Source organism: Hypanus sabinus, unplaced genomic scaffold (assembly GCF_030144855.1).
Source record: "Hypanus sabinus isolate sHypSab1 unplaced genomic scaffold, sHypSab1.hap1 scaffold_505, whole genome shotgun sequence".
In the NCBI taxonomy this organism is placed as follows: Eukaryota; Metazoa; Chordata; class Chondrichthyes; order Myliobatiformes; family Dasyatidae; genus Hypanus; species Hypanus sabinus.
In genome coordinates, this window is record NW_026781372.1 from 10094 (window position 1) to 82182 (window position 72089).

Below are 72089 nucleotides of genomic sequence, written 5' to 3' on the forward strand. Positions count from 1 at the left end.
GGAGGAAGGGTGACGGGAAGGAGAGTCCCCACAGGAGGAAGGGGGACGGGCAGGAGAGACCCCACAGGAGGAATGGTGACGGGGAGGAGAGACCCCACAGGCGGAAGGGGGACTGGGACGAGATCCCACAGGCGGAAGGGGGACTGGGACGAGATCCCACAGGCGGAAGGGGGACGGGGTGGATAGATCCCACAGGAGGAAGGGGGACGGGGAGCTGATATCCCACAGGAGGAAGGGGGACGTGGAGGGGAGATCCCAGAGGAGGAAGGGGGACAGGGCCGAGAGACCCCACTGGAGGAAGGGGGACGGGGAGGAGAGACCCCACAGGAGGAAGGGGGACGGGGAGGGGAGATCCCAGAGGAGGAAGGGGGACGGGGAGGAGAGACCCCACAGGAGGAAGGGGGACGGGGAGGAGAGACCCCACAGGAGGAAGGGTGACGGGGAGGAGAGACCCCACAGTAGGAAGGGGGACGGGGCCGAGAGACCCCACTGGAGGAAGGGGGACGGGAGGAGAGACCCCACAGGGTGAGGGGGACGGGAGGAGAGACCCCACAGGGGGAGGGGGACGGGGAGGAGAGACCCCACAGGAGGAAGGGGGACGGGGAGGAGAGACCCCACAGGAGGAAGGGGGACGGGGAGGGGAGATCCCAGAGGAGGAAGGGGGACGGGGAGGAGAGACCCCACAGGAGGAAGGGGGACGGGGAGGAGAGACCCCACAGGAGGAAAGGGGACGGGTAGGAGAGATCCCACAGGAGGAAGGGGCCGAGACCCCACAGGAGGAAGGGGGAAGGGGCCGAGAGACCCCACAGGCGGAAGGGGGTCGGGGAGGAGAGACCCCACAGGAGGAAGGGGGACGGGGAGGAGAGACCCCAAAGGAGGAAGGGGGACGGGGAGGAGAGACCCCCCCAGGAGGAAGGGGTATTGGCAAGAGAGACCCCACAGGAAGAAGGGGGACGGGCAGGAGGGACCCCACAGGAGGAAGGGGGACGGGTAGGAGAGATCCCACAGGAGGAAGGGGGACGGGGAGGGGAGATCCCACAGGTGGATGGGGGATGGGGAGGAGAGATCCCACAGGAGGAAGGGGGACGGGCAAGAGAGACCCCACAGGAGGAAGGGGGACGGGCAGGAGGGACCGCACAGGAGGAAGGGGGACTGGGAGGAGTGACCCCACAGGAGGAGGGGGGACGGGGAGGAGAGATCCCACAGGAGGAAGGGGGATGTGGAAGAAAGATCCCACAGGTAGAAGAGGAATGGGTAGCAATCTCCGAGGAGGAGGATGTGAAATGTGGAAACCATAGACAGGGTGCAGAGGAGATTTACAAGGATGTTGCCTGGATTGGGGAGCATGCCTTATGAGAACAGGTTGAGTGAACTCAGCCTTTTCTCTTGGAGTGACGGAGTATGAGAGGTGATTTGATAGAGGTGTACAAGATAATGAGAGGCATTGATCATGTAGATAGTCAGAGTCTTCTCCCCAGGGTTGAAATGGCTAGCACGAGAGGGCATAGTTTTAACAATGGGCTGCTGGAGGCGAAAACTTTAAACTCCAGGATGGCTACATGGAGCTTAGAAATATAGAGCACTATGGGTAAAACCGAGATAATTCTAAGGTAGAAAAATGTTCAGCACGGCTTTGTGGGCCGAAGGGCCTGCATTGTCCTGTATGTTTTCTGTGTGTCTACTGATCACATTCATTCTCAGTGTCGGACACCCAGTGACTGTAAACACAATCTCCCACAGTCTGGTACTTACCACAGTGTCTGTATTTTACACTCCGGGTTCCTCAGAGCCGCAGACACCAGTTTCACTCCTGAATCTCCCAGGTCATTATGCCCAAGTCTAAACACAAACAGACAGATTGATAAACAAACTGATTCAAACTGTGGGTCTGGGGGAATTTCTGTCACTCGGATATTTCAGGAAACATTAAACTGTCCAGTGAATCACTGATCGGAGTTCCCATCACTGTCACTGTCCCTCACTGCCCAGCTCCAGTGTATTTACCGAATGTCGGTAATTTCGTCTGTCGGTGTGACCCTCTAAAGCCCACATATACTGTCCCATTCCCCAATGGAGAGAAAAGTGTTTCTGACCGAAATGCAGAAATGTCAATGGGACACAGCGAAATAGACCCACCCAAGCTAAAGGAATGGGGAAGAGAGATCCCACAGGAGGTAGGGGGTTGGGGAAGAGATCCCAGAGGAGGAAGGGGGATGGGGAAGAGAGATCCCACAGGAGGAAGGGGGACGGGGGGGAAGAGATCCCAAAGGAGGAAGGGGGATGGGGAAGCGAGATCCCACAGGAGGAAGGGGGTTGGGGAAGAGATCCCACAGGAGGAAGGGGGATGGGGAAGAGAGATCCCACAGGAGGAAGGGGGTTGGGGAAGAGCGATCTCACAGGAGCAAGGGGGATGGGGAAGAGAGATCCCACAGGAGGAAGAGGGATCGGGAGGAGAGATCCCACAAAAGGAAGGGGGATAGGGAAGAGAGATCTCACAGGAGGAAGGGAGATGGGGAAGAGAGATCCCACAGGAGGAAGGGGGATAGGGAAGAGAGATCCTAAAGGAAGAAGCGGGATGGGAGAGAGAGATCCCACAGGAGGAAGGGTAATGGGGAAGAGATCCCACAGGAGGAAGGGGGATGGGAGAGAGAGATACCACCAGAGGAAGGGGGATGGGGATGAGAGATCCCACAGGGTGAAAGTGGATGGGGGAGAGAAATCCCACAGAAGGAAGGGGAATGGGGAAGAGAGATCACATAGGATGATGGGGCATGGGGAAGAGAGATGAGACAGGAGGAAGTGGGTGGGGAAGTGAGATCAAACAGGAGGTTGGGGGATGAGTAGGAGAGATCCCATTGGAGGAAAGGGGATGCTGAGGAGAGATCCAACAGTTGGAAGGATGGGGGAGTGGGAACAGAGAGCCCAGAGGATGAAAGGGGGATGGGAAAGCGAGATCTCACAGGAGGATTGCTACCTGTGCCACGTGCTAGTGAGGCTAGAAATAGGAAGATAATGCAGCTAAATACATGGCTGAGGGGATGATGCATGAGGGAGGGGTTCACGTTTCTGGACAATTGGGCTTTCTTCCAGGGGAGGTGGGACCAGTTCGAATTGGACAGTTTGCACCTGAACTGGAGGAGAACTGGAGGACTAACATCCTGGCCGGTAGGTTAGCAAGTTCTGCTCCGGGAGTTTTAAACAAGGTTGCAGGGGGAGGGGAACCAGAGTGTTAGAGCAGATAGTGAGGTGGTGGAGGATAAGGGTCATGCGAGGACTGCTTCTATAGACAGATATCAATGGTTTGTATGTGATAGAAATGTTCTCAGGTGCATCTATTTCAATGCAAGGAGTATTGCAGGTAAGGCAGATGAGTTTAGATCGTGGATTGGCACGATGATATCGACATTATTGCTATTAGTAAGACTTGGTTTGCAGGAGGGTCAGGACTGGCAGCTTCATGTTCCGGGTTTCCATTGTTTCAGATGTGATAGAGGGGAGGGATGAAAGGGGGCGGAGTGGCATTACCAGTCAGGGGAATATCACAGCTGTGCGTAGACGGGACAGCCCGGAGGGTTCATCTACAGAGGCCATATGGGTGGAGCTGAGGAACGGGGAAGATGTGACCACACTAATAGGGTTGTATTATAGACCGCCCAGTAGTCAGAGAGAATTCGAGGAGCAAATCTGTAGAGAGGTAGCACACCAATGTAAGAAACAGAAAGTCATAATCGTAGGGGATTTTAACTTCCCACATATTGACGGGGACTCCCATTCTGGGAAAGGGTTAGATGGCGTGGAGTTTGTCAAATGTGTCAGGAAAGTTTTCTAAATCAATACATTGAGGTATCAACGAGAGAGGGTGCAGTACCTGATCTCCTATTAAGTAACCAGACAGGTCAGGTGACAGAAGTATGTGTCGGTGAACATTTTGGGTCCAGTGACCATAATGTCATTAGTTTCAAGATAATGATGGATGAGGATAGGACTGGTCCGCCAGTTAAGGTTCTGAATTGGAGAAGGGCCAATTTTGTGGAAATGAGAGAAGATCCGGGAAGAGTGGATTGGGATAAGTTGTTTTCTGGCAAGGATGTGTTCAGTAAGTGGAACGCCTTCAAGGGTGAAATTTTGAGAGTGCAGAGTTTGCATGTTCCTGCCAGGATTAAAGGCAAAGTTAACAGGCAGAGGGAACCTTGGTTTTCAAGGGATATTGGCGATCTACTTAAGTAGGTGTTTAGCAGCTATAGGAAACAAGGAACAAATGAGGTACTTGAAGAGTATAGAAAATGTAAGCAAATACTAAAGAAGGAAATCAGGAAGGCAAAAAGAAGACATGAGGTTGCTTTGGCGGATAATGTGAAGGTAAACCCGAAGGGTTTCTACAAGTATATTAAGAGTAAAAGGATAGTAAAGGACAAAATTGGTCCCCTAGAAGTTCAGAGTGGTCGTCTCTGTGTGGAGCCTCACGAGATGGGGGAGATCTTAAACAGTTTTTTTGCGTCAGTGTTTACTCAGGAAACTGGCATAGCGGATATGGAATTAAGGGAAACAAACAGTAGTGTCATGGAACATATAGAGTTTAAAGAGGAGGAGCTGCTTGCTGCCTTACAGTGAATAAAGGTAGATTAATCCCCCGGGCCTGACGTGATATTCCCTCGGACCTTGAGAGAGACTTGTGTAGAAATTGCAGGGGCCCTGGCAGAAATATTTAAAATGTCCTCAGCCAGGGGTGTGGTGCCGGAGGATTGGAGGGTAGCTCATGTTGTTCTGTTGTTTGAAAAAGGCTCCAAAAGTACACCAGGTCATTACAGGCCAGTGAGCCTGACATCAGTAGTAGGTAAATTATTGGAAGGTGTTCTGAGAGATCGGATATACAAGGATTTGGACAGCCAAGGGCTGATAAAAGATAGTCAGCATGGCTTTGTGTGTGGTAGACCATGTTTAATGAATCCTGTAGTGTTTTTCGAGGATGTTACCAAGAATACATATGAAGGAAAGGCTGTGGATGATGTCTACATTGACTTTTGTAAGGCCGTTGACAAAGTTCCACATAAAAGGTTAGTTCTAAAGGTCCAGACACAAGGTATCCATGGAGAGGTTGTAAACTGGATTTGAATTGACTGTGTGGGAGAAGACAGAGAGTGGTAGTGGATGATTGCTTCTCAGACTGGAGGCCTGTGACTAGTGGTGTGTCTCAGGGATCTGTGCTGGGACCATTGTTGTTTGTTGTCTGTATCAATTATCTAGATGATAATGAGATAAATTGTATCAACAGGTTTGCGGATGACACTAAGATGTAGGCATTGTGGACAGCGAGGAAGGCTTTCAAAGCTTGCAGAGGGATCTGAACCAACTGGAAGAATGGGCCAGAAAATGGCAGATGGAATTTAATGCAGACAAGTGTGAGGTGTTCCATTTTGGAAGGACAAATCAAGGTACGACATACACGATAAATGGTAGGGCACTGAAGAGTGCGGAGGAACAGAGGGATCCGGGGGTTCAGATACATAAGTCCCTGAAAGTGGCATCACAGGTAGACAGGGTTGTAAAGAAGGCTTTTGGCATCCTGTCATTCATAAATCAAAGTACTGAGTATAGGAGTTGGAATATTATGGTGAGGTTGTATAAGACATTGGTGAGGCAAAATTTGGAGTATTGTGTGCAGTTCTGATCACCTAACTATAGGAAGGATATCGGTAAGTTTGAAAAAGTGCAGAGAAGATTTACTAGGATGTTGCCAGGTCTTCAGGAGTTGAGTTACAGGGAAAGATTGAACAGGTTACGACTTTATTCCTTGGAGTGCAGAAGAATGAGGGGAGATTTGATAGAGGTTTACAATATTATGAGGGTATAGACAGGGTAAATGCGAATAGGCTCTTTCCACATAGATTAGGAGAGATAAATATGAGAAGACATGGCTTCAGCGTGAAAGGGGAAAGGTTTAGGGGGAGCATTAGGAGGAAATTCACTCAGAGGGTGGTGAGAGTGTGGAACGAGCTGCCATCTGATGTGGAAAATACGGACTCACTCTTAAGCTTTAAGAATAAATTGGATAGATACATGGATGGGAGAGGACTGGAGGGTTATGGACTGGGAGCAGGTCAATGGAACTAGCGGAATAAGGTTTCGGTACAGACTAGAAGGACCGAATGGCTTGTTTTCTGTGCTGTAGTGTTCTATGATTTTATGATTCTATGGGGAGGAGAGTTCCCACAAGCAAAAGGGGAATGGGGATGGGGAAGAGATCCCACAGGAGGTCGGGGGATGGGGAAGGGAGATCCCACAGCCGGCATGGGAGTGTGGAAGAGAGATCCCACGGGAGGATGAGGCATGGGGAAGAGAGATCCCACAGGAGGAAGGGGGATATAGACAGAAAATAAACAGGATGAAGGGGGAAGGGGTTAAGAGATCGGCCAGGAGGAAGAGGGATGTGGAACAGAGTTCCCACAGGAGGATGTGGGATTGGGAAGAGAAATCTCACAGGAGGAAGGGGGTCGGGGAAGAGAAATTCCACAGGACAATGGGGCATGCCAAAGAGAGATCCGACAGGAAGAATTCGATGGGGGGGAGAGATCCCACAGGAGGAAAGGGTATGGGGAAGAGAATTCCAACAGCAGGAAGGGATAGGGAAGAGAAATCCATAGAAGGAAGGGGGATGGGGAAGAGCGATCTCACAGGAGCAAGGGGGATGGGGAAGAGAGATCCCACAGGAGGAAGAGGGATGGGGAGGAGAGATCCCACAAAAGGAAGGGGGATAGGGAAGAGAGATCTCACAGGAAGGGTGGTGGGGTGTGTGGACAAGACATCCCACAGGAGGATGAGGAAAGAGTAATAGAGAGTCCACGGGAGGAATGGGGATGGGGGCGAGATTCCAAAGAATGGAAGGGAGATTGGGATGAGAAGTCCCACAGGAGGATTCCAAGGGTAAACGATAATCCTACAAGACGAGAGGACGCAGACATTTTTTGTACGTGTGTGTTGGGTCTGAACAGAGGCCCAGAGGAGATGCGCCCTCGCTCTTTGTGTATCTGGAAGTGAGCAAAGTCACACACGGGGAAGGGCAGTGGGAGGACAATCTCACAATGGTATTTCTTTCCTTCTCACTGGGACAGTCTGCTGACGGTCTCTTGTCCCTCACCGGGAAGGGGTTGTGCATCTCTGACCCACCTGCTACAGTCAGTGTCGGTCTGGGTGTCAGTAACAGTGAGAAGGAACATTGTCAATGGACGTGCCACAGGCAGCGAGAAACACGGCCATTCCTGTGATTTACTACCATTCAACCAATGGTAGTTGTTCACTGATCTGATGAAGTCTCCAACATCCCTTCACAAGGAACCACAGAACCCTCCCGTCCTTGGGGAATTACTGACTGATCCCCTGGGCATTTGTCACAATTCTTCACAATCTGATTTACTACAAATTTACCAAAATTCCTTTACATTGAAACAACACAATGGAACAGTTTCACAGATCAGAGTGAGAGATAAATCAAGTTACCTCAACTCCTGGCACTTATGCAACCCGGGTCCCAGCCGCTGTATTCCCTCATACTGAATGTGGCAGTTCTCCAGGTCGAGCTGTTTTATTGTATCACAGAGTCCGATGACATGAGACAGGACCGCGCAGTCAATCGGGGTCAGTGTCATTCCACTGAGTGAAATCCTTTCCACAGATCCCAGTGCGGCCTGAGCCAGTCCACGATTCTGAGACTCAAACAGATAGTGCAATGTGTTCAGGAGGCTCCTTTTACCAGCTTCACTCCTTGTGTTTCCACTTCGGCGTTTAACCTCCTCCTTCACCCAGTCAATCACCCGGCAGGTTGTTTCATGAGGAAATGGACCCAGAAACTCCACCAGACCCCGAGCTGTCATTGGGGAGGAGAGACCAGCAACAAAACGGAGAAATACCTCAAATCGCCCATCCCTCACGCAGTGGGCTTCAGTGAGGAGTTTCATGATATCTCTGCCATCTGGGATCAGGAATTGTGCGACTGCAGCTACAAACTCTTGGATGGTGAGGTGTGGGAATGTGTACACCACGCTCTGGGCAGAATCCTCTCTTTCCAAAAGCTCCATCAGGAACCCGGACAGAAACTGGGAAGGCTGCAGATTGTAGTTGATCAAATCTCCACCTGTAAACACAATCTTCTTCTCCGACACTCCTCTGAAGGCCATCTGACCAACTCTGAGTAACACATCACGGGGGTTCTCAATCTCACGGCCATGGTTTTTCAGGATGTTGTAAATATAGTAGGAGTACAGTTGGGTGATGGTCTTGGGAACTCGCTGCGGGTCCCTGACTCTTTGTGTGAAGAAGGGGCCCAGTACCAGAGCAAGGATCCAGCAGTAGGAGGGGTTGTAGCTCATGGTGTACAGGATCTCGTTCTCCTTCACGTGTTTGAAAACTGCTTCTGCCTCCGTCTGATCTTCAAAATACCTGATGAAATATTCCTTCCGTTCCTCACCAACAAATCCCAGGATTTCAGCCCAGACACTGATATCCGCCTTTTCCAATAAATGTAACGCAGTGGGGCGGGTGGTCACCAGCACTGAACACCCTGGGAGCAGCTTGCCCTGGATTAAACTATACACAATGTCAGACACCTTGCACTTGAATTCAGGATCTGTGCACTGTGATTCTGTGTCTCTCCGACCATCAACAAAGTTGATTTTGTCCTTGAATTCATCCAATCCGTCGAATATGAACAGCAGTCCCTCTGTCTGTTTCCAGATCTCTCCCAGGATATTCCCAAAGTAGGGATAATGATGCAGAATCAGTTCCTTCAGGTTTATTCTGCAGTTAATGGTGTTTAAATCCCGGAATTTGAAACTGAAGACAAACTGGAATTGTTGGTATATCTTCCCCGTGGCCCAGTCGTAAACAATCTTTTGTACCATTGTTGTTTTCCCGATCCCTGGGACTCCGGCTACTGCTGCGGACATCCCTGATTTGTTTCCAAAGAAATATCTTTGCAATTTTTGAACAAAGCTCTTCTTGAATAACTGATCAGTACGGATTTTTTCCAGCTTACCACGGAGATCTTTTTCTCTCCACTCCTCGTGGTCTCTGCCTCTTGCCAGCAGCTCATGTTCCACCAGTCTCCGATCTCGAACAGTAGAAATGACCGTGAGCTCAGCGTATCGATCAACCAGCTGGAAAACCTTCACCTTCTCCCTCATCAGGATCGTGTTCACTCTCAGTTTTTCAGTCTCTGTCCGCAGAGTCTCCTTGTGTTTCTGTTGAACATCTTATGACGGACAGAAATAGGTTGTCAATGCCTGATCTGATGAACATGGAGCTCACAACATATACTCGTTAAAGACACTGTTCAGGTGAAATCGGGTGATCAGAGATTAGAGTGTCTGAAAATGAACGACGGCCCAGAAACAGTTCTGATCTGACTCTGATCCGCTGTTAAAGGCTCCACTCTCCCCTCTGTTGGTAGTTTGCAGATTCCCCGGTGTTCCAGCGAGCACCAAGTGCACACGTGATTCTGGAGAGGAGAGTGTTGTGTGGAGAGGGTGGTTTCACTGCTTTCACTGCTCAGCTTCTGCTGAACTGTGCAACCCTACAGAGGGTAACAGTGGGGTGAGGGGGGCATTTACTTGCTCTACTGACTTTTACTTCTCTCACAATGGACCCCATGTTCTTGACACTCCTTTAGGATTAAGCTGTCTGTACTGCGCCTCAGAAAAGGAACATAATTTCTGTTTCCTTTTCCAGGCTGAGCCAGTCACGATGTGACGCACCCCGCACTGGTCTACAGTCTCTTATTCTCCGAGGAGCTGGTACATGAACCCAGGCAATTCCCCGATGATGTGCAGAAGAGCTGGAAGCTGAAGAGGATGGCAGTGGTAATAGGGAACTCTGAAGTCAGGAGGACAGGCAGGCGATTCTGTGGACACCGCTGGGACTTTGCCTCTCAGGTGCCATTGTCCGAAATGTTTCTGGACGCGTTCCAATACCCTGAGAAGGGAGGTTGAGCAGCCCAAAGTCGTGACAAACATTGGTAACAACGACATAGGAAGAGAAAAGGGAGGAGGTCTGGAAAACAGAACACAGGGGGTTAGGAAAAAAGCTGAGGAACAGGACCTCAAAAGTAATGATCTCAGGATTGCTGCCTGTGCCACCCGACAGTGGCAATAGGAATAGAATGAGGTGGCAGAGAAATGTGTGGCGGAGCATTTGGAGCAGAGGGTAGGAATTCAGGTTTCTGGATAATTGAGACCACTTCCGGGGTAGGTAGGACCTGTACAAAAGGCACGGGTTGCACGTGAATCCGATGAGGACCAATACTCTTATGGGCAGATTTACTGGAGCTGTTGGGAGTGTTTTACCCTAAAATGGCCGGGGGACCGGAACTAGGACAATAGAACTGTGGATGAACCAGCAGTTTCACAAGTAGATGATGGGTTTAAGATGAATGTTAGGGTGGACAAGCCAATGAATGTTTTCAAATACAGAGAGAGCAAACTGTTAAATTGTACTGCATAGACAGCATTCAAAAAGGCGCAGATGCAGGACTGAACGCCTTGTGTTTAAATGCACGGAACATTCAGAATAAGGTGGACGAACTTTTGGCGCAATTAGAGATTGGTCATTATGATGTCGTGGGCATCACTGAGTCATGGCTGAAAGAAGACCATAGCTGGGAGCTTAACGTTTAAAGATTTACGTCTTATCGAGAGGACTGGCAGGAAGGCATAGGCGTTGGTGATGTGGCTGTGCTGGTTCAAGGTGGAATCACATCTGTAGAAAGAGGTGACATAGGGTTAGAGAATGTTGAAGCTTTGTGGGTGGAGATAGGAAACTGTAAGAGTTAAAAAAAAGCTTTATAGGGACCCTATATTGGCCTGAAAATAGCGAATGTGTGGGGTTGAGATTGCAAAGGGAGTTGGAAAAGGCGTGTGTTAAAGCCAATGACGCAGTTGTAATGAAGGACTTCAATGTGCACGGGGAATAAGAAAGTCAAACGAACGTCAGGAATCAGATTGCAAGAGAGGGAATATATTGAATTCCCACGCGATTGCGTTTCAGAGCAGCTTGTGCTTGAGACAACTCAGTGAAAGGCTGTCTTTGATTGGGTGTTGTGTAATAACCCTGATCTTATGAGGGAGCTTAATGTAAAAGAACCATTAAGAGATAGTGATCATAATATGAGTGAATTCATAATACCATTTGAGAGGGAGAAGCATAACTTACAGTATCAGTATCGCAATGGAATAAAGCGAATTACAGAGGCACGAGAGAGAAGCTTTCCCAGGTAGATTGGAGAAGGATACTAGCGGAGATGGCTGAAGCTTTTTGGAATAGGTCTCAAGTTGCAGGATGGATACGGCCCACGGAGGAAGAAGTTCTAAAGTGACACGTGCAGGCAACCATGGGTGACAATGGAAGTTAAGGATTGCATAAAAGCCGAGGAAAGGGCGTACAAGATAACAATAGTCATCTAAAAAAACTATAAGCAGGGAAAAGATGAAATATGAGGACAGCAAAGCCAATAATATAAAGCAGGATAATAAACACTTTCTTTCAGTTACATAAAGATTAAAAGGGAGGTGAGAGTCCATGCTGGAACACTGGAGAATGTGCACTCTGCATATTTCTTCACTGTTCCAGACGCTAGCAGTCTGCGAGTGACAGGCAGTAGGAGTGAGTGCCATTGCTATCACAAAAGAAAAGCATCTCGGCATACTGAAAGCTCTTCAGGTGCAAAGTCACCTGGGCCAGATGGACTGCATCCCAGAGATCTGAGAGAGGTTGCTGAAGAGATGACGGATGGATTGGTCATGATCTTTGAAGAATCACTTTATTCTGGCATGGTCCCGGAGGACTGGAAGATTGCAACTGTCACTCTGGTCTTTACGAAGGGAGGAAGGCAAAAGAAGGAAAATTATCGGCCAGTTAGCCAAACCTCAGCGACTGGGAAAGAGTTGGAGTCTCTTATTAAGTTTGAGGTTTCGAGGTACTTGGAGACTAATGACAATATAAGTTAGCATGGTTTCTGTTGGAATTCATCCTGGAAGTAAGAAGCAGGGTGGACAAAGCAGTCAGTGGATGCCATTTACTTGGATTTTCAGAAGGCATTTGATAAGCTGCCGCACAGGAGTCTGCTTAACCAGATAAAAATCTATGGCGTCACAGGAGAGATACTGGTATGTGCAGTGGAATTGCTGACAGGCAGCAGGCAGCGAGTGGGAATAAAAGGGGCCTTTTCTGGTTGGCTGCCAGTGTCCGGTGGTGTTCCGCAGGGATTAGTATTGGGACCGCTGACTTTCAGATTGTTTATCAATGATTTATATAATTGAATGTATGTATTTGTGGCAAAGTTTGCGGATGATAGAGAGATAGGTGGAGGGGTCGGTAGTGCGATTGCAACAGGACTGAGACATATTGGAAAAATGGGCTAAAAGGTGGCAGATGGAATTCATTGTTGGAAATGTATGATAATGCATTTTGGTGAAAGGAGCGGACTATTAACTAAATAGGAAGAAGTTCCAAGAATCAGAGGTGCAGAGCGACTTCAAAGGGACATCGGAGCCTCGAGCAAAACTCACAGAAGATTAGTTTAAAGGTCGAGTCTGTGGTAAAGGTGGCAAAAAAGGGAATCGAATATAAATGCTGAGCCTTTACAAGACTGTATAGTCAGGCTGCACTGCAGGTGTGTTGTCAACAGCTTTTCAGTACCTCTGAAAAGATGTGTGGTCATTAGAGAGAGTCCCGAGGAGATTCAGGAGGATGATTCCGGGAATGAAGGAGTTAACATATGAGGTGTGTTTTGGCAACTTTGGGCCTGTACTCACTGGAATTTTAAGGAATGCAAGGGAATCTCTTTTAAACCTGCAGAATGTTGAAAGGACCAGATAGGGTGGATGTGGAAAGGATGTTTCCTGTGGCAGGTGCATCCAGAACTAGGGGCCAGGGCCTCAAAATTGAGGGGCGATCCTTTACAACAGGTAAGGAGGACTCTTTGAGCCAGAGAATAATGACTGTCTGTAAGGCTCTGCCTCAGACTGCAGTGGAGGCCGAGTCCATGGATGTAATGAAGGCAGAAGTTCCTGATCGGTCAGGGCATCAAAGGATATGGCGAGAAGGCAGGTGTATGGTGTTGCGTGGAATCGGGGATCAGCCATGATGGAATGGCGGAGCAGACTGAATGGCTGAATGGCCGAATTCTGCTCCCATGTCATGTTCGTATGGAGGAATAACAACAAATCTCGGCTCCACTTTGGATCAGATGTGCGAGATTTCCCTTGCTGGAGTTGGATGTTCCAATTGGAATGGTTTGGCTTCAGTTTTGTCAAATCTCCAGATACTCGGCCCCACAGAAAAGGTGTTGTGACAAATGCAAATTGCTTCGTGTCCTCCAGCCACAGCAACAAAACCTGTCTCCCAGACTCTGACAGTCTCTAAACAGGCCTCTAAAGAGATGTATTCAGACTCTCAGAGTGAAATAACAACAAAAACCTGTCTCCCAGACTCTGACAGTCTCTAAACAGGCCTCTAAAGACACGTATTCAGACTCTCAGTGTGAAATAACAACAAAACCTGTCTCCCAGACTCTGACAGTCTCTAAACAGGCCTCTACAGACACGTATTCAGACTCTCAGTGTGAAATAACAAGAAAAACCTGTCTCCCAGACTCTGACAGTCTCTAAACAGGCCTCTAAAGAGATGTATTCAGACTCTCAGTGTGAAATAACAACAAAAACTGTCTCCCAGACTCTGACAGTCTCTAAACAGGCCTCTAAAGATACGTATTCAGACTCTCAGAGTGAAATAACAACAAAAACCTGTCTCCCAGACTCTGACCGTCTCTAAACAGGCCTCTAAAGAGACGTATTCAGACTCTCAGTGTGAAATAACAACAAAAACCTGTCTCCCAGACTGACAGTCTCTAAACAGGCCTCTAAAGAGACGTATTCAGGCTCTCAGTGTGAAATAACAACAAAAACCTGTCTCCCAGACTGACAGTCTCTAAACAGGCCTCTACAGAGACGTATTCAGACTCTCAGTGTGAAATACAGACTTTCAGATTTCCGTTCCATCACTTACCTTTCAGATGTTTGGGCACTTCAGAGAAATCCCGCTCAGTGTCCATGTAGGCGAACTGGCCGTCACCTGTTCAAACAGATTTACCTGCATGAAGTCTGTTCTGTGTAATACTGTAAACTCATCAGCATTTACATCTGTAACACACAGTGTATTGTACACCGTACCTCGCTCCCGTATTTCATTCAATATTCTGCTCAGCTTCGGTAAATGGTGGTGCAGTTTCACAAAGGATTCCCACATCACCTTCCGGGCCCCGGAGCCCTTCTCCATCACCAGATCCAGGAGGAGTTTGGAAGCGCCCGCTCGGTTTCCCTTCTCCGCGAGCTCAGTCACGCTCTGTAATGAACAATGGGAAATATATTGAGGAACGGAGGGATGGGTTCAAATCTACCCTGAACATGGACAGACCCAGCACATTCTGCTCGTCGCAAATCACTGACAGCAATTGTTCGCAGCAGGAAAAAGAAATTAAAAGAAGTTAGCATGGCCAATGATGACTTTCTGAACGCCACAGATTGCGGGGTACTTATCCACTTGGCAAGGTTTAAGCAAAGCAGTCATAGTGTGAGTGAGCCAGAGATAGAGTAGGTTATTGATGCTTTGTGTCAGAGAGGGTTCATTGAGGAGAGGCGGAGGCTTGGGTTGATCTTGGGTAATACTTCCCTTCTCTTTTTCACGGTTAGAACAGTGGGAAAGCCAGGCAGGATAGTGGGATGCTCTTCCTACAGGATGCGGCAAGACAGGGAGACGTTCAGTGTCCCCGATAACTACACCTTCAGGAATTTCATCCAGCTGCAGCTCAATACAGACTGTGCTGAGGAATCGGAGCTGGAGCTGGGTGAACTCAGGATCATTCCGGAGGCTGAGAGATTGACTCAGGCTATACAGGGAGGGAGCTGTACACAAGGCCCGGAACACAGGGAACTGGGTGACTGTCAGGAGGGGGAAGGGAACAGGCAGCCACTACAGGAAACTCTTTGTAACAGGGATACGGCTTTCTGTTTCGGGGTATGGCCTCGCAGAGGAAAGCCACGGTGATTATGCCTCTGGCTCTGAGTTTGGCTTTGTGACTCAGAAGGGATGAGAAGTGCTGAGATGCACTGACGGGGAATAAAATGATCAGGAGAATAGACTGGAGATTCTATTTACGAGAACAGGATTTTTGGATGGTGTCTTGCCAAGGTCAGTGATACCTCGTATCGACTCCGAAACTTTCTTAAGGGCAGGATGAATAGGTCTTGGTCGATGTTGGTACCAATGACAAGAGTAGGAAGTGTGATGAGATCCTGCAAAGTGCTACAGATCCAAAATTTCTTGAAAGTGTTATCGAAGGTAGATGGCGTTGTAAAGCTTTTTGGACTTGGGGCTTCATAAATCAAAATATTGAATACAGAAGTTGGGATATTATGTCGAAGTTGATGTTTCAGAGGCTAAATTGAAGCAATGTGTATATCTACCTCCTGAAAGGATATCAATAAGATTGAACAAATGCAGAATAAAATACAGATTGTTACCAGGAGTTGAGGATCTGAGATATAGAGGAAGTGTGAATAGGCTAGGACATTATTCCATAGAGTGTCGGAGGACCATGAGAGATGTGAAAGAGATATACAAGTTTATAAAAGGTATACAGAGAGTTATTGCGAAAATGCATTTATTACTGAGGTTGAGTGAGACTGGAATTAGAGATCATAGGGTAATGATGACAGGTGAAGGGCAAAGTGAAGGGGAACCTGTTCACTCAGAGGTTGCTGAAGAGCGCGGAGCGTGCTGCCATCTTAATTAGTCGATGTACATTCGAGTTGATTATTTAAGATCAGTTTGGATAAGTTCATTCAATGGGGGAGTTTTGGACGTCTCCAGTCCGAGTTCAGATCAATGGGACTAAGCAGATAATACGTTGGTGTGGACTAGGTGGGCAGAATAGCCTGTTGCTGTACTGTAAGGTTTGATGACTATGTGAAACTATGGCCGGGCCACTGTTGAGTTTTGCCAGGGTAATCCCTGGTGAACCGCAGCAGCTTCACCCTTCACTGCCAGGCTCCACGAGGGGTCCAGTGCCAGCCAACAGCTGGAAACTGGCAGTGAGGAGCAGCCAGCAAACTCAGGACTATTGTGCATGTGTGACAGACCAAAGCCGACCGCTGATAATGTTGAGTAAGAAGTTTGGTCTGAAATTGTCAGCTGCCTCACGTGGAATGCCGTGTTCAGTGTGGTGTCTGGCTCTTAACTAATATTCATTCTGGGTGGTAATGGGTGAACGCACTCCAGTAGCACGAGGACCATTTGGAAAGCTGTTTCTTTGTAATTCTATGTTAGCTGTAGATGTTTGGAATATTTTCAGTGGCACTAATGTTGCACTTCCCATGTTAACAATATATGCTGTGGTAATTACAAACTCAAATTGGAAGTCACAAGGTAACAGAAACATGAGGCATGTTGGGATATTGATCAAAAAAAGGGTCAGCATTTCAAATGAGAGATGACAGTCAGTGTTGAACTGACAATGGGGTTGAAGGTAGACTGAGAATGAGCTGAGAAATAAGACTATATATTTGATTTGTGGGAAACCCGTGGGTCATCAGGAGAACGCAGACTGGTCAGTGGCCATTAAGGTCGAACATTGGGAACATAATGTGATGTCAGACTGAGTGGTGTAGAGTGGTTATCTGTCCACTTGCAATGTCCGTCAAGTGTCACATCACTAAATTCACCAGTCAATCATTGCCTGTATCCTAATCTGTCTATAAATGAATGTGATCAGAAAACTGGAGAGAGGATTGTGTTGGTTAATAAAAGTTCAGGGTTTTTCGCAGATGAAAACTCTTTTCTTGATGTTGACCTCAAGCATTACAGGATTTTTACAGCCCAGAGGTGTTGTTACACCGGTTCTGTCGGTTTGTGATAGATTCAGTAGAATATACACTCAGTGTATGTCCCTTCCACTTACGTGATACTCCTGCCCGGTGAAGTGATCCTCGCCCATTAACATGAAGCTGACTCCCTCCACACCCTCCTCAATCGCCTGCTCCAGTCGCTCCATGTAGAATCTCGTCAACCGAAACAGTTGGTGATCCTCACAATTTGACAGGAAGGCGGAGATGGCGGAGTTCAGATCTGTAGTCAGTCAGAGAACATAAGGTAGTAGAGTGTACCATGCGTATGCGGACACGATGCCATTTTAAACCAATCCCATTTTCAGGAACACGGTCAATGTCCCCCGTTCCCGGCCTACTCATGAGTTCAAATGCCTCTCAGACGCTGCTGAATATCTGTTTCCAGTCCCTCCCTCGGCAGCTCATTCCAGACACCGATCACTCTCTGTGGAAAACCTGCATCGTAAATCCCCTTTAAACTTTACCATCTAAACAGACCTGTTACCTCAGGCTTTTGTGATGAAACTCGTCTGCACCCTCTACAGACCCTCCACATCATTCTCGATTTGCGCACAATACTGAAATTGTCTCTTAACCAACGCGTATCCAGTTACAGTCTAACTTTAACAAATACCTCAACTCATCGTTAGCACACTACCAATTGTGTTGCCACCTTAAGGGAGCTGTGCACACCCATCACAAGACCCGACAGTACATCAATCTTATTATCAGTCCCAACATTCACTGTGCACATTGCTCGCGAATTTGACCTCTCAAAATGCAACTTCTCACATTTGCCTGAATTATCTGTACTTGGTGACTCTCTGTTCCTATTTCTAACTGGATGCCGAACACTTTGACAACAGTCCCAAATTTATTCAACTCCTCCAACTCTGTAAATCAACGAATAAGTCCACCTAGTATATCATATGATTAACCTATTTGATTCACACACACGACGCATGGCGAAACAGTGATCCTTGCGAACACTACTGGTCACAGACCTTCAGCCAGAACAATGCTCCTCTAGTGCTGACTCCATTTTATGTACGCAAGACGACTTTGAAATCAACTTACAGATCCTCAGCACGAAACGTTGAAGGTTATTTTTTTCACTATAGGTGCTTCCTGACCTGCTGAGTTCCTCCAGCATTTTGTACAATGCCCTCTCCACTTATTATTTTGTTTTACTTTCATCCTATTCGCCAAGGACATTTCATTGCTTCAGTAGCCTCCCCCACCCCCCGCCCCAGATTCCCTGTGTACAATTTCTCTTGTTCACTGTCTCCTGCACCCAGCCCATCCTCCCTCAATATAACGTTCTTTAACTCGGCCACAGAAAACAAACACAGGGGACTCCCCTCACCTCCATTGTGCAACAACCCGTTAATCTGGGGGAGAATTCACCATTGCCCTTCCAAACAGAAAACAACTTCTGTTTCTCTCACTGGCTGTCGGAGGCATTTCCCACATCAGGGCGTACCAAATGCTGACGGAAATTCTATCTGTTCCTTTGACTGTTACATTGCCCGCTGTTGTATTCCTATCTGAGTGTTACCCACTCCCACCTTATTCAGGGGCTCCTTCTCCTTTCACTCAGGTGAAGATCTGTGTGGTGAGCGGAGCGATTCGATCATTCCCCTCGTTAGGTCCCTGCGCTGGACCTGGTGAATTGTTCCAATGCTCATGGACTCCTTACCAGTTGGAACAATGACTCCGTTTGATGGTACTTTCTCTCTGCCCCTTTGTCGGCCAAGTTTATCCCTCTGAATTATTGATGATTTGACTACACGTGTACCATGATGACAGATTTAATGAGAAAGAGCCCAGTGAACATACCTGTGTCCATTCTAACTCTGACTGACTTTGGTTGATTGTCGTTTGCTTGTCTGACGTCCGGGTGGAAGAAAGCCTCACCTGCTGGCAATGACCTGAATTACACAAATAAAAACGTAAGATTCAGTTCCTCTGTCCTTCAAATTTAAAACATTTTTGTAAGGTCACTGCTCACTCTCCTACATTCCAGACAGTAAAAGGAGATTGGTACAAAGACCTTCAACTGAACACAAATTTCAAGAAGATAGCAAGGAAATATAAGGAAACTTACTTAAAGGAGCGATGCATTGAAGATGAAGAAGCCAACAGAATTGGAAAAAAGAAGAGATCTGTTGCAGAAGAATTGAGATATCATAGGAACATTTCATGTAAAATGAGCATAGGAAAAGACAAAGAAGGGAAGGACCTTACAGAAGCAAAGGGCATCAAAGGGAGTTGGCAGGAACACACAGAAGAATTGCAAAAAGATCCAACAGCGAAGACATTAGCAATGACTCCCTCATCGATCTAGAGCCAGACATTCTGGAAAGCGAAGTCGAATGGGTGATAGAAAACATTGCCAATAATAAGGCTGCAGGATGTGACAGGATTTCAGTAAAATTGTTGAAATTTCTAAAAGGTGATGCTGTAAAAGTGTTGCATGCAATTTTCCAGCAGATCTGGGAAAATATAAACAACAATGACTTTTAGGTTGGATTAAGATCCGTTTTTATCCCAAAACCCAAGAATGGAAATGTCAAGTATTCACGTGCTAGAAAAGTAATGCTAAAGATTATGCAAGCAAGACCCGAGCAATATATGGAACACGAACTGCCAGATAGAAGCTGCTTTTAGAAGAGGCAGAGGTACCAGAGACCAAATTGCTAACCTACGCTGGATAATGGAGAAATCGCGAGAATTTCAGAAAAGTATTTATCTATGTTTTATTGACTACTCTAAATCCTTCAGCAGTGCGGTCCATAATATACTATGGCAAATACTTAAAGAAATGGGAATACCTGGACATCTGTTCTGCCTTATGAGAAATTTGTACAAAGATCAAGAAGCAACAGTTGCCAGACACAGAACAACAAACTGGTTCAAGATTTGGAAAGGAGTATGACCAGTCTGCATACTGCCACCCAGCTTATTTAATCTATATGCTGAACATATGAGGAATGCTGGTCCAGGCGACTCAAAATGTTGCAGTGAAAATTTCCAGACAGAATATTAACAACCTCAGATATGCAGGTGATACGATTCTAATGGCTGAAAGTGAGGAGGATCTGAAGAAGCTTCTAATGAAAGTGAAAGAAGAAAGTTGAAAGCTGGCTTCTTGCTCAATATTAAGAAGACCAGCCAGTCCTAATAACTTTGTGGTAATAAATGGAAAGGAAGTGGAAGCAGAGACGGATTTTTTCGTCCCTGGTTCAAAGATTTCTATAGATGGTAACGGTAATAGCTATTTTGTTGCATTGGAAGGATCCTAATCCACCTACTGCTTTTTTCTGGCTCTCCTCCATTATGTTTTGTTTAAACCTGGAGAAAATTAGAAGTCGGACGTTCGATACATCTTTCAAATTTGAACAAACCTGGCCACCTTTCATTCAATATTTTCAGAAGATCTAATTTCTTATCTTTTTTATTTTTTTTTTAGTTTTTTTCTTTCTTTCTCCCTCCGTGAAGTTTCAGATTTGACTAGAAGGACGCTTTCTTCTTTTTTTGTAATCTTGTCCTCAAGTGGACTGCCCAGTTCCCCCCTTTTTTTTGTTTTAGTTTTTAGTTTGTTTAGTGTTTTATTTCTCTCCTATAAATAGAACATATCCAGTCTTTTTTTGTATGAATTGTCAAGAGGAGTTGTGGTTCTCTGTTTATATATAATAGCCTAATATTATATTACACATGATTTAGACAGTGTATATCATTTTCTTTGTTTGTACGTTTATTCTATTATGTATTTGATATAACTTCACCTCTGATTCGTATCTATTCATATAAATTTTTTAATCAATAAAGAAAGATTGAAAATGATGGTAAATGCAGCGTATTAAACGGCGCTTACTTCTGGGGAGGGTAGCAATGGCAAATTTAGATAAAATACTGAAGTGCAGAGACATAACATTGTCTGCGAAGGACCGTAGAGTCAAGTATATAGTATTTCCAGTTGTGATGTAAGGCTGTAACAGCTGGAGTATTAGTAAGGCTGAATACAAAATAATCAACGCCTCTGAACTTGGATGTTGGGGGAAAGAGTTCGTTGGACAGCAAGAAGATCCAACAAGTCAATACTTGGAGAAATACGCCAGACTGCTCACTGGGAAGCTTGAAAAGCTCAATTATTTTGACCACATCATGAGGGGACAGGATTCCTTGGAGAAGACTCTCATGTTCGGTAAAACAGAAGGCAAAAGGAGAGGATGGCAGAGGCTACGATGGATAGATAATAATATTCAGGAAATGCCTATACCCTTGGGGTATCTTAGAGAGGCAGTCTCCAGTAAAGAGGCTTTGTGTGCAGTAATGCTGTTGTATTTGGCTGTGTTCATGTGTTTTCATGTATGTTTTGAATGTCTACTAAACTTGAACATAAATTGGACAATGATTGTATCATAAACAAAAAAAAAGAATGAATATAGATGTTTTCAGTCAATAACAGACTTGTAAGTGTTGCATTTTGTCCCTAATGCAGACAGGGAGCAGCCATACTCCAAGCATCTGACCACACAACACCCACTGGGGCAGCCTGCTGGCCCGAGGTGTGTCTGTTTACTCCGCCGTTTAAACCCAGACACCTCAAACAAAAAGCAGCCACCGGGTCCCTCCAGCCCAACGTGTCAGATAGTAAGATCGTGACTTGCTGTTAAAATCACCCGACTCCGCACTTGCAGGCAACACTTTATCGGTGTCCACTAAAAATATGCTGAAGCCTTCTCCATCCGAGCTCATTCTGAGGAGATAAATCCCCTGAACTCCCACTTCAGTCCATCGCCCTGACAGCTCCGCCAACTCCTTGCTAAGGAAACGCCTAAATGACGAAGCCCATATCCCTACTGGTTGGTATGCTAAATTGGTATTTGGTTTCACCAATGAGAGACAAATAAATGTCACGTCACTTCACGAGAGATACCGGTCACGCGCAGCATGCTTAAATCTTCTCATCGTCAGCCCGAGGGTGACGAATTTCCGCGAGAGGGCGCGCGTGGGCAGTGGGCGGGGCGGTGAGCTGGTGTGCGGTAGATGGGGAGACTGTAGAGTCAGTAACAGGGAACGGGGAGCGCGTCCCTCGGTCCCGTACAATGCGGACCAGCTCACCAATTGTGTCATGGTCGATCTGCAACCTGCTGGGATACAACATTAACACACAAATCTCGATGTATATACTTAATCAATGTATGGTTTCTTTTCACTTGAACTTATATTGGCTTACACTAATTAAACTGTCAGAACTTTTCTAATCAACACACCAAGTACATAAGTGGACCACTCGGCCTACCGAACCTGCTGCTGATCTGATTTAAACTTTCGTTACGCATTCTCCCATGTTCATTTCGTTAACACTTCAAACCCACTCTTCATAAACAAACAGAGCTTTGAATGGAATAAAAGGCTTTAATTTCTCTGGGCAGTGAGCAGAAAGAGTTCCTAACTCCCGCGATCAATATTGGCAAAAGAATAGGAGGGTAAGAGGGTGAGTGGGGAGGGGGAGGGGAAACTGTTGCTGCTTTTCACTACACGATGCCCTCTCCATAGCCAATCTTTCCACAGTTTCTCTGAACATTGCATCTACCTTTATATCAACTCCTCCATCATCTGACCCAACACGCTGCTTCCCATACTGAGTTTAAACTGACTCCGGCAGCTCCAGTAGTCTTGGCTGCAAGGACATTCGTTCATCTCAAGTACAGGTATAACCCATGGCTTTGGTACAGGATCAAATGGGAACATTGCAAAACCTATTTCTGCTTAATCACAGATTCATAGGTTCTGACAATTTATTGGTAGAAAAACACGATGACGACAGGGTATGTAAATTTAAATTATTCGTTGGCATTTGCTAGTTCAGACTGAATGAAATGTGGTGCTGGGACATTTGGCTTCAAGATGGTTTGCTCCTAGCAGAGGCTTGCACGACGATATACTCGAGGGCAAGTATATCATTGCAATAGACAGAGGAGTCAATGACATGTTCCTGTAGTTCATGGTAACTCCACATTTCTGCATTCACTGGAGCCGGAAGCGCTGCGGTGTCTTCTAAAGGGAGAAAATTTTCAACGCATTTTGAGATGATTGGGACCTAACACAGACAAGCAAGGAAACATCAGACCAGATAAAGAGTTTGAAATGAGCAAATAATGTGAGGAATATGCATGGCTTCACAGAGCTGATGCTGACAGCGCATCAGTAGATCTGGAATGATTGCAACTGGCACTTCTACATTTATTCCGCATCACTCCAGCTATTTCCTCTTTTCCTTGGTACAGAAATGTAATTTCTAAAGGAGTAGTGTTTGAGTAAATGAGACACACCAAACTTTCTCCTGACTTTCAATGGAAACTCTGAGTCAGAAGAGTTCTGTCGAATTGATGATCTCCGTCCTCGGGCTGGTTCACTTGTTGCTGTTGCCTCGTTTTCAGTTCTGGTTCGCTTCCAGTTGTGGGCATTTCTTCCAATAACCCTCTCACCGGAGATCTAACTTCAATAAAAGAAGTAATGAAGTATGTTACTAAAACAAACGAGAACAAAGCGTTAACCTGACATTTAAATTTTGAGCGCATATGTCATGATCCGAGTGAAGAAATCTGTAACTGTTCCTCAAACTTTACAAAGCCTGATATGGGATACAAAGGAACACAGACAAAATGCTGGAGGAACTCATCAGGCCAGGCAACATCTGGATGTCAATGCTCCTCTCTTCCAGCTGCCTAGTTCCTCCAGTATTTTGTGGGTGTTGCTTGGATTTCCAGCAGCTGAAGATTTTCTCTTGCTTGTGATGGAATACAAGGAAGTCATCATTCAGTCATAGTATAAGATACAAGTCATAATATATAACAGGAGAATTATGTGATAAAGTCATTCTAGTCTTCTCCATAATCAATCATGAAGGATTATTTTCCAACACCGTATTCCTGCTTCCTGCTATAATTCTCAACCAATTTAGAAATCCAGAACATGAATATACCCAACGATAGCCTCCACCACTGTTCGTGGTGACAAATTCCACAGATCAAACAACCTTTGGCTGAAGTAATGTCTCTCATCTCAGTTTTAAAGTGACGCTTCTTTATTCTGAGGCTGCACTCTCAGATCCCAGACTCTCCGTCTAATCCAGACACCCTCTCCATTCCCACTTCATGCAGGCTTGTTGTTATTCAGTTGGAAAATATTCATCCGCGCCGTAACTTCAACCCCCACCCCCCAACCAACCCTAGATATGGGGGGGGGGTGATTTACTTTTCAGCTGGTTTGGCACACCATTGTGGCCGAAGGGCCTGTTCCTGTCATGTTCTGTTCTATCTTCAGCATCCTGAGTTTCTGTTTGACTCCCACTGGCCGATAGACAGGTGAGAGTGAGGGGAAATTTCCAATTGTGAATTGATTTCCAAAACCCCGGTCTATTTCTACTGGTGCAAACACAAAACAGCCTATTTAATCACAGCCTCTTCCTGTGAGGGATGGAATGGGAACTCATTCTCTGCTTTGCTTCCAAAGAGACTTCAGAACTAAACATCTGGGCACAGAACAGAAATACTCACTCAACATCTCATAAACCCTGACAACTTGATTCCCTGATTCATTTTATCTGGTTCAAGACATGTGTGGTATTCCAGGATCCAACCTCAGAAGGTCACAGCCCGCACATCTTTTCCACATCTCACACTGGGTGTTCCCGCATCTCACTCTGAGAGATTCACGCTACTAATATCCAGCCACCTGAGACGTCTGCTTAATTACGGAAGAAGTAACATCCAGCCGCATCTGTAAAAGCACCAACGTGGACCGAAGCCCAAACACTGCCAGTCCCATATTCCTGGAAACCACATCCCAAGATTGTATCTGAAGCACCAACTCTCCCAGGGCTCTTTGCTGCTGGTAATATGCGGCAGTGTCTCAGCTAATCCCAGTTCATAAAACTTACACTCCCACACCAACCCGTGACAGAACTGGAGCCTGATGATCCTCTTTCTAGACGGGGATTAGCTGTAAAACATGGGCCTTGGACCACAAAGAAGGTGCTGATACATTTTAGCTTGTTCCCACAGTTACATTGAACACAGTTGTTCATTATTTTATTGAGTGTGGTGTAGCCCAGGTCAATTAGCAGCCACTTTCCCCGTCGTGTAACAGGAAGAAAATGTTTTAAATATAAAATTGAAAATATAGCATTGGTAACTCAGTACAGCAGATTTAATTTTGTTCTTTTGATGCAGAAATGATTGACTGACTGCAAGATGTTTGACACACTGAACAGAATTGCATAAATACAATCCCTACAATCTTCTTCATTCCATCCCGGACAGTAAATGCTCGAAGCATCCTCGTATCTGAGGCCACTCTCTCTCCACTGAGAGTCAGTAACCAGAGAGCGATAAACACGTTCAACACTCTCTGCAGCTCTGGTGAGCCGTTGCCCTGGTGACGGAGGAAGTGACTCGCAAAGATAACCGAGCGGGGAAATAACAAACTCAGTGTGACACGTTCTCGGCTTCATTGTGACAAAGATAAACTGAACATTCAGCCATTTTGTAACGGTGATACTAAAATTCCAGTAGTTGTATTTACCCTTTCTGGGTGCATTCAGTAAGTTTCATGGTAGTTTCAGCTCTACAGAGCTCTCAGAAGTGCAGACGCTGGTCCAAAATAAAATCACATTGTTGGATTCGACCTGTCGATTGTGTGTAGAAGTTTCAATTGAGATTCACAGAGCCCTTGGAGCACAGACACAGGACTGTTAGCCCATCCAGTCCGTGCCATGTTCGGTGTGGTTCCATCTCCCTGCACCCAGACCATAGCCCTCTATCCCTCCCTCATTGATATACCCACCCAAACATCTCTCAAATTCTACAATCGAGCCTCCATCTCTTACTTCTGCTGGGAGTTGGTTCCGCATTCGCACCACCCTCTGATTGAAGTAGTTCCCCTTCAGATTCCCCATAAATGTGACACTTTTTGCCCTAAATCCATGATCTTACCCAACCTGAGGGGAAAAGTCCTACCTTTATTCACCCTATTTATACCATCATAGATTTCTATATCTCAAGCGGGGGTTCCCAACCTGGGATCCATGGACCTCTGCTTTAATTGTAGGGGCAAATGGCATAAAAAAAGTTGGAACCCTGCATATACCCCATCATTTCTCTGTATTCCAGGTAATCAAGTTCTAACCTGTTCAACCTATGACTATAATTATTTTCTGAAACACCAGCAATGTCCGTGTAATTTTCCATGCTCTTTTTCACGCTTATCGATATCTTTCTTCCCAGCAGCTGAACGGAACTGCACACAATTCCGCAAATTTGGAAATCACGGTGTCTGTTACAACTTTAGCATTAATATCCCAACCACTCTTCCTAATAACCTGCGTTATAAAGGTCAAGATGCCCAAAACTCTCTTTACGACTCTGGTGCTACCTTAAAGGAATTGTGGATCTGTAACATCCATGCCAGGACAATTAGGCTCCAAACAGTCATTTCCCCCAAGTAGTGATCCTGATCAACACCTATACTCACAACCCACTCTCTACTCACTAACCCACTACTAGTTTCCTGACAGTTCTAGGCACTTCTCTGCCTAAAGTAACTTTATGGACAGACAATCAATATCAGTCTCCATATCTTCAGATTCCCCTGTGCCTATCGTCACTTTAGGGACATACAATCAATGTTTTAAGCATTCATACTTTATTTGTATTATTGTGGTCTCTGTCATTTTGTTGTTGTTTTTTTTTTCTCTTGTGTCCTGCTTCGAACACAGAGTAACAATTATTTTGTTCTGCTGTACTGGAATGACATTATGCAAGCTTGAATCCTGAACCCTTGGAAAAATAATATGACCAACCACATTATCTATACTCCCTCTTGATTTCCTAAACTCCTACAATGTCACCTCCATTCTCCTCTGGAATGAAGATCCAGCTCGGCCAACCACTTCCTATGACTCGACCCTATAGTCCAGGCAGCATCTTCAGCAATCTCGTCTGCACCCTCTCCAGACTGATAATATCTGTACTACAGTAGGGTAAACACAACTGTACGTAATACTTTGTGTATCCGCACCAAAAAATTATATAAACACAATATAATGCCCATAATCCAGAACTCAATACCCTAACTGATGGCCAGCATTATTAAAACCCTCTTGTTCACCCTCTATACTTGCACGTCCACTTTCAATGAACTGTACTCTTGCCACCCCGGTCGCTCTGTTCCACAACACCCGAAGTCCTCCTGTTCACTATACCAGTTCTACCTAGTTGACTGTCCAAAATGCATCATCTCTCACTTGACCAAGTTAAAAACCATTTGCCATTCCTCAGCCCATCTCAAAAGCTGACCAAGATGTCTTTGAAATTCAGTGTCAGCTGTTGCCATAACAACCAGTCTCCCGAATTTAGTCTCCCTGTATACCCATGGCTGTGTCGCCACCCACAGCTCTAATCTGCTAATTAAATTTATCGACGACACCGCATAGATTGGCCTCCTCTCAAGCAATAACGAGGTGGCCTACAGGGAAGAGGTCATCTCTCTGACACAGTGGTGGCAAAGTAACAACTTTCCTCTCAATGTCGCAAAAACAAAGGAGCTGGTTGTGGATTACAGAAGGAATGGAGGCGGGTAAACCCCTATTGACATTAGTCGATCTGGGGCTGAGTTAGTGAACAGCTTTAAGTTCCTCGGCTTCCCCATCACCAAGAATCTCACACTGTCTGTTCACATCAGCTGTGTGGTGAAAAAGGCACAAAAGCGCCTCAGACGGTTGAGGAAGTTCGGTATCATAGAACATAGAATAATACAGCACATTACAGGCCCTTCGGCCCACAATAATGTGATGACCATCAAACCCTGCCTCACATATACCCCCCTCCAGCTTAAATTCCTCCGTTTACCATAGTTGTCTCTTAAACTCCACTAGTATATTTGCCTCCACCACTGACTCAGGCAGTGCATTCCACGCACCAACCACACTCTGGGTAAAATACATTCCTCTAATATCCTCCTTGAACTTTCCTCCCCTTACCTTAAAGCCATGTCCTCTTGTATTGAGCAATTGGTGCCCTGGGGAAGAGGCGCCGGCAGTCCACTGTGTCTATTCCTCTTAATATCTTGTACACCTCTATCATCTCCACTCATCCTCCTACTCTCCAAAGAGTAAAGCCCTAGCTTCCTTAATCTCTGATCATAATCCATACTCTCTAAACCAGGCAGCATTCTGGTAAATCTCTTCTGTACCCTTTCCAATGCTTCCACATCCTTCCTATAGTGAGGCGACAAGAAATGGACACAGTACTCCAAGTGCGGCCTAACCAGAGTTTTATAGAGCTGCATCATTACATTACGACTCTTAAACTCTATCCCTCGACTTATGAAAGCTCACACCCCATAAGCTTTCTTAACTACCCTATCTGCCTGTGAGGCAACTTTCAGGGATCTCTGGACATGTACCCCCAGATCCCTTTGCTCCTCCACACTACCAAGTATCCTGCCATTTACTTTGTACTATGCCTTGGAGTTTTTCCTTCCAAAGTGTACCATCTCACACATTTCCGGGTTGAACTCTATCTGTCACTTCTCAGCCTACTTCTGCATCCTATCAATACCTCTCTGCAATCTTCGACAATCCTCTACACTATGTAGAATATCACCGACCTTTGTGTCGTCTGAAAACTTGCCAACCCACCCTTCTACCCCGACATAAAGGTCATTAATAAAAATCAAGAAACGTACAGGTCGCAGAACCGATCCTTGTGGGACACCACTAGTCACAACCCTCCGATCTGAATGTAATCGCTCCACCACGATCTCTGCTTTCTGCGGGCAAGCCAATTCTGAATCCACCTGGCCAAATTTCCCTGGATCCCATGCCGTCTGATTATCTGAATAAACCTACTGTGTGAACTTGTCAAACGCCTTACTAGAATCCATGTAGATCACGTCCACTGCACTACCCTCATCTATATGCCAACACCCCTAAATCAGAAGAAGTTTTTTTTTATGGGGGCACAACTGAGAGCATCCTAACTCGCTGCATCACTGCTTGGTATTGGAACTGTACATCCCTCAATCGCAGGACTCTGTAGACAGTGGTACGGACAGTCCAGCACATCTGTAGTTGTGAATTTCCCATGATTCAGGACCTTTACAAGGACAGGTGTGTAAAGAGGGCCCGAGAGATCATTGGGGACCAGAGAAACCCCAACCACAATCTATTCCAGCTGCTACCTTCTGAAAAAATGCACCGCAGAATAAAAAACCAGGACCAACGGGCTCCGGAACAACTCCTTCCACCCGGCCATCAGACTAATTAACTCACGTTGATCTGTGGTAATCTATATTATATGGAATGTTCAAATGATTTTAAATTATAAATTACTTTGTTTGCACATCGCACATTTAGAGACGTAACGTAAAGATTTTTACTCCTCATGTATGTGAAGGATGTAAGAAATAAAGTCAATTTAGTACAATTCAATTCAAATTTGCTAATCGTGCCTTGTACATTCATGTACAAATCAATGGCATGAATAATGAATTACAGAGGTGTCGACACTGACACACACATTCGACTCGCTACAGGCCTCCATTCGCTAAAACCATCTTCAATCATCTCCCTCTGTTTCCTGTTCTCGATCCCGGTGTGAATCCACCTCGCCAGCTCCCCGTGAATCCCACGTGACTGAACCTTCCCGATCAGCTGCCATGCGGGATCTTGTTACAGACTTTACCAAAGTTCAGATGAACAACATCACTGCCCAACTTCACCCAACTACCTAGTTAACTTTTAAATAATCTCCAAAATACTTCACAGATGTGATGGCCTATTGGGCAGTGTTGATGGTGATTTCCCCATAACCAATGTCCAACATCCCGGGATTTCAGCTTCACTGCAGACTGAGAAAATTCCGATCCCAGCTGCAGAATTACCAACCTGGACAGAAGCCCGTATACTGCCAGTTCCATATCCTCAGAGTCACCGGCCCAATATCATCACCCATGCAAAGACGCTTTGGTGCCGGCGATTTGCCGTGGTGTTTCTGCCATTTCCCATTCACAAACTGAGGTGGAATTGGAACCTAATGACCCTCTGCCGGGGCCGGTGCTCAGGCTGGTTCCCCGGTCTGTATAGAGAATGCGGGTACACTTCAGCCTGACACCAGAGGCTAAACCGAACACATTTGATCACAATCTTCCTGCTGTGTGGGATCTTGCCCAGCACAGCTGGCTGCCATGTTTCCTGCAGTGTAGCAGGAACAAAATGTAAAATTATAAAGTAGGAAATGCTGGGAACTCAGTACATCAGACTACATCTCTGAAAGGACAAATGGTGGAAGACCCAGTTCCAGAACTGAGACTGTCCAAAATGCGGCCGATCTGCTGAGCGTTTCCAGTATTATCTCCTTAAATTTCCTGCAACTGTAGTATTTCCTCCATCTTCATTTTAATGCACAGATAGTAACTGATTGCCACCCTAGACTGTAAATACCACCCCACCCCAACTAATTTGTTAGTTCTGAGTTCATTCTGACCCTGGTGTAACACATCCCATACAGTCAATAGTCACAGCATCCTTTCCTCCCACTATCATTCTGTTACATTTGCTCCCGAGGCCACTGTCTCTACGCTGAGAGGCGGTGACCACAAAGCGATAAAAAGTGCAACACTTGCTTCAGCTCTGACGGGCCGTTACCCTGGAAACAGAGGAAGTGGCTCCCTGAAAATAACCGAGAAAGGAAATAACAAACTTAACATCAGATGCTATGAGTTCAATTATGACAAAGATTAACTCTGCAGCCATTTTGTAACGGTGAAACTAAAATTGAAATGGCTGCAATTACCCTGCCACGTGCTGTGTTCAATTAAACTTCTGGTAGTCCTGTCTATATAAAAATATCCTGGAAAAGATGCAAAACAAAATTTCACAATGAAGACAAAGTTTGAAAGAGAGATTGCTGAAATCTATCATTGCGGCATTGGGATACAGACTGGACAGAGGTTGAACAAGATGGTTGATATATATCATTGAGGTGATGGGATACAGGCAGGGCCGATGTTGAACAAGTTGGTTGATATATCTCACTGAGGAGGTGGGATATAGGCTGGACAGAGGTTGAACAAGATGGTTGATATATATCATTGAGGTGTTGGGATACAGGCAGGGCAGATGTTGAGCAAAATAGGCAGGGGATGAGCAGATTGAGCCTGATGGGAGAAGAGGATCAAGGGCAATCTCTGATGGTCCTCCAGCAGTACACAGATCCTGAGATAATAGTACATGCTAGGAGATAACAGATTCCAATATAACAAAGCCAGAACAAACAATAAGAATTTTGGTATACTTTTCAACTCTACACACTTTATCAATGCACCGCAGAAAGTATCCCATCCTGATACTTCACATCTTCATATGGCTACTGCTCTTCCTTTAACTGAACGAAATAGCGGAGAACTGTGGACACAGCTGTGTACAACATAGAAACCAACCTCCCCTCCATGGAGTCAGCCTATACTTCCCACTGACGGTGTCAAGGGCGGTGTCCATTCTGCTGTTATAAGCAAACTGAATGTTCCCCAGTGTGATGAGATGGACTCCTGACCCCACAGTCTAACAAGATGTGACCTTGCATCACATATCTACCTGCAGTGCAGTTTCTCTGTAACCAGAATGAGTTGTTACATTCTGTTTTTGTTTCACCTTATATCACCTCAATGTGTTGTTGTAATGTATTGATCTGTGGGGATGACACCAAAGACAATGTTTCACTGTACATTGGTAACATGTAAAAAGAAGATTCCCCATTTTAATCGTGGGGAAATATTAGACAGCCTGGGTTGCTCCTTTAGAAATTCCGGAAGGAGTGTACAGATTTCTGGGAAACTCAGATACATGAAAAAAAACTTAATTCTCCCATTAATAGGGCCACACATCGGGAAACATTGGCTGCATGCTGTCAAGTCGCAGAAATAGAAGAAGATGATGTAAACTTCCCAGTTCTCCCCAGAGGACGTGAGAGATCTGGATCTCACTGTCCTGTCTGAACGGGGAAGATGAAACTACCCATACACGAGGAGCAGTGTCCCGAGGGTGCGATTACTCTGTTTAACCCTCCGTCTGCAAGGACACAATGTACCGAACGTCCGCTTCCAGTGTGCTGGAAATATGTAAAACAATTATCGACCCCAGACATCGATCCAGGTGAAGACTAGATCCACTACCGGGCTGAGTGATGGAGGTAAAGTTCCCCAGGTACAACTTAACGGATGGGCTTAGTCCTGACATCGCTCCTGGGACCAGAACACCAGGGGCTGAGCGGCAGTTCATGTCAGACGGTTTTGTGTGAAGGTCCCATAACCAGAACGACCACAACAGGTTGTATCCAGGAAGTGGGACGAGGCCGCCAGTTCGAGGAAATTTATGGGACTCACTTCCTAACATCAGGTTCCCCCCTGCCCCAGTAGTCACCGATGGGAAATTGTCAGTCGCGTTCACCCCGAGTGACCGGCCTCAATACTGACCGATGAGAACTTGATCAATTTGTCCCGCAGACAGTGATCGGTTCACTGGCTCCCAGACGACGATCCCCTTCAACAGAGAATGGAAAGAAAACCCCAGCCCATCCGGAGACTGTGAGAGTGGGGGCGGGGCCTCGGAAGCGAAAACCTCAGATGCTGCAGATCTGCATTTGAAATGGGAGCGAGAACCTGGATTATGTGACGGGTGGAGGGTCTCCCGTCTGAACTGGCGACTACGTTCCTAGCCCCTCACACACTGCCCGACCGACCTGCCGCATTTTACACGTTATTTCATATTTACACCAGTTACATTTTTAATTTTTCCCTCTGTATCTTCCCGTCCCCATTGCTCCACCTCCTGGTTCTCAGAGTTACGGGCTCGATTCCCATCCCGGTCCGACGTAAAATTCCCACCCGAACAGGAATTGTGCAGGTTTCATTGGAATCACACTATTTTCTATCCACATCCATCCGGAGCTTCACTGGACAAGAACACTGAAACATCAAGTGAGAATCCGCTGGAGGTGGTCATTTAGCCCCTCAAACCATCAACAAGATGATGGCTGCTCTCCCATCTCAGGCAAATGTTTCTGCCCGATCCTCATTTCCTTGATCCCTTCAGTCTCCACACATTTGCCAGTCTCTGTTTTACGTGAGGATGATCATTGAGTCTTCACCGCCCTCTGTGGTGGGGTTTTTCAGACATTCACCACCCTCGGAGTGGAGGCATTTCCTCTCATCTCAGTCCATCCCCTTTTTCAGAGACTGGGCCAGATGGACTGCATCCCAGCTCACTAGGTTTTTTAATCCTCCATGGAATTAATTTCCATCTTCTGCAGCCCCGTGTTGTCCCAACCACTCACCTTCCACTCATGTCATTATTTCCACCTTCCCACCTCCCCCTCACCTGGATCCACCTCTCACTCCCCAGCTCTTGCCCCATCCCCACCCCTCACCTCTTTTCTCTGACTATTTCCTGTCCACTCTCAGTCCAGAGGGAGGGTCTCGGCCCGAAATGTTGACGGTCCATTTCCCTCCACAGATGCTGCCCGACCCACTGAGTTCCTCCGGCAGTTTGTTCTTTGGTCTGTATAACCCGTGTTAGTATGGGGAGCGGGATTTTACACCATATTCCAGGTACAATCTCAACAAAGTCCAAATAATCGTTAAAGTCATTTTCACTCTTATACCTAATAACTCTTACAATAAATACAATGTCAAGACAAGTCACTTTTATTGTCATTGCGACCATAACTGCTGGTACAGTACATAGTAAAAATGAGACAACGTTTTTCAGGACCATGGTGTTAATTACAAAAACTAGACTGAAGTACGTAAAAAAACAACACATAGCAGAAAAAAAAAACAAACACAACAACGACACCAGACTACAGACCTACACAGGACTGCATAAAGTGCACAAAAACAGTGCAGGCATTACAATAAATAATAAACAGGACAATAGGGCAAGGTGTCAGTCCAGGTGCTGGCTATTGAGGAGTCTGATAGCTTGGGGGAAGAAACTGTTACATAGTCTGGTCATGAGAGCCTGAATGCTTCGGAGCCTTTTCCCACACCTTCTACCCAATGTACCTTCTACCTCCCTCCCTACCCACTGCACCTCAGTCCCTCACCATTAAACACACAGTTTTTGTTTCTCCTACAGAACTGGGTGATCTCACACTGGGCTCCAGCTGACCTGTTGCTCCCACTCACTCCTTTTGCCTCCGTCTGCCTGAAACCTCTCGACAAAAGACACAGAACATTGAACAGTACAGTACCTGAACATGCCCTTCGGCCCAAAATGTTTTGCTCAGCTAATTAAATTAGGAATCAAATGGCCAAATAATCCCTTCTGCTGACATAATGTCCACAGCTTCCTCACATCCAGGTGCTGATTTAAATATCTCTTAATATTGTGTCTGCCAGAACCATCACCCCGGCAGCACATCATAGCAACCCTCCACTCTGTCTGGTAAAAACACTTGTACCTCACATCTCCTTTCAAACTAGCCGCTCTCACATCAAATACATGGCCTTTTGTATTAGACATTTACAACCAGGATAAAAAAATATTGTCTGTCTTCTCTATCTATGCCTCTCATAATTTTATACACCTCCATCATCTCACCCTAGCCTATATCACTCCAGAGAAAACAACCCAAGTTGTTATAGCTCATGCCCTCGAATCCAGGCAATATCCTGGTAAGCCTTTTCTGCACGCTCTCCAGGGACATTGACATCCTCCCTGGAATGAGGCAGCCAGAAATGTATGAAATACTCCAGATGTGGCCAAACTCACGTTTCATGAAGCTGCAACATAACTTCCTGAATTTTGAATGCTATATCATGACTAATAAAGGCAAGCATGTCATTTGCCTTCTTAACCAGCCTGTCAATCTGTGTAGCCACTTTCAGGGGGCGATGAACTTGGGACTCCAAGATCCCTCTGTTCATCGACACTGTTAAGGTCTTGTACTTGACACTGTAGTATCTCTATCATTGGCCTAGCGAGCTGCCAAGATGATCATCACTAATCAAATCTCACAGAGATTTCTCAGGTCCTGTTGAATTTATTGCCAAGTGCACAAGTACGGGAAGGTACAGGTACAAAGAGACACCGATTTGTGGCAGCATCACAGGCAAGTACATTCAGATAACACACGGAACACAAATTATACGATTCTCTGTCAGTAACAATCTGTAAATATAAGTTTTATATCATTAACAATATGGAAACAAAAATGTATCAATAATCATAAATATACATTCTCTGTCATTAACATTATACAAATATACATTTTTTCCAAGAGCTGACTTGGAAATGTTTAATTTGGTCCCTCAGCCAAATTGTTGACACAGTTTGGGAACAACTGAGCTCCAAGCACTGGTCGCTAAAACACCAACTGGGACATCCTGTAGGGCCAAGAAGGGTCTGGTTATTCTTTCTCTTTAAACACAGGACCAGGAACAGGCCACTTGGCCCATCATGTCCATCCTGTAATTTAATAATACCCAACACCAGTCCATCCTTGCTCCCATCACCAATCCAATCTACTTTGCCCAGACCATTAGCCCCACTTGCAGGTCAACAGTCTGCCAGCAATTGTCCCCCAAAGTGGTGAATATCTCTGCTCGCCACCACCATGGCCTCAGACATTTCCACAGACGAGCCCCCTTGTCCCTTGTGTCATTGCTTCACACCAATGGGAAGAGAGTAATTCCTCTGTTGACTGTGGGGTGGGGTGGGTGGGTCAGACCATTGTTACCTCAGCCAGTAAAGTTCAACTGTTTCTGCGCCAGTGTGATGTAAGGAATTGCACACGCGATGTCAGATCCCAATGTGGGGAACCCACACATGACATCAGGTATGTGGGGGCGCAGAGTGACAGCACATGTGGGTGAGAACTTGTTTTCAAAAGTTGTTTACTGGACATTTTTAATGATTTCATGGGGATAATGAAGAAAGCATAACAGATGTCATCGCTGAACCCAGTGTTGTGTGAGGAAAAGTCCCCTGCCACATGCCCGGATTTGCCATGTTGTTGACGGAGTGGGCAGCATGGCCATTTTCTTGAATTGGGTCACAAAACCCCAAATGTTTCTGGGGAGGACTTTCCAGGGTGATCTGGTTTGGGTGGTTCAGCCAGTGCAGTAATCTACTGTTTACTATTTTCATAAACAATGGCTTGACTGATGTAAACCGGATTCGGCTGCAGTGTAAACACAGGAGTCTTTGTCTCCTGGTAAACCAAACACCCTGACAATGAGAACCACAGATACCCCTTCCTGTAAGTCAGTGTATCATTCAAACAGCTGTTTGCTGAGAGGAATGGTCATTGAAGTTCTCCCAGATATAGTTGAATAGAGTTGAAGTGGAGTTCAGGGGTGTCACATTAAAAGGACAGGTCAGCCAGACCCTCTGTTTGGTCCATCTGACTAACCTTCCTGAACATTGTGTTTGTGACAGAGCCCCAGAGTCTGGGAACAGCTGAATGGCAGGAAGCAGGGGGTGATGCTGAGGGCAAACACGAGGAAATCTACAGATGCTGGAAATTCAAACACACACAAAAGGCTGGTAGAACACAGCAGGCCAGGCAACATCTATAAGGAGAAGCACTGTGGACGTTTCAGCCCGAGACCCTTCATCTCCTGTCCTGACGAATGGTCTCGGCCTGAAACGTTGACAGTGCTTCTCCTTTTTGATGCTGACAGGCCTGCTGTCTTCCACCAGCATTTTGTGTGTGTTGTTGAGAAAAGCTCAAGCAAGTTTGCAGCAAGTAATTTCAAAGTATTTTTTATTTGGAAAGATATTAAGTATAAACTCTCCCCTTCGTTTCCATCTCCCCACTCAGAAGTGACCAAAAGCTGCTTCACAGGATGGAAGACCTTGAAATGAACAAACACTGAGGGAATGTGAGTGAATTTAAAGAGCTGGGATACTGACAGCACATCACCAGAGCTGGAGTGATTGCAACTGTTCTGACAGAGGCATAACTGGTACTTTTGGGCACATTCGGTCTCACTCCAACTATATCCTACCTTCCTTTGTACAGGTATGTAATGTCTAAAGGACCAGTGTTTGAGTAAAGGAGACTCACCAAACTTTCTCCTGACTGAATTACTGGAGTCTCCGAGTCAGATGGGTTCTCTCCAGTTGATGATCTCCGTCCTCGGGCTGGTTCACTTGTTGCTGTTCCCTCGTCTTCAGTCGTGGTTTGCTTCCAGTTGTGGGCTTTTCTTCCAATAAATCTCTCACCACAGGTCTAACTTTAACATGAAAGATAATGAAGTATGTTAACAATACAAAGGAGGTCAAAACATTTCTGCTCACTGAAATCTAAAGATTGAAGACAAATATAATGATCTGAATGTTCCTAAATAAAAACTCACTGAAAGACATAAGTCACAGGAACCGAATGAGGTGATTTTATCCATCGAGTCTGCTCCACCATTCAACCATGGCTGATTTTATTCCAAAACAATATTCCTGCCTTCCTCCTGTAACCCTGAAGCTCAACTCAAGTCATTTTTATTGTCATTTCGACCACAACTGCTGGCACTGTACATAGCAAAAATGAGACAACGTTTTTCCAGAACATGGTGTTACAGGACACAGTACAAAATCTAGATGGAACTACGTAAAAAAAACAACACAAAGAGAAAAAAAAAACACACACAAACAACAACTACACTAGACTACAGACCTACACAGGACTGCATAAAGTGCAGGCATTACAATAAATAATAAACAGGGCAATAGGACAGTAAGGTGTCAGTCCAGGCTCTGGGTATTGAGGAGTCTGATAGCTTGGGGGAAGAAACTGTTACATAGTCTGGTCATGAGAGCCCAAATGCTTCGGTGCCCTTTCCCAGATGGCAGGAGGGAGAAGAGTTTGTATGAGGGGTGTGTCGGGTCCGTCATAATGCTGCTTGCTTTGTGGATGCAGCGTGTAGTGTAAATGTCCGTTACGGTGGGAAGAGAGACCCCAATGATCTTCTCAGCTGACCTCATTATCCGCTGGAGGGTCTTGCAATCCAAGATGGTGCAATTTCGAACCAGGCAATGATGCAGCTGCTCCAATACTCTCAATACAACCCCTGTAGAATGTGATGAGGATGGGGGGTGGGAGATGGACATTCCTCAGTCTTCACAGAAAGTAGAGACGCTGATGTGTTTTCTTTGCTAGGGAGCTGGTGTTGAGGGACCAGGTGAGATTCTCCGCCAGGTGAACACCAAGAAATTTGGTGCTCTTTATGATCTCTACTGAGGAGCTGTTGATGTTCAGTGGAGAGTGGTTGCTCCATGTCCTCCTGAAGTCAACAACCATCTTTTTTGTTTTGTTCGTATTCAGAGACAGGTTGCTGGCTCTGCACCAGTCCGTTAACCGCTGCACCTCCTCTCTGTAAGCTGACTCATCGTTCTTGCTAATGAGACCCACCATGGTCCTGTCATTGGCGAACTTGATGATGTGGTTCGAGCTGTGTGTTGCAGCACAGTCGTGGGTCAGCAGAGTGAACAGCAGTGGACTGAGAAGGCAACCCTGGGGAGCCCCTGTGCTCAGTGTGCTGGTGTTGTAGATGCTGCTCCCGATCCGGACTGACTGAGGTCTCCCAGTCAGGAAGTCTAGGATCCAGTTGCAGAGGGAGGTGTTCAGACCCAGTAGTCACAGCTTTCCAATCAGTTTCTGGGGGATGATTGTGTTGAATGTTGAACTGAAGTCTATGAACAGCGTCCGAACGCATGTGTTTTTTTTGTCCAGGTTGGTTAGGGCCAGGTGGAGGCTGGTTGCAATGGCGTCATCTGTTCAGCAGTTGGTACGGTATGCAAGCTGCAGGGGGTCCAGTGAGGGGGGCAGCAGGGTCTTGATATGCCTCATGACGAGCCTCTCAAAACACTTCATGATGATGGATGTAAGTGCAACAGGGCGGTAGTAATTTAGTCAGGACGCTGAAGACATCATCGGCATGGGAACGATGGTGGCGGCCTTGAAGCAAGTTGGAACGGTGGCGCCGCTCAGGGAGATGTTGAAGATGTCAGTGAGAACATCTGCTAGCTGGTCTGCACATCCTCTGAGCATCCTCATTCTCTCCTCAGATTATCACTCATTGCCTCCAAAGGAACCCCAAAAACAAACAACTGAGACCAGACCAGAAACACTCTCTCAACACCTGATGAGCCCGAGCAGCCCGATCTCCAGATCCATTTCACCAAGGCCACAATCTGTGATCGGGTCACACAGCTGAACGTGTCACTTACCGACCCCAGAATCCTCACACATCGTCCCCACATCAGGGATTCCCCCACAACCAATGTCCAGCAACCCGAGACTTCTGATTCATTATGGAAGGAGGAACATTCAGCCCCAGCTACAGAAGTACTGACCTGGTCAAATCCCAAATACTGACTATTCCATCTTCCCGGAGTCTACACCCCAGGTATACAGTCCAAACACCAATTTTCAGAGGACTCCCTTACTGCCGGTAACATGTGTCCGCCATTCAGAGTTCAAAGGCTGACACTCCTGCATCAACCGATGGCAGAATGGGAACCTGATAAACCTCTGACTGGGCCAGATATCGGGCTGGAAAACCTGGGCGTGGGTCACCAGCGGGCGCGGGTCACCAGCAGGCAGGGATACGTTTCACATTGTCTCCACCAGCTAAACTGAAAGCATTTTATCTTTGACCGATTGTTAAATGAGAATTTGCCCAGTACAATTTGCCGTCGCATTTCCTGTAGGCTAACAGGAACAACAGGCTTTTCATTTCAAATTGAAATTAAATGCTGGAAACTCGGTACATCAGATTGGATCTATGGAAAGAGAAACTGTGGAAGACTCACGATCAGAATTGACGCTGCCCGATCTGCTGAACGGTTTCAGCATTTTCTCTTTTGACTTTAAATGATGCACAACTATTGACTGATTACAAGATGTTTGTGACGGCCTGAACGAAGTTGCACAAATTTAAGTCCCACATTCATTAGTTTTCTCTGCATTCCAACACAGGGTTAATGCATTCGACACAGTGAATGCTCACAACATCCTCCCCACCCACTATCAGTCTGTTACATCTGCTCCCGAGGCCACTAACTCTCAATGAGAGGAAGTGACCAGAGAGCGATAAAACTGTGCTCCACTCCCTGCAGATCCTGTGGCTGTTCCTGGCAACAGGGAATTTGCCTCTCCAAACATGACCAAAACAGGAAATATCGGACTCAACTTTAAATACTGGGAGTTTCCGTCTGGCAAAGATTAACACAGCGGCCGTTTGGTAACTTTGAAACTAAAATTGTAGTGACTGCCTTTATCCTCCCTCACTCTGCATTAAATAAATCCTCTGGCAGTTCCAGGTAATAAACACTGATTTCAGAAATAACTCCGTGAGGCAAAAGACTTCACAATGAAGGCAACGGTAGAAGAGAGATTGTCGACATTTATCATCGAGGTGGTGGGATACAGGCTGGACAGAGGTTGAACAAGATGGGCAGGGATTAAGCAGATGGAACGGGGGGGGGGGAGCAGGGATCAAGGACGATCACTGATGGCCCTCCGGCAATACACAGATACAGCATTAACAGTACACACTACTATGTGCTAAAATGACAAAGATAGAGCAACAGGAACTTTGGCATTTACCCTTCTCCCTGAACCAACTTTTATCAACACATCGTAGAAAATATCCCCAGGTTCGAGGTGAAGGTCTCACAACCCGGACAGACCCCGGTAGGTTTTGTTCAGGAAGCGGGGTGAGACCGCGAGTTCGGGGAAGTTACTGGGACTCACTGCCCAGCATCGGTCGGGACCGAACTCAATACTCACCGCATGGATCTTGTCGGTCCCGCTCCGCAGAGAATGATCCGACCGGCCCCCCCGGCTCGCCGCCCGAGGGGGCGAGGACCCTCTCCCGATCCGGATCCCGTGGACAACCCACCGCTCCAGACCCGCTTCAACACAAAGAAAAAAAATCACTGCCCAGCCCGGGAATGTGAGCATGCGCAGTGTGCTTATTGCGTCATCGGAGCGTGGGCGGGGCCTCGGAGACAAATCCGCACATGCTGCCGATTCAAGTCAAGTCACTCTTATTGTCATTTCGACCATAACTGCTGGTACAGTACACAGTAAAAATGAGACAACGTGTTTTTTTTTCCAAGACCATGGTGTTACATGACAGAGTACAAAAACTGGACTGAACCACATAAAAAATAACACAGAAAAGAAAAAAAAAACTACACCAGACCACAGACCTCCCCAGGACTGCATAAAGTGCACAAAACAGTGCAGGCATTTCAATAAATAATAAGCAAGACAATAGGGCAGTAAGGTGAATGTCCAGGCTCTGTGTATTGAGGAGTCCGATAGCTTGCGGGAAGAAACAGTTACATAGTCTGGTTGTGAGAGCCCGAATGCTTCAGTGCCTTTTCCCAGAGGGAAGGAGGGAGAAGTGATTGTATGCGGGGTGCGTGGGGTCCTTCATGATGCTGTTTGCTTTGCGGATGCCGCGTGTTGGGTAAATGTCCGTGATGGCGGGAAGAGAGGCCCCGATGATCATCTCAGCTGACCTCACTATCTGTTGCAGGGTCTTGCTATCCGAGATGTTGCAATTTCCGAACCAGGCAGTGATGCAGCTGCTCAGGATGCTCTCAATACAACCCCTGTAGAATGTGATGAGGATGGGGGGGTGGGGGGGAGATGGACTTTCCACGGCCTTTGCAGAAAGTAAAGACGCTGCTGGGCTTTCTTTGCTAGGGAGCTGCTGTTGAGGGACCAGGTGAGATTCTCCGCCAGGTGAACACCAAGAAATCTGGTGCTCTTAAAGATCTCCAGCGAGGAGCCGTCGATGTTCAGCGGGGAGTGGTCGCTCCGTGTCTTCCTGAAGTCAACAACCATCTCTTTTGTTTTGTTCAAATTCAGAGACAGGTTGTTGGCTCTGCACCAGACCGTTAGCCACTGCACCTCCTCTCTGTAAGCTGACTCGTCGTTCTTGCTGATGAGACACACCACGGTTGTGTCATTGGCGAACTTGATGATGTGGTTCGAGCTGTGAGTTGCAGCACAGTCGTGGGTCAGTAGAGTGAACAACAGTGGACTGAGCACGCAATCCTGGGGAGCCCCCGTGCTCAGTGTGATGGTGTTGGAGCGGCTGATCCCGATCCGGATTGACTTAGGTCTCCCAGTCAGGAAGTCTAGTGGACTGAACCATAAGAGAAAGAGAGAGACTGGAAAAGCTGATCGCTTCAGTTAGTCGCAGCTGAGGCTTGGAACTCTCCTTTGCCCACAAGAGTGGGTTGATCATCGGTACACGGAACCACAACGAATGTGTGTGGCTGTCACTTCGCATAATCCATAGGAGTGGCGTTTGGAATACATTGTGTTAACCCTTGCCTGGGTATGTTGTGTGGTAACCCCTGGAAGACGGTATTCCGTGACAGGTCACTTTCGCTGTAAACTGGTATGTGGACGGATTCAACGAATAAGAACATCGTCGACGGTTATTTTGATGTAACGGTCTTTTCTATACGTTTCATTCTGGATTACAAATATCTCTCTATTTGTTGTGTGCTAATCCGTCCACATACAAGTTTTTATATATTTTTCAAAATATACCTATCTTTTTAACTAAAAAAATTTCGATCAAATTGACTCACTTATTTCTTCCTTTATTTGGAACAATAAGAGACCAAGAATTAATAAGTATCATTTACACAAATCTGAAGAAGATGGTGGACTTGCACTTCCTAATTTAAGAGTATTATTGGGCTGTGAACATTAGACAATTCTGTTTTTGGTTATATTGTCTTGATAAGAACCAAAATCCATTATGGGTTGATTTGGAATTAAAAGCAGTTAAATAATTTCATTTAACTTCAATATTAGGAGCTCCATTACTTTTACATCTCTCTAAAATTCCAAATTTAAATCTTTACCCGGTTATTAAACAATCCCTACGGATTTGGGTTCAGTTTCGTTTCTTTAAAAAATTTAAACAAATTAAGATGACTAGTTTTTTACATCGAAATTTCTTATTTATACCTTCAACAACTGACCCCATTTTTCTCCGATGGAAAAATAAAGGGATCCATTCTTTTACAGATTTATTTTGTGATGGTCCATTATGATCTTTGAAGAGTTCATTAACAAATTTTCTCTCGCTCATACACATTTTTTTGCAATATGTTCAGTTTAGACGTTTTTACAACAATATTTACCTAAGATTCCATGTTTACAAGAATCTGATTTGTTGGATACAATTTTGAAAGTGAATCCCTTCGTGAAAGGTTCCATTGGCAGAATTTATAATTTATTTTTGTTACAAAACGAGAACCTATCACTAAAGATTAAACAAGATTGGGAGAGAGAACTTATTATGACCTTTGTTAATGAAGATTGGCTTCGAGTTTTGAAAAACATAAATTCTTCTTCTATATGTGCCAACCATTGTTTAAGTCAATGTAAAACTAGTCATCGTTATTATTTAACAAAGGAGAGACTATCTAAAATATTTCCTAGTATAGACAATTGCTGAGATAGATGTAGAACTGAAGTAGCTACTTTGTCACATATGTTCTGGACATGTTCTTCATTAAAATAGTTCTGGAAATCTTTATTTTCTACAAGTTCTACAGCTCAGAAAATAAATTTACAACCTAATAGATTGACTGGTCTATTTGGAATAGTTCCACATCATATTCAGGGTATTTCATCTTCAGATCAACATGTAATTGCATTTGTTACACTACTGACAAGAAGGGCTACTTTATTAAAATGGAAAGATATTTCTTCCCCTACATTAATTGAATCGTTTTCTCAAGGAATGTTATGTCTTAGTTTGGAAAAAATAGAAGTAGAACCTTTGATCCTCGATTCGAATTTGAGAGTTCTTTTGCCAAATATCATAATTTGAATTATGCTATGTGGTTTCCTTCCATTATTTTATAAATATGAAATGACGGTTGATAGACAATAGACAATAGATGCAGAAGTAGACCATTCGGCCCCTCGAGTCTGCACCGCCATTCTGAGATCATGGCTGATCATTCACTATCAATACCCAGTCCCTGCCTTGTCCCCACATCCCTTGATTCCCCTATCCATCAGATATCTATCCAGCTCCTTCTTGAAAGCATCCAGAGAATTGGCCTCCACCGTCTTCCGAGGCAGTGCATTCCACACCTCCACAACTCTCTGGGAGAAGAAGCTCTTCCTCAACTCTGTTTTAAATAACTGATCTCTTAGTCTCAATCCATGCCCTCTGGTACTGGACTCTCCCAACATCTGGAACATATTTCCTGCCTCAATCCTATCAAATCCTTTAATTATCTTAAACGTTTCAATCAGATCCCCTCTCAATCTCCTCAATTCCAGCGTGTACAAGCCCAATTTCTCTGCGTAAGACAGCCCTGCCATCCCAGGAATCAACCTAGTGAATCTACGCTGCACTTCCTCAATTGCCAGAATGTCCTTCCTTAAACCTGGAGACCAAAACTGTACACAATATTCCAGGTGTGGTCTCACCAGGGCCCTGTACAAATGCAAAAGAACATCCTTGCTCTTGTATTCAATTCCCCTTGTAACAAAGGCCAACATTCCATTTGCCCTCTTCACTGCCTGTTGCACTTGCTCATTCACCTTCATTGACTGGTGAACTAGGACTCCTAGGTCTCTTTGCATTTCTCCCTTACCTAACTCGACACCGTTCAGACAATACTCTGCCCTCTTGTTCCAGCTTCCAAAGTGGATAACTTCACATTTATTCACATTGAATGACATCTGCCAAGTATCTGCCCACTCACTCAGCCTATCCAAGTCTCCCTGTATTCTCCTAACGTCCTCTTCGCATGTCACACTGCCACCCAGTTTAGTATCGTCAGCAAACTTGCTGATATGGTTTTCAATTTGATCGAAATTTTTTTAGCTAAAAAGATAGGTATATTTTGAAAAATATATAAAAATCTAGGTAAAATCATTTTCACAGCATGAATACGACCTATTAAAGAAAAAGTAAGTGGATTCCATCTAGAAAATTGTTTCATGAAGTCCATTAAAGGAACTATATTCGCTTTATAGAGATCTTTATATTTTTTAGTAACTATAATACCTAAATATCTAAATGTATTAACAGTTCTAAAAGGAATATCATTATATACACTAACAGGGACATTTAATGGAAAAATACTCTTTTATTCAAGTTAAGTTTAAATCCAGAAAATTTAGCGAAATCTTTAAGTGTTTCCAACAGATTAGGAATTGATTCCTCAAAATTTGAAATAAAAACCAAAAGATCATCTACATAAAGAGAAATCTTATGTATGGTTCCATTCATAGAGATACCAAGAATACTTTTAGCTTCACGTAGTGTTATAGCTAGAGGCTCCAATACAAGATTAAATAATAAAGGGGTTAATGGACATCCCTGTCTAGTGCCACGAGAAAGTGAGAAAAAAAGAAGACCTGCAGTTATTAGGAATGACAAGCTCGATGGCGGCTTCCTGTCTGTGTTTAAAAGCCAAATGAATGATAAAATGGACTCGGCCTCACAATGTAACTCGACGTGACCCGGCACCATATGTCTGTCTGCACTGCACTTTCTCTGCAGCCATAATGCTTTGTTACAGTTATTGTTCTGTCGTATATCAACTCAGTGAACTGTTGTAATGTATCGATCTGTGTGGATGGTCCGTCAGGCAAGATTTTCACTGTAGCTCAGTACGTGATGATAATAAACGAATTCCCCATTTTAATTGTGTGGAAATATTAGACAGACTGAGCTTCTGCTCTGGAACCACAGAAGGAAACTGAACTGTTGTCATTTCTGTGGAAAGGAAATAAATGGAAATGGATTCAATCTCTCATTACGATCTGCGGTAACTGGGATCAGGTGACCGGTGGTGGGTCTCCCAGATCAATATCAGAATCAGGTTTAATAGCACCGGCATTTGTCATGAAATTCGTTGTCTCTGCGGCAGCAATAGAACCTAATACATAACTATAGATTTTAACAATTATGATTTAATATAAGAATATAAATATTACATAGTTAAATTATATAAATAGTACAAAATGAAAAAAAAAACGATGTAATAAACTATTTTAATTGTGTGGAACTTTTTGACTGACCGGGTTGTTGCTTTGGAAGTAGTGGAGTGAAGCTTAACTGAACTGTACACATTTATGAGAAGCTCAGAGAAATAGAAAAGGCTAAATTCCCACATAAGTGGGTCAGACACCCAGAAACATCGGCTGTACTTCAGCAGGTAAAAACAGTGGAATGAAACATGCTGCAAATATTGCAGAAAAAAGCATACTGTCCACCACAACGAGAGGACGTGACAGATCCGGATCTCACTGCCGTGACTGAACGGGGAAACATGAAGCTACACGTATAGGTGGAGCAGTGACCCGCAGATGCTGCAGATCTGCAGAGAAACGTGAACAGGAAACGGGATCACGTGACCGCTTTGGTCTCCCACCGCAAGCAGACACTCCGGCTGCCCAATACTCTGTGGAAAGAGGCAAACTTGCCGCTCAGATCTCCTCTCACCTTAAATGTATTAGACATTTCAACCCCAAGGAAAAATATGTCGTCTGTCCACTCGATCTATTCCTCTCGTAATCTTGTAAATGTCCATCCACTCTCACCCCAGCCTGCGCCGCTCTGGAGAAAACAACACAAGTTTGTCCAGCCTCTCGTTCTCGCTCATGCCCTCTAATCCAGGCAGTGTCCTGGTAAACCTCTTCTGCGCCCTCTCCAAAGCCCCGACATCCTTCCGAGAATGGGGGCGACCAGAACTGTATGAAACACTCCAGATGTGGTCTAATCGAGTTTTATAAAACTGTGTTACGAGCTGTAACGTTTTAGAACCGAACCAGCAGCAATAGAGTTCACACTGGAGTCTGGTTTTGATGTTAAAACCACTCTCTTTATTAGTATCTATTTATAATATAGTAACTTAACGAAATAAAGGAAAGTTAGCAGTGTTATGTGAATATATGTGTAAATATAATTCCCAGACTATCGAGCCTGAGGGAACAAAGCTTAGAGTCTTACAGGGTGAAAAGGCCGTTACTTCAAAATACCGTTGACGAAGATCTTATCCGCTGAATCCGTCCACATACGATTAACGAAAATGACCTGTCACAGGAATACCGTCTTCCCGGGGTTACCACACAACATACCCAGGCAAGGATTAACACAAGACATTCCAAAAACCACTCCTATGGATTATACGAAGTGACAGCCACACACATTCGTTGTGGTTCCGTGTACCGATGATCAACCCACTCTTGTGCCATAGGAGAGTTCCAAGCCTCAGCTGCGACTAACTGAAGCGATCAGCTTTTCCAGTCTCTCTCTCACTCTTTAGACTGGCCGACTGCCTGTCTGCAGATCTCTCTCTCTCTCTCTCTTATGGTTCAGTCCACAGTCAGCGCTGTCAGCCTGTGACTGACGTCATAGCCCCGCCTCCTCACGCCGGCGCTCTTAAAGAAACAGTCACAGTACGACCGCAGGCTCGGAACAGGCGCAACACAACTTCCCGACTTTTGAACTCAGTGCTTCAACTAATAAAGACAACCATGCCATTTGCCCTCTTAACCACCCGATCAATCTATGCAGTCTCTTTCAGGGAGCGATGAACTTGGAGTCTAAGATCCCACTGATCATCAACACTGTTCAGGGATTTGCATTTAACAGTGTACTGTCGCATACATTCGACCTACCGAGCTGCCAAGATGATCATCACTAATCAAATCTCACTGAGATTTCTCAGGTCCTGTTTAATTTATTACCAAGTGCACAAATACGGGAAGGTACAGGTACAGAGAAACACTGTCTTGTGGCAGCATCACAGGCAAGTACATTCAGATAACACACGGAACACAAGTTATACGATTCTCTGTCAGTAACAATCTATAAATATGTTTTATGTCATTAACAATGTATAAAATACATTGTGTCATGATCACTATTAAAATGTGCATTTTGTGTCAATAACAGACTTGGAAATGTTGAATGTGCTCCCTGTCTCCATTCCTCCTGTAATCCACAACCAGCTCCTGTGTTTTTGTCACAATGAGGGAGAGGTTGTTTTCTTGACACCACCGTGCCGGAGTGATGACTTCTTCTTCGTAAGTTGTCTCGTTGTTATTTGGGATTCGGCCAATCAATGTAGTGCCTTCAGCAAATCTAATTAGCAGATTGGATCCCGCCACTGCAGCCCCACAGTGCACTATGTACTGATTGCAAAGCTACGAAATTGCATGTGAATAGCCTCCCCTCCCCCAACTCCACTCTTTCTGCCTCACCAGCAGATTGGGACATCTCACATCTCGTTGCCTCTCCAGGACATTAAACTGTGAACAACTGTGGTCACGGACTGATCTCTGGGGTACTCCAAACGCTACCTCCTTCCAGTCTGAAAACGACCCACTCATCCAGACACACACTACCGGCAGTTTATCGATCTCCAACGAAAAAGCCTAATCACCTACTCCTGAGGGTCAATACCATTACTGACTCTGAGTTTACCACCGTCAAATGCCGGGAGGGACATAATAATCAGAAAGTCTCTAGTCGCAGCCGTGTAAATAAAATGTGATCTCAGTGGGTGTGTGGCGCATGCTCAGAACGCGAAGGAGACAGACAAACTGAGCCAAGTCACAGACTGATGAAGGGGAGGAATGATCCATTTTGACACAGAGAGGGAAGCAGAGAGTTTGATGTTGACCCTGATTCCGGAACTGTGGCCAGTTAGAAGATGAAATCTTGTTCCTCTAAATTGTTTTGAGATGTGACAGTGTTTTAATCAGAAGGCACCATGGAGACTAAAATTATTTCAGTTGAAATGTTGTCCTTCACCCACTGACGTGCTTTGTAAACTTTTAACAGTGTAGAAAATTAAAAGGATTTGTGTATGGGAATCTCGAACACAACAGCACGTTAGTTCCGCTCTGTCTGTCAGTTCACCAGCGCTTGAACACAAAGTACACTGCAGATGCTGTGGGGAAAGCAACACGTACAAGACGCTGGAGGAACTCAGCAGGTCGGGCAGCATCCGTGTAAATGAGCAGTCAACGTTTCGGGTCAAGACCGAAGACCGAGATCTACAGCTTTGCACTGGGAAGTGGCCGTTCACCTGCTCCGTGTGTGCGAAGAGACTCATTCAGTTAACCCACCTTGTGATGCTCCGGTGAGTTCACAATAAATAGAGGCCACATTTCTGTCCGGAGTGAGCAAAGAGTTTTACTCAATCATCCCAGATGCTGCAACACCAGCAACTTCACATCAGGGAGGAAGTTCAAATCAGCTCCGTGTTAAATGTTTAACCATCACGGTGACTGAAGGCAGCTGCAGGTTCATGAGGGACTGTTACTGTCAGATTCTGCAGTTCTTGCGGCTGCTCATCGCACCGAGGACTGAACCCTGGTCACTGAGCATTGGAGGAGTCCGTTCTGCTGATGTTAGCCTTAAACTAGACTGGTGTTTAATATTGTGGATCTGTGAAAGATAAATCAGTTTGTATCAAATCCCGTGTCTCACTGGAGAGGCCACTCGGCCCATCTTGTCCCTGCCCATGTTTCTGTTCCATATCGGTATATGAAAATATATCCCTGCCGTTCCCCTCTTGCTCTCCCTGACATGACAGGTTGCAACTGGTCACCACTCTATGAGATAGGAGATTTGTTACGTACCCCGTAACTGGGTATTTAAACAGCAGAGAAAGAAGAATCTGTTGGAGTCTGGTGGTACCAAACTAAAGGTGTTTATTAATAAAAATAAGCAAAACCATATCAATAATGCGAATATACATATAAAACAAGTTAGCAGTAATAAACCTAAAAGTGTAGGAATAATAACAAGCAATAATAAAGAAGCTCTATCGATGTCTATGGGTAAATGAATTGTCATAGTAAAGTATATAGTTCAGTTCTGTTCATGAGTGCTGATGTAGTTATGGTTGTTGTATTGTAATCATTGGAGAGAGAGAGAGAGAGAGAGAGAGAGAGAGAGAGAGAGAGAGAGAGAGAGAGAGAGAGAGAGAGAATGAATTATGGTTTATCTGCAAGCTTTTTTACACTTTTACAAGGACACTGTCAGCTTCTGTGTTCTTCCAGAGAGAGAAGGGAGGAACTGTTTGATGGACAGCTGGGGCTCAGCACGGTGAGATAAGTAGGAGGTCCGCTGACAGACCTCCAGACACATGGTTTTGGACACTGAATGAGCTTTGTTGTGTCCACAGAAAAAGGTGGGTTTTGGAGGATCGATCAGGAGCATCGATCAGTGGCTCTCGCAGTGTGAAAAGGCTGTGACCAGTGGGGAGTTATTCGTGTGTCCATCCCTCGCCTGGGTTAATAACTCCACCACTGAAGAACGGTCCCGTTTGTAGTGTCACAGTCGGTGACATCCAAAGGATTTCGGAGGACGACGGGACTATCGACGGCGTCAGCTTACCTGAAGACACAAACCTCTCCTTCTCTCTCTCTCCATCACTACCCGACTCAATCCCACGAACTGAACCGAACTTCACTCATCACCGTCAGACGGTCTCCATTCACCCCGAGGCGTGAAGAAGCTTGGCTTTCCTATTTCCACACACACACACACACACACAAACACACACACACACACACACACACACACACACACACACACACACACACTCACACACACACACACACACACACACACACACACACACTCACACACACTCTCTCTCACACACACACACACACTCACACACACTCTCTCTCTCACACACACACACACACACTCACACACACACACACACACACACACACACACACTCACACACACGCACGCACACACACACACACACACACACACACACACACACACACACACACACACACATATAATCATTGCTAACCTGGTTGATATATCTGCATTTATATTGCTGTATCGCGTAGTTACTAATAAACAGCATTAGTTTACAGCAATACCAGACTCCACGGTGTTTTCTATTTCTGCTGGTTCTTTGACCCGTCACGGGGTACCTAACAGTATCTACTCCAAATATGAAAGATTAAAGGAAATAAACAGAAGTTAACAGTGTAATGCGGATATATAGCTCCCAAACTATCAAGCTTGAGAAACAATGCTTAAAGTCTTCAGATGGTAAAGTTGAAAAGTTCAGTAATCCACAGAATAAGCGAGTGAGAGGAGAGATTTGTAAATCCACACGAACATGTAGAGAGAAGGCCATTACGAAGAATTCCACACACATTCCACGCTGGGTAAACGAAATCACAGTCGCCGAAGATCTTATCCGTCGATTAGCTCCGAAATCCACTTAGAAATATCACCAGATGACAGTAACAGGAATATCGTCTTCAAGTGGTTACCACAGAACACCCCGATTCCAGGTAAGGGACAACTAAAATGATACCACAGGATACTCCAGCAAATCCACACATATTGATGATACGAAGTGACAGTCACACATCCATTGTGCACTGCGTGCCGATGATCAGATCAACCGTACCTTTTGGGCATGGAAGAGTTGCAGCCTATAGCAGGCACACGCTGAAGTTCCAACAGCTTCTCTCCCTCTCCCGCTCCCTCAGGCTGCCGCAGCCTGTGTCTGACGTCACAGCCCCGCCTCACTCAGGCACTTAAAGTGACACTCACAGTAAACGGTCTCGTAACACAATGCACCTCTGAAGTTTGACAGCAGACTAGCGAGTGAATCTTCGATGGTGCAGAGTCAGAAACAAAAGAGTTGCCAGCTTGATTCAGGGGCTCCAGAGAGAAATGGGGTCCAGAGGAGGAGGATGAATAAGACCAGCAGGATGTGGTTAAAAGTGAAAGATTAGAAGTATTTGGAAACTGGTTGGTCGAAAAAAAAAGGTGGTTAATTTCTGCAAAACACAGGTGGAAATCAACAGATCAGGCAGAAATTTTGGAGAGGAATAAATAGAAAACTTTTAGGCAGAGCCCCTTCCGCATCCCTGGCCTGTGTACTCCGCTGCTTAGTTGCTCTCTGAATTGTTTTGTGTGTGTGCGTCTCTGTATTTCCAGCAACTGCAGAATCTCCTGTGTTTTATATCTGCATTTTACTTTGGCATTAGATATACGTTGATATTGAGTATATTGCTTATGGGAGCCGCTTTCTGCGTTAAAACAGCTGCAGATTTTTTCTATACCCATAAAAAAAAATGAGATATGGACATTGAACTGGTGCTTGCAGAAATGTTTAATGGCACCGTGATTACCCATAGGGCCATGCGTTAAGAATTTCGGCGGCGCTGAAGCGCCGATGAACTGCGCAGGCGTCAGGCTGAGGCCGTCCCTGAGTTTCACGCATGCGCGCAGTACACCGAAGCCTTTGAAAATGTCGGTTCCAGGTAAGAGTGATTCTCCGTGTTTTTATCTTAAACACCGATTTCGGGATAATTCCTCTGAATTTCGGACACCGTGACCAGCAACCCCGGGACAGTCCTGCTCTCTTCCCTCTCTCTCAGCCCCACGATCCGTACACGGACCCCGGGGAGCTCCCGGCTGATGAGGGAATGGGAACCGATGGATCTCTCAGACAGAGCTGAGCTCCAGCTATCTAAATGCAAGGATTAGGAACTCGGAGAAAGGGAACAAAATCTTTTACGTCACCAGTTGAGAAAATCGGCATTAGGACACTGTTCCGCAGATGCTACTTGGCCTGCTGAACTCCTCCAGTATTTTGTATGTGTTGCTTCCTCTACCTCCTCTTGCTCTGGACTATTCTACCGGTGAGAACATGTTTTGTCCCATTCTCTCTGGGTACGTAATGATATCAAACACCTTTGCCCTGGGCAACAAGTAGCTTTCACATCACAAATGTGCCAGACTCCAGTGAGACAGACTACTGCCCTTCCCGTCATATTCATTGGGATTTCATTCACTGAGTTCACCACCCTCAGTCATTGGGGGAGGATTCAGGGGGAATATTTATGTCGAATACAGAAACTAGTAATGCCTGTTTGCATTTTGGTGATTGAAAAGTTACTGGAGTATTTGCAAATGGGAAGAAGTGGAGTGATATTTGGAAATCTGACTTTTTAAAGCGTAATTTAGCAAGGAAACCACATATGGACAATGTGCAAAAGCTTTGGTGAGAAAATCCTCCATTTCCTGTTACAGGCCTGCTATATCGGTTGTGTGAGAGTGCAGATGATCTCAATCAAACCCAGAGGAGATCAAAGTTCCTATTGACAGTGATTTGCCAGCTGTGAACATGAATACCTCTCTATATAAAATTCACTGTGCACATCTTGTCACTGGGTAAAAAATGCACAGTGCAAGATATATCTGCACACTGGTTATTACAAATTAGAGGGGAGATTATTACAAATTAGAGGGGTAGTGGAGGGAAGGAGGGGAGACCTCCAGTGTCCCTGATGCCCTCACCTACAAGATGTGCAGCTTGTAACCCAGCACTTCAATGAGCTGCAACTTGAAATGGGTGAATTCCAGGTCATCCAGCAGTTGGAGGAGGTGATAGATATGACACGAAGAGAGGTGAGTTATACCCAAGGTGCAGGACACAGGAAACTCGGTGAGAGTCAGGAAGGGGAATGAGGTTAAATAGCCATCGCAGAGTACTGCAGTAGCCATCCCCCACAACAACAGGTGGACCACTTTAGAAGCTGTTGGGGGGAATTACCTGGCAGAGGAAAGTCAAAAGGCTGATAGGGGATTCGTTAGTTATAGGAACAGAACAAGAGGGGACGAATATCCTAGTGGTAAGGCTTGCTAGTGGTAGTGAGCAGGGGAGGGGGTGATGTGGTTAAAATAAGTTGTAGGGGGAATGGGAGCCAGAATGACAGAACAGATAGTGGAGAGGGTGAATTGAATTGACTTTATTAGATACATACCTCATAAACATGAGGAGTAGAAATATTTACCTTATATCTCCATCTAAATGTGCAATGTGTAATTTATAGTAATTTATAATAGCTAGATTGTGCATTGGACAGTCAATATAACATTAAAATGCAAATGTATCAGTGTGAATTAATCAGTCTGATGGCCTGGTGGAAGATGATGTCCCGGGGACTGTTGCTCCTTTGGCTGTGGTACCGTTTCTTGGATGGTAGCAGCAGGAGCAGTTTGTGGTTGGGGTGAATTGGGCCTGTTGCTCCCTGATATTCGTTGGGCCCTTTTTACACACCTGGCCATGTAAATGTACTGAATCGTGGAAAGTAGATTGTGCAATGTATAATTTCCTTGTTTATATTTAGAGACATTTTTTGGTGTATAAAATGATGAGGGGTATTGAGCGTGTGAGTGGCCAGAGGAGTGTTTTTTCCCCCAGGGTTGAAATGGTTAATGCCACTTTTCCACACTCCCATAGACCCTTTGTCCATCTCCTGAGTAAATTGAGTTTGAAAAATATTTAAGATCTCCCCCATCTGCTTTGTTTCCACACGTGGATTGCCATTCCGGTCTTCCAGAGGACCAACTTTGTGCCTTGCAATCCTTTTGCTCTTAATCTATCTCTAGAATCCCTGAGGATTATCCTTCACCTTTTCTGTGACGGCAACCTCATGCCATCTTTTAGCCATCCGGATTTATTTCTTATGTGTCCTCTTGCATTTCTTATACTCCATAAGAAACTGACTGCCTATCCCTGTTATGCAATTCCATTTTGCGCTTTACCAGGGTCTGAATATCTCTTGCAATCCGAGTTTCCCTACAGTTTCAATCTTTACCTTTTATTCTGACATACCCGCTTTGTACTTTCAAATTTTCGCTCTGAAGGCCTCCCATTTAGCAAGCACACCTTTGCCATAAAGCAGCCTGTCCCAGTCCACAGTTGCCAGATCCTAGTGTTGATTCCAGGTGTTGATCCATGTCCTGAACACATCCACCTTTCCGACGCTGCTCCTTGTATTGAAATATACAGGGCTCAGCATATTCACTGCACCATGCTCAACTTTTTCATTCCTGACTTTGTCTGAGGCCTGAACAACATCTGTCTCCACAACCCCACCACTATCTGTTCTGTTATTCAGACTCCCATTCCCCCTGCAACTTTAGTTTAACCCTCTTTACCCCCACCTCCCACCATGCAGATCTATCACCCCTTTGGCTTTCCTCTCCCAGATCAATAAAAAGGAGGTGCATACCAGGTACAGGCAGATAGGAACAAATGGGGTACTTATGAAATACAGGAAATTCAAGTGAACACTTATGGAAGAAATAAAGGCATGAGGTTTCCCCAGCAGACAAGGTGAAGGAGAATCCTCAGGGATTCTGCAGATATGTTAAGAGCAAAAAGATTGCAAGGGAAAAAAATAATTCTCTGGAAGATCAGAATGGTAATCCATATGAAGGGATAACATAGACTTGGGGAGATTTTTTTTGCATCCGTATTTACTCAAGAGATGGACACCGAGTCTATAGAAGTGAGGCAAAGCCGCATCAACTTCATGGACCCTGTACAGATTACAGAGGTGGAGGGGTTTGCTGTCTTGAGGCAAATTAGTGTGGATCAATCCCCAGGGCCTGACAAGTTGTTCACTAGGACCCTGCGGAAGACAAGTGCAGAAGTTATTGGGGCCTTAGCACAGATATTTAAATCATCCTTAGTGACAGGTGAGGTACTGGAGGATTGGAGGACAGACAATGTTGTTCTGCTGTTCAAGAAAGGCTGTAAAAATGAACTAGGAAATTATACGTGGGTGGGCTTGACATCAGAACTGGGAAAGTTATTGGAATGTGTGTGCAGGATCCAGGTATATACTGTAAGTATTTGGATAGGTGTGGACTGATCAAGGATAGACAGCATGGTACTAGCCAATCTTTCAGAGTCTCTCGAGGAAGTTATCAGGGAAGTGGATGAAGGCAAGGCAGTAGATGTTGTCTACATGGACTTTAGCAAGGCACTTGACAAAGTCTCATATGGGAGGTTGGTCAAGAAGGTTCAGTCACTCAGCATTCGAGATTAGACAGTAAATTGGATGAGACACAGTCTTTGGGAGAAGTCAGAGTGTGGTAGCAGATGGTTGCCTCTCTGACCGGAGGCCTGTGGCTAGTGGTTACCACAGGGATCAGTGCTGGATCTGTTGTTGTTTGTCATCTATATCAGTAATCTGGATGATAGTGTGGTTAACTGAATCAGCAAATTTGTGGATGACAACAAGACTGGGGTTCAGTGGAGTGCAAGAAGACTATCATGGCTTGCAGTGCGATCTGGACCAGGTGGGAAAATGGTTTTAGAAATGGAAAATGGAATTTAATGCAGTTCAGTGTGAGTTGTTGCACTACCAAGGGAGATCTTTCAGAGTGAATGGTCGGGCACAGAGGAGTGTTGTAGAAGAAAGGGACCAGGGAATACAAGTCCTTAATTCACTGGAAGTGGTATCACAGGTAGATAGGGATGGAAAGAATGATTTCAGCCCATTGCCCTTCATGAACCAAAGTACTGATAACAATAGATGGATGTTCGGTTGACTTCTAGAAGACATTGGTGAGGCCTAATTTGGAGTATTGTGTACAGTTTTGGTCACCTACCTACAGGAAAGTTGTAAAAGAAGTTCAGAGATTTCAGAGAAAATTCACAAGGATGTTGCCATGTCTGGAGGATTTGGGTTAAAGAAAATATTGAACAAATCCGGACTTTATTCCTTGGAATGCAGATGATTGAGGGGAGATTTGATTGTGATAGAGAGGCACAGATAGTGTTAATGCAAGCTGGCTTGTTCCATGAAGATTGGGTGGGACAACAACCAGAGGCCATGGGTTCAGGGTGAAAGGTGAAATGTTAAGGGGAACATGAGGGGAAACTTCTTCACATAGACGGTTATCCGGCTGTGGAATGAGCAGCCAGCACAAGTGGTGCATGTGAGCTCGATTTCAACATTTAAGAGGTTTGTGTTGGTACCTGGATGGCAGAGGTGTGGGAGTGGGCTGTTTAAATAGTTCAGCACAAACTAGATGGCCCAAAGGGCCTGTTTCCATGTTGAAATTTTCTATGATTGTGACAAGAACCTGAAATAATACAAAAATTCACTCTAACCCCTTTTGACAGCTGTGTGAACCAACCAGTCATATCAGCAGGAATTTTTATGTGGCGTTAAAACTGTGACACTTTAAGTTAATAATACATAAAAGAAGATCCCAGCTGCAAGTCAAGAAAAACTATTTGCGTGCGAGTGTTTCAGTTACTGAGGGGCCAGGAACCCATGCAGCTCAGTGGGAACAGGGAATAATACCAACGGAGATAGTCAGACTGAGCCAGGGCACAGATTGGAGACGGCAGAAATGCCCCATTCTTATAGAGACAGGAAGAGAATCAGAGAATTAATGGTCATTCCAGATACCAGCACTCTGACCAGTCAGGAGATGATTTCTCTGTCCAGCTTGGGTAGAACCTCACTGTAACAGTGTGATACCAGATCAAGCCTTGGCAACTCAAGTAATCTCATCAGAAATGTTGTCCTACACCCATTGATGGAGTTTGTAAATCTTTTTACAGGTTAAAAATGAGAAGGAATTCGTCTTCAGGAAGCTCAAACACGGCACAACAGTTTTGTTGTCTCTGCCTAGATATTTAAGAAGTGGAGCAAGGGATCCAATTGACCACCCTTCCTGCTCAGACTGTGGGGAGGGATCCTCTCGGTCATTTGACCAACTGGCACGCCTGTAATTTACACAGGAGAAAGGCCTTTCACCTGCTCAGACAGTGGGAATGGATTCACCCGGTCATCGCAACTGAAGGTACATCAGCAAGTTCACACTGGACAAGGCCATTCACCTGTTCTGTGTGTGAGAAGGGATTCAGTCGGTCTTCCCACCTGTGGACACACCAATCAGTTCACACCACACCGGGCAGAGGCTGGTCAACTGCTGAATTTCTGGGAAAAGGATTCACTCAGTCATCTGACCTGATGGCTCACCAGCGAGTTCACACTAGGGAGAAGCCGTTCACCTGCTCAGAGTGTGGGAAAGGATTTACAGAGTCATCTACCCTACTGGTACATCAGCGAGTTCACACTGGAGAGAAGCCGTTCACCTGCTCAGTCTGTGAGAAGGGATTCACTCAGTTAGCTACCCTACAGAGACACCAGCGAGTTCGCCCGGCGGAGAAGCCATTCACCTGTTCAGAATGTGGGAAGAGATTTACTCAGTCATCCCACCTACAGAGTCATCAGCGAGTTCACACTGGGGAGAAGCCGTTCACCTGCTCAGTCTGTGAGAAGGGATTCACTCAGTTAGCTACCCTACAGAGACACCAGCGAGTTCACACTGGGGAGAAGCTGTTCACCTGCTCAGTCTGTGAGAAGGGATTCACTCAGTTAGCTACCCTACAGAGTCACCAGCGAGTTCACACTGGGGAGAAGCCGTTCACCTGTTCAGAATGTGGGAAGAGATTTAATCAGTCATCTAACCTACTGGTACACCAGCGAGTTCACACTGGGGAGAAGCCGTTCACCTGCTCAGTCTGTGGGAAGGGATTCTCTGACTCTTCCACCCTTCTGATTCATCAGCGAGTTCACACTGGGGAGAGGCCGTTCAGCTGCTCCGAATGTGGGAAGGGATTCACTCAGTCATCCCACCTACGGAGTCACCAGCGAGTTCACTCCGAGGCGAAGCCATTCACCTGCTCAATTTGTGGAAAGGGATTCACTCAGTCATCTACCCTGCTGGTACATCAGCAAGTTCACACTGGGGAGAAGCCGTTCACCTGCTCAGTCTGAGGGAAGGGATTCACTAATTTATCCAGCCTTCAGAGACATCAGCGAGTTCACACTAGAGAAAGGCCATTCACCTGCTGAGAATGTGGGAAAGGATTCACTCAGTCATCCCACCTACTGGCACACCATCAGTTCACAATGGGGAGTGGCCATTGTTATGAATCTCTAGGTTTTGTTTGCTGTGGAGAGAGAGAGAGAGAGAGAGAGAGATTAAGAAGGCAAATGTGTCTGACTTGCAGCTTGTTTACATCGCGTGCAGCTTGTTTAGTTTTAACCGAGGACACAGACACTCAGAGACAGATAGAGACAAAGGAGGAAAAATGGAAGAATTGAAACCAGGGAACTAGTGGCCAAGGGTCACTGTTTGGAACCTTCCTTCGCCCACAAGGGTGGACAAATTATCGATTCACCATACATCGAATGTGTGGTTGTCACCTCATTTGATCCATAGCAGAGGATCTGATTTGGGGTATCCTGTGGAGACCACTTATGTGTTAACCCTTGCCTGGCTGTGGTGTGGTAGTTCACTTGAAGATGATACCCCTTATGACAAGTCACTTCGGGTGATAATTAGTATGTGGATTTGGAAGAATGACAGATAAAATCTACAGCGACTGTTGGTCTCGTTTTACCACCATGGAACCTGTGGAATATGACATAATGGCCTTCTCTCAACATTTACCCTGGATTACAAATATCTCTCTCTCATCACTTATTCTGTAGTTGAACTGAACTTTCATACTTTACCATCTCAAGACTCCAAACCTTGTTTCCCCCGAGCTCAATAGTTTGGGAGTTTTATTTCTACAGATTTATACACATAACACTCATGAGGAAATCTGTAGATGCTGGAAATTCAAACAACACACACAAAATGCTTGTGGAACCCAGCAAGCGAGGCAGTATCTATAAGGAGAAGAAATGTCGATGTTTCAGGCTGAGACCCTTCGTCAGGATTAACTGAAAGGAAAGATACAAAGAGATTTGAAAGTAGTGGGGGGAGGGTGAAATGCGAAATGATAGGAGACAGGAGTTGGTGGGATGAAGCTAAGAACTGGAAAGGTGATTGGCGAACGTGATACAGAGCTGGAGATGGGAAAGAATCATTGGACAGGAGGCCTCAGGAGAAAGTAAGGTGCGGGGGAAGCACCAGAGAGACATGGAAAACAGGCAAACAATTAAATATGTCAGTGATGGGGTAAGAAGTGGAAGAGGGGCATTAACGGAAGTTAGAGAAGTCAATGTTCATCCCATCAGGTTGGAGGCTACCCAGCTGGTATATAAGGTGTTATTCCTCCAACCTGTGTTTGGATTAATTTTGACAGTAGAGGAGGCCATGGATAGACATATCAGAATGGGAATGGGATGTGGAAATAAAATGTATGGCCACTGGGAGTAGTCTGTTGCTGCTGGTTCTTTTTTAAAGCGTTATGGTTTGTAACAAAATGGGGCCTGCGTCTGGGATATGAACAAATTTAAGGATTGATTTAATATCGATTTCATTGGATAAATCCCTTTTGATTTATTTGTGTGTGGAAAATCTGCAGCAATGGATGTTGATAGATATCTGGAAGTGTGAACCTCTCAGGCATTAGAAGACACCAGAAGGATTGAGTTATTGAGTATTGCTAAAGTGTTAATATTTGCTAAGGTGAAATTGACAATGAGGAGGGCACAGATGCAGAGGATAATAGCTGAACATTATGTATCTGAGGGGGTGTTTAAAGTGGAGGAGTTGGAGGTGTTTCCTGAACGTAAACCTAGTGAGCTTGAGCTCCAGTACAAGTGAGAAAAATTAAAGATGGAGGCAGAGGCAATTTCAGGCTGGAGAGACAGAAAAGCAGTAAGAAAATACTCTTACTAAGTGTAATTAAGGGGAAGGCTGAGCAAGCCTATTCTGCTTTGACAGCGCTGAAGCAGCTTATTATTTATTTATTTATGCTTCCCCAATCATCGCCACTGGGCTATAAATGTGCAGGAGCTGTGTGTGGTTCAGTGCTTTGCTCAAGGACACACAAGCTGCCTTGGCTGAGGCTCAAACTCATGACTTTCAGATTGCTAGTTCAACACCTTAACCACATGGTCACGCACCACATATTATGACATAGTGAAACAGGCTGTGCTCAAAGCTTATGAGTTGGTCCCAGAAGCAGACAGGCAAAAGTTTAGAAATTTGAAGAAAACTGTGAACCAGACATACAGAATTTGCTTACGAGAAATTTGTGTGTTTTGACCGCTGGTGCACATCTGAACATGTAAATGATGATTTTAACAGCTTGAAAGAGTTGGTTTTAATTGAAGAATTCAGAAGGTGTGTCCCTGATGACAGAAAGATGTATTTAGATGGAAATGATGCTGCCACTATGGAGGAATCTGCTGGATTAGCAGATCAGTTTGCTTTAACTCATAAAGTTATGTTTACCCTGAATAAGAGTTTCCAAAAGGTACTTGTCAAGTTGTGGGTAAACCTAAAGAGCTCACCCCAGTGGCCTGTACCTGCATTCAGTGAACCCTTTTTCCAAAGTTATAGTGGATTGTGTTGGCCCATTGCCAAAGACCAAAGCTGGCCATCAGTATCTGCTAACTATTTTGTGTACCACATCCAGATTCCCAGAGGCAATACCTCTCATACATATTAAAGCTAAAACTGTGGCGAAGGCTCTCACCAAGATTTTCACATTATTCGATTTGCCTAAAGAAATCCAGTCTGATCAAGGATATAATTTTACATTTGGATTATTCCAGCAGGTAGAACTGGGAGCAAAACAAATTGCATCACCTGCATACCATACAGAATCACAAGGGGCTTGAGAAAGATTTCATTCTACCCTCAAAACAATGATTAAGACATATTGTGTTGAAAATGGAAAAGACTGGGATGAAGGAATACATTTGCTTTTGTCCACAGAAAGAGAGTCAGTACAGGAATCACTGGGCTTTACTCCATTTGAACTTGTATTTGGTCGCAGAGTGACCTTTGACCTTGTTAAAAGAAACAGTGGATTGATGTTAACTCGTTAGACTATATTTTGAAGTTCAAAAATAAACTACACCAAACCTGTAATCCAGTGAGACAAAACTTAAAGATTTCTCAAAACAAAATGAAGTGTTGGTTTGATAACAGGGCTCGCGAAAGAAAATACCAGGTGGGAGATAAGGTACTTGCCTTATGTTGACGAATCCACTTCAGGCGAAATTCAATAGACCATATGAAATAGTCTCCCAAATTAATGATGTGAATTATGTTATTAAAACACCCAACTGACGGTGAACTAACACAGGTGGTACACATAAATATGATAAAACCTTTTTTGAACAAGTAGGTACCATCTGTGTGTGTTGTTGTCAAAACAAATGAAACTGGCAACCCTGAGAATGAAACAATTGACTTGTCTGAGACTTTTTACAAGCCAAACATGGTCCCAGTTAGGCTAATGAACTCGGTTGTTCCAGAAAACATTGCTAACAGGTTGTCTCATCTGCAGCCAAAGCAACAACAACTTGCTTGTCCGAGAAAATCTTATGGCGGTGCTTTGGAAGGATAGATTAGAGAGCTCTTCTAGGGAGGCCATTTGGGTGGAATTGAAGAATGGGAAAGGTGCAGTAACACTGATAGGAGTGTATTATAGGCCACCTAATGGGGCGCGTGAGTTGGAAGAGCAAATGTGTAAGGAGATAGCAGATATTTGTAGTAAACACAATGTGGTGATTGTGGAAGATTTTAATTTTCCACACGTAGACTGGGAAGCTCATTCTGTAAAAGGGCTGGATGGTTTAGAGTTTGTGAAATGTGTGCAGGATAGTTTTTTGCAACAATACATAGAAGTACTGACGAGAGATGGGGCAGTGTTGGATCTCCTGTTAGGGAATGCGATAGGTCAGCTGACAGATGTATGTGTTGGGGAGCACTTCGGGTCCATTGATCACAATAGCATTAGCTTCAATATAATTATGGAGAAGGACAGAACTGGACCTAGAGTTGAGATTTTTGATTGGAGAAAGCCTAACTTTGAGGGGATGCGAAGGGATTTAGAGAGAGTGGATTGGGTCAAGTTGTTTTATGGGAAGGATGTAATAGAGAAATGGAGGTCATTTAAGGGTGAAATTATGAGGGTACAGAATCTTTATGTTCCTGTTAGGGTGAAAGGAAAGGTTAAAGGTTTGAGAGCACCATGGTTTTCAAGGGATATTAGAAATTTGGTTCAGAAAAAGAAGGATGTCTACAATAGATATAGGCAGCATGGAGTAAAGGAATTGCTCGAGGAATATAAAGAATGTAAAAGGAATCTTAAGAAAGAGATTAGAAAAGCTAAAAGAAGATACAAGGTTGGTTTGGCAAATAAGGTGAAAGTAAATCTGAAAGGTTTCTACAGTTATATTAAAAGCAAGAGGATAGTGAGGGATAAAATTGACCCCTTAGAGAATCAGAGTGGTCAGCTATGTGTGGAACCGAAGGAGATGGGAGAGATTTTGAATGATTTCTTCTCTTCGGTATTCACTAAGGAGAAGGATATTGAATTGTCTAAGGTATGGGAAACAAGTAAGGAAGTTATGGAACCTATGACAATTAAAGAGGTGGAGGTACCGGCGCTTTTAAGAAATTTAAAAGTGGATAGATCTCCGGGTCCTGACAGGATATTCCCCAGGACCTAGAGGGAAGTTTGTGTAGAAATAGCAGGAGCTCTGACGGAGATCTTTAATATGTCATTAGAAATGGGGATTGTGCCGGAGGATTGGCGTATTGCTCATGTGGTTCCATTGTTTAAAAAGGGTTCTAGAAGGAAGCCTAGCAATTATAGACCTGTCAGTTTGACATCAGTGGTGGGTAAATTAATGGAAAGTATTCTTAGAGATAGTATTTATAATTATCTGGATAGACGGGATCTGATTAGAAGTAGCCAGCATGGATTTGTGCGTGGAAGGTCATGTTTGACAAACCTTATTGAATTTTTTGAAGAAGTTACGAGGGTAAGGCAGTGGATGTAGTCTATATGGACTTCAGCAAAGCCTTTGACAAAGTTCCACATGGAAGGTTAGTTAAGAATGTTCAGTCGTTAGGTATTAATGCTGGAGTAATAAAATGGATTCAACAGTGGCTAGATGGGAGATGCCAGAGAGTAGTGGTGGATAATTGTTTATCGGGATGGAGGCCGGTGACTAGCGGGGTGCCTCAGGGATCTGTTTTGGGCCCAATGTTGTTTGTGATATACATAAATGATCTGGATGATGGGGTGGTAAATTGGATTAGTAAGTATGCCGATGATACTAAGGTAGGAGGTGTTGTGGATAATGAGGTGGATTTTCAAAGCTTGCAGGGAAATTTATGCCGGTTAGAAGAATGGGCTGAACGTTGGCAGATGGAGTTTAATGCTGAGAAGTGAGAGATTCTACATTTTGGCAGGAATAATCCAAATAGAACATACAGAGTAAATGGTAGGACATTGAGGAATGCAGAGGAACAGGGAGATCTAGGAATAACTGTGCATAGTTCCCTGAAAGTGGAGTCTCATGCAGATAGGGTGGTGAAGAGGGCTTTTGGAACGCGGGCCTTTATAAATCAAAGCATTGAGTACAGAAGTTGGGATGTAATGTTAAAATTGTACAAGGCATTGGTAAGGCCAAATTTGGAATATTGTGTACAGTTCTGGTCACCGAATTATAGGAAAGATATCAATAAATTAGAGAGAGTGCAGAGACGATTTACTAGGATGTTACCTGGGTTTCAGCAATTAAGTTACAGAGAAAGGTTGAACAAGTTAGGTCTCTATTCATTGGAGCGTAGAAGGTTGAGGGGGGATTTGATCGAGGTATTTAAAATTTTGAGAGGGATAGATAGAGTTGACGTGAACAGGCTGTTTCCATTGAGAGTAGGGGAGATTCAAACTAGAGGACATGATTTGAGAGTTAGGGGGCAGAAGTTTAAGGGAAACACCAGGGGGTATTTCTTTACTCAAAGAGTGATAGCTGTGTGGAATGAGCTTCCTGTAGGAGTAGTAGAGGCCAGTTCAGTTGTGTCATTTAAGGTAAAATTGGATAGGTATATGGACAGGAAAGGAGTGGAGGGTTATGGGCTGAGTGCGGGTAGGTGGGACTAGGTGAGATTAAGGGTTCGGCACGGACTAGGAGGGCCAAGATGGCCTGTTTCCGTGCTGTGATTGTTATATGGTTTATATGGTTAACAGCTGAAGGAATTATTTCTGAAGTTTAAAGATTTATTTCCCTTTGTTCCCAAGCAAACCACGGTCGTAGTACATGACGTAGATGTTGGTCAAGCTAAACTGATTAAACAACACCCAAATTGCATGAACGTAGAAAAGTGTAAATTGGCTGACCAGGGAATTGAGTATATGCTGGAGAATGGTATTATTAGGCCTTCAAAATGAGATTGGAGTCACCCTGCATTATTGTGCCCATACCTGATGGTAGTGTTAGATTTTGCACTGATTATAGAAAGGTAAATACAGTAACAAAAACAGATGCCTATCCTATCCCTAGAGTGGATGATTGCATCGATAAGGCTGGAAAAGCTAATTTCTTACAACGATTGATCTGTTGAAAGGGTATTGGTGTGTTCCATTGATGGACAGAGGTAGAGAAATTTCTGCATTTGTGACACCATCTGGGTTGTATGAATACAATGTTTTGCCTTTTGGAAGGAAAAATGCTCCAGGAACATCCCAGAGAATGACTGATTTTGTAATTCGAGGGTTAGAACACACAGATACCTATATTGATGACTTAGTTACAGGGAGTGGCACTCGGGAAGAGCATATCTCTGCAGTAGAAAAGCTATTTGACAGGCTTTCCTAGGACAACCTTACAGTTAACTTGGCTAAGAGTGAATTTGGCAATGCCAGTATGACCTGTCTTGGCTTTGTTGTCGGTCAAAGCAAGTTGGCTCCTGTTCGGGCAAAAGCCCAGACAATTTCTCATGTTCCTATTCTGACTGCTGAGAAGGCTCTTAGAAGGTTTCTGGGAATGGATAGATATTATCGTAAGAACTCTGCTGCGATTGCTCTTCCTCTGACCAATCTCCTGAAGAAGCGTGAAAAGTTTGTTTGGACCGACCCTTGTCAGAAGGCATTTGATTGATTGTTATCAGTATTTGAGATGAGGCCAATCAATGTACTGTTGTCAGCAAAATTGAATTAGCAGATTGGAGCTGTGGGTGGCAACACAAGTCATGGGTGCACAAAGAGTAAAGGAGGGGTCCAAAGTGACAACCCTGTGGGGTATGTGTGCTGAGGGTCAGAGAGACAAAGGAGATGGAGCCCACTCTTACTACCTGCCGGCGATCTGACAGGAAGTCCAGGATCCAGCTACACAAGGCAGGGTGAAGGTCTCTGAGCTCCTTGTCGATACTTCGCGCCTTCGTATGGCTACTGCTCTGCCCATGACTGCAAGGAACGGCAGAGAACTTTGGAGAGCAGAGAACATCAGAGAAACAAGCCTCCACTCCATGGACTCTTCCTACATTTCCACTCCCTCGGAAAAGCAGGCCATGTACACAAATAACCTCATAAACTGGACATTCTTGCTGCAAGCCCGCTCCCCCATCGGGGAAGAGATACAAAACCCTTAAAGTGCGTAACACCAGGCTGAAGTATGGCTTCCTGTCTACAGCTATAAGCCAAATGAATGATAAAATGGACTCAACCTCACAATGTAACTGGACGTGACCCTGCACCATTTGTCTATCTGCACTGCACTTTCTCTGCAGCCATAATGCTTTGTTACAGTGATTATTTTGTTGTATATCAGCTCAATGTACTGTTGGAATGTATCCATCTGTGTGGATGATATGTCAGGCAAGATTTTCACTGTAGCTCAGTACATGATGATAATAAACAAATTTCCCATTTTAATTGTGTGGAAATATTAAACAGACTGAGCTTCTGCTCTGAAAGCTCAGAAGGAAACTGAACTGTTGTCATTTCTGAGGAATGCAAATATATGGAAAATGCTTCAATCTCACATTACGATCTGTGGTACCTGGGATCAGGGTGGTGGGTCTCCCATCAGAATCCGGTTTAATAGCACCGGCATGTGTCATGAAATTCGTTGTCCCTGCGGCAGCAGTAGAAAATAATTCAGAACAATAGATTTTAACAATTGTGATTTAAAATATGAATATACATATATATATAGTACAAAAATGGAAAAAATGCAATAAGCTATTTTAATTGTGTGGAGCAATTTGACTGACTGGGTGTTGCTTTGGAAATTCTGAAGTGAAGCTGAACTAAACTTTACACATTTATGAGAAGCGCAGATAAATACAAAAGGCTAAATTCTCACATAAACGGGTCAGACACCCAGAAACATCGGCTGCACTTCAGCACCACAAAACAGTGGAATGAAACAACAGAAAGTGTTGCAGAGAAATAAACATTGTCCAGCCACAACGAGAGGACGTGACAGATCCGGATCTCACTGACTTGTCTGAACGGGGAAAGGTGAAGCTACACGGACACATAGAACAGTGACCCGCAGATGCTGCAGATCTGCGGAACAACATGAACAGGAACCGGGATCAGTTGACGGGTGGAGGGACTCCCTCCTGAACCGGTGACTCTGCTCCTCGCCCCTCACACGCTGCCAAACCCATCCACCGCATTCCCCACATTATTCCATATTTACCCCAGATACATGATTATTTTTCCACACCATATCTTCCCCGATCCTTTTCCCTCCACGTCCAGGTCACAGAGTCACCTGCTCAATTCCCATCCAGGTCCAAAACATAATTCAGACCCAAACAGGAAATGTTCACGTTTCATTTAAATCAGTTCTATGTTTATAAACTCTAATTTCTATTTACATTCCTCCAGAGCCTTGCTGGACAGGAACTCTGAAACATCAAGTGAGAAACAGCAGGAGGCAATTCAGCCCCTCTAACCATCAGCAAGGTAGTGGCTGCTCACCCATCTCAGCCACACGTTCCTGCCCGATCCTCATTTTCTCCACCCCTTCGGTCTCCACACATGAGTCAGCCTCTGTTTTACGTGGGGACGATCACTGAGTCTTCACTGCCCTCTGTGGTGGGGATTTACAGACATTCACCACCCTCGGAGTGGAGACATTTCCCCTCATCTCAGTCCCGGGTAGTCCACCCCTGTTTCAGAGACCGTGATCCCTGGTTCAACTGGTAATGATGTTGTGCATTTCAGTGTTCACCTCTCAGTCCTCGATTCTCCAAATGAAAGGGGTATTACATTTCATTTTTCTTCATATGATGACCCACCACTCCAGGGATCAGTCTGGTGAATCTTCATTGCACTCTCTATAATAAATACTCTCTAACCACTTTGTTAATCCTCTATAGAATTAATTTCCATCTTCTTCAGCCCCGTGTTGCCCCGACCACTCACCTCCCACCCCTGTCACTATTTCCACCTTCCCACTTCCCCTCTCACCTGGATCCACCTCTCACTCCCCAGCTCTTGCCCCATCCACACCCCTCACCTCTTTTCTCTGACTATTTCCCGTCCACTCTCAGTCCAGAGGGAGGGTCTCGGCCCGAAATGTTGACGGTCCATTTCCCTCCACAGATGCTGCCCGACCCACTGAGTTCCTCCGGCAGTTTGTTCTTTGGTCTGTATAACCCGTGTTAGTTTGGGGAGCGGGATTTTACATCATATTCCAGGTACAATCTCAACAAAGCACAAATAATTGTCACTTTGCCCGGACCATTGGCCCCGCTTGCAGGGCAACAGTCTGCCGGTGTTTGCCCCCAATGTGGTGAATCCTTCTGCTCGACCCCACCGTGGGCTCAGACATTTCCACAGATGAGCCCCTCCTGTCCCCACCGGGACAAACATCCTGTCCGCCCCCTCTCTCACCATCTTCATCCTGTCGATAAAATCCCCGGTCTACCTCCCCGGGGAACCGGCATCAAACCGACGGGCCGAGCGGTCTCCTCCTACCTCTCAGCGATACATCAGACTCCGGCCGCAGGAGACGCTTCACAAACGCCCCAACTTCCCTCGGAGGGAAAGGGAAATAAATCAGAAAGCGGACATTTACTTTGAGGTTTTCTCCGCTCTGAGGAGGCGGTCGGCGCTTGAGCGGGAGATGGACTCAGCGGGGTAACGCCCACTCGGCTTGTCCGCCTCCGGGATTGGTTGTAACCAGTGATTGACATCGCTTCGCACCAATGGGAATAGCGCAGCGCCTGAATCCCCTGTTGACAGCGGTGGGGGAGGGGCTGGTCACGTGATTATTAGCCCAGCCGTTAAACCGATAAAGCTCGAGCACAGCAGCGCGTTGTTGACGTAAGACACCGCGCACGTGAGGGCAGATCCCGGTGTGGGGAGCCCTTGGGTGACGTCAGGCGCGTGGGAACTGTGTCTGACGTCACCTGTGGGCGAGCGCTGGCATTTAAAAGCACCTTAATGGACTTTTCAGTGGGACAACAACATTAATGACGGGTTTCATCACTGAATCCAGTGTTGTGGGATGTAAAGTCCCCTGTTATGTGTCCGGCTGTGCCGTGTTGTTGGTGGAGTGGGCAGCGTGGTGTTTGTCTCGATTCGGGTCACAACACCAGAATTGCCAGCGGAGTCCACACACGGTGTATTAGTCAACAGAAAACACTGTGTGTATTCTCAAGTGAGGAGTCTGTGTGGAGATGCAGCTTCCCTGGAGGTGGACGAAAGAGGACACACCAACAGGAGGAACCAGCTGCGGGAAGACATGATTTTTCAGGTCTGATGACGAGCTGAATGTACCATAACCTTCAGACTGAATCAGAAAACCATTCTGAGGGTATTTGAAACGTCAGAAGCAGAGGAGATGATCCTATGTCTCCATCAGACCCTCAGTGAGATGGTTCCAGTTATAACGTGCAGGGATGAAAGCACAGTGTTTGGGGTCTGATTTAATCACTGATTCTGACACAGTGAGAGGGTTAGGTTTGCTGTAAGGAAGCAACATTAATGCAAGAAGACACAGGAACTTCATCAGTTGCCAGTTGTTTAGCAGAAGTGACCAATCTATGCTACTTTGACAGAAACAGATATTCCCAGAGGTGAGAAAGGGGTGCAGTCTGGTTTATTTCAGTTTGGAGAGGGGTGTGGAGTTTTGAAATCAATGCCTTGCGGTGCCACCATCGTTAATTTAGCATATCCGGATTGGTGGATCACACAGCACGGGAACAGGCCTCTGGCCGGCCATACCTGTTCTGACCATCCACTCACTGTCCACACGGGTCCCATTCATCAGCACTTGGTTCACAGCCGACTGTATCTCGGCAGTTTCAATGCTCATCCTCTTCGTAAATGTTGTGAAGGGACCTGCCTCCACCACCACCTCGGGCAGTGAGTTCCAGATTTCAGCTACCCTGGTGACACCGGCTCCTCCGCTGTTGTACGTGGTATGGTTGTTTCCTTTGGGGGGGGGGGGTGCTCAAAGGCCTGTTTCCGTGCTGTGTGATCCACCAATCCGGACTTGCTAAATTAACGATGGTGGCACCACAAGGAATTGATTTCAAAACTCCACACCCCTCTCCAACCTGAAATAACCCTTTTGTCCAGAGGGGTGGGGTTTGTAGATTGATGATCGGGATGCCGTTCTTTTTTTAAGCTGGGGTTGGGGTGGGAGTTTGATTTTTCTCTCTGAACGACTTTCATGCTGGGACTCACAAACACAACAGCTCGTTAGTTCCGCTGTATCTGTCAGTTCACCAGCGCTTGAATGTCGCCGATCCTTGAATGTGGAGGCGGAGATGTTGGAGAAGACAGCGCCCCACTCGCGACTAGGAGAGCCCGATCACGTGTCCATGTCCGTGATCTGATTGGATACATCGCCATGACGTTATAGCACTGTGACGTCATTCACTGGCTCTCATTTTGGAAGGGATTCAGTCGGCCATCGCAGATTCACCAACAGCTTCGCTCTGGGAAGCGGCCGTTCACCTGCTCCGTGTGTGTGAAGAGACTCATTCAGTTCACCCACCTTGTGATGCTCCGGTGAGTTCACAATAAATAGAGGCCACATTTCTGTCTGGAGTGAGCAAAGAGTTTTACTCAATCATCCCAGCTGCTGCAACACCAGCAACTTCACATCAGGGAGGAAGTTCAAATCAGCTCCGTGTTAAATGTTTAACCATCACGGTGACTGAAGGCAGCTGCAGGTTCATGAGGGACTGTTACTGTCAGATTCTGCAGTTCTTGCGCCTGCTCATCGTACCCAGGACAGAACCCTGGTCACTGAGCATTGGAGGAGTCTGTTCTGCTGATGTTAGACTTAAACTAGACTGGTGTTTAATATTGTGGAGCTGTGAAAGATAAATCAGCTCTGTATCAAATCCCGTGTCTTAGGTTCTTATCGTCTCTAACACACTCACAATGTACACTAGAGTGGCCACTCTGTCCATCTGGTCCCTGCCCATGTTTCTGTTCCATATCAGTATATTAAAATCTACCCCTGCCGTTCCCCTCTCTCACTCTCCCTGAGATGACAGGTTACAACTAGTCACCGCTCCGTGGGATAGGAGATTTCTCTTGAATTTCAGAGAATCATAGAAATCTACAACACATTACAGACGCTTTGGCCCACAATGTTGCGCCGACCATGTAACTTACACTAGAAACTGCTTTAAAATTACCCTACCGCATAGCCACCTATTTTCCTAAGCTCCGTGTACATATCTAAGAGACTCTTAAAATACTCTATTGTATTCGCTTCTGCCACCATCGCTGGCAATGCATTCCACACAAACACCACTCTTTGTTTTAAAACCTTAGCTCTGACATCTCCTCTGTACCTACTTCCAAGCAGCTTAAACCTATTCCCCCTCGTGTTAGCCGTTTCTGCCCTGGGAAAAAGCCTCTGGCTATCCACACGACCAATGCCTCTCATCATCTTATACACCTGCATGAATTTCCTGCATGATTTTCTCCGGGCTGAACAAGACGATGAGCTCACTGTGGTTGTGACGTTGTTCAGGGCTCCGGACGAAGTTGGTTAAACTCCTTCTCCGCTCTTTTCAATGTTTTGTGTCATTTTCACCTATTTTAAAGGACTGTGCCTCAGACAGCTGGGTTGTTGCAATTTTTACGTACCAGCAGCAATAGATCACTAACGGAGTCAGGTTTCGATGTTAAAACCACCCTCTTCATTAGTATCTACTCCAAATCTAAAAGATTGAACGAAATAAACAGCAATTAACGGTGTTGTACGTATTCCAAACTATCAAACTTGGGAAACAATGCTTAAAGTCTTAAGATGGTAAAGTGGAAAAGTTCAGTAATCTACGGAACAAGTGAGTGAGAGGAGAGATTTGTAAATCCACACGAAGATGTAGAGAGAAGGCAACTACGAAGAATTCCACACACATTCCACGCTGGGTGAACGGAATAACAGTCGCCGAAGATCTTATCCGTCGATTAGTTCCGAAATACACTTAGAAATATCACCAGGTGAC

At 45.3% G+C, this 72089-nt stretch overlaps 1 protein-coding gene across 2 annotated transcripts; it reads right to left on the bottom strand.

Annotated features, from left to right (window-relative positions):
- Nucleotides 1–1737: 1737 nt before the first annotated feature.
- Nucleotides 1738–37117, bottom strand: LOC132389227 (NACHT, LRR and PYD domains-containing protein 3-like). 2 transcript variants are annotated; one of them, XM_059961699.1, is made up of 7 exons: nt 37070–37117; nt 18768–18859; nt 17003–17169; nt 14217–14388; nt 14053–14118; nt 7495–9244; nt 1738–1839 (listed from the first exon to the last, which is right to left on the bottom strand). In XM_059961699.1, the coding sequence occupies exons 2-7, from the start codon at nt 18775–18777 to the stop codon at nt 1749–1751; spliced, it is 2256 nt and encodes a 751-aa protein (XP_059817682.1). In that variant the 5' UTR covers nt 18778–18859; nt 37070–37117; the 3' UTR covers nt 1738–1748. The 2 variants fall into 2 exon arrangements, with proteins under 2 accessions (XP_059817682.1, XP_059817681.1); XM_059961698.1 differs by lacking the exon at nt 37070–37117 and adding an exon at nt 23270–23315.
- Between the last annotated feature and the right edge of the window lie 34972 nt (nt 37118–72089).

Coding starts and splice junctions, on each gene's coding strand:
- LOC132389227 (XM_059961699.1), bottom strand. Junction 14,389..17,002: donor TCACCGGGCAGGAGTATCAC/GTAAGTGGAAGG, acceptor TGTTCATTACAG/AGCGTGACTGAGCTCGCGGA. Junction 14,119..14,216: donor GAATGAAATACGGGAGCGAG/GTACGGTGTACA, acceptor CTGTTTGAACAG/GTGACGGCCAGTTCGCCTAC.